This window comes from Larus michahellis, chromosome 4, assembly GCF_964199755.1.
Source record: "Larus michahellis chromosome 4, bLarMic1.1, whole genome shotgun sequence".
NCBI classification, from domain to species: domain Eukaryota; kingdom Metazoa; phylum Chordata; class Aves; order Charadriiformes; family Laridae; genus Larus; species Larus michahellis.
Window position 1 is genome coordinate 22,290,719 of NC_133899.1, and position 67,135 is coordinate 22,357,853.

The 67,135-nt window shown below is 61.0% G+C and overlaps 4 protein-coding genes across 15 annotated transcripts; 2 read left to right on the forward strand and 2 right to left on the reverse strand.

Moving 5' to 3' along the window:
• Nucleotides 1-763: 763 nt before the first annotated feature.
• RIPOR1 (RHO family interacting cell polarization regulator 1) lies at nt 764-34,749 on the reverse strand. Of its 11 annotated transcripts, XM_074583370.1 has the most exons (24): nt 34,564-34,749; nt 33,550-33,788; nt 33,344-33,450; nt 13,505-13,631; nt 11,086-11,235; nt 10,676-10,754; nt 10,332-10,355; nt 9,773-9,826; nt 9,512-9,664; nt 9,362-9,425; nt 9,239-9,282; nt 8,910-9,035; nt 8,534-8,682; nt 8,177-8,306; nt 6,258-7,064; nt 5,681-5,820; nt 5,125-5,299; nt 4,834-4,969; nt 4,526-4,687; nt 4,224-4,382; nt 3,662-3,858; nt 3,457-3,540; nt 3,100-3,190; nt 764-1,759 (listed from the first exon to the last, which is right to left on the reverse strand). In XM_074583370.1, the coding sequence occupies exons 4-24, from the start codon at nt 13,603-13,605 to the stop codon at nt 1,662-1,664; spliced, it is 3,123 nt and encodes a 1,040-aa protein (XP_074439471.1). In that variant the 5' UTR covers nt 13,606-13,631; nt 33,344-33,450; nt 33,550-33,788; nt 34,564-34,749; the 3' UTR covers nt 764-1,661. The 11 variants fall into 11 exon arrangements, with proteins under 11 accessions (XP_074439471.1, XP_074439472.1, XP_074439477.1 ...); XM_074583371.1 differs by lacking the exon at nt 33,344-33,450 and having other exon boundaries at nt 34,564-34,734; XM_074583376.1 differs by lacking the exons at nt 33,344-33,450; nt 33,550-33,788; nt 34,564-34,749 and adding exons at nt 2,794-2,857; nt 25,185-25,323.
• Nucleotides 34,750-39,026: 4,277 nt separating this feature from the next.
• On the reverse strand, nt 39,027-45,107 carry LOC141742018 (C-signal-like). Its single transcript, XM_074583383.1, has 6 exons — nt 44,911-45,107; nt 41,933-41,984; nt 40,898-41,088; nt 40,393-40,551; nt 40,039-40,149; nt 39,027-39,323 (listed from the first exon to the last, which is right to left on the reverse strand). Exons 1-6 carry the CDS (start codon nt 45,055-45,057, stop codon nt 39,210-39,212), a joined length of 774 nt encoding a protein of 257 aa, XP_074439484.1. The 5' UTR covers nt 45,058-45,107; the 3' UTR covers nt 39,027-39,209.
• Nucleotides 45,108-55,087: 9,980 nt separating this feature from the next.
• LOC141743169 (C-signal-like) lies at nt 55,088-57,451 on the forward strand. The gene is made up of 6 exons (XM_074586893.1): nt 55,088-55,297; nt 55,665-55,716; nt 55,923-56,110; nt 56,475-56,633; nt 56,868-56,987; nt 57,256-57,451. The coding sequence occupies exons 1-6, from the start codon at nt 55,151-55,153 to the stop codon at nt 57,367-57,369; spliced, it is 780 nt and encodes a 259-aa protein (XP_074442994.1). The 5' UTR covers nt 55,088-55,150; the 3' UTR covers nt 57,370-57,451.
• Nucleotides 57,452-60,678: 3,227 nt separating this feature from the next.
• Nucleotides 60,679-65,080, forward strand: LOC141743170 (C-signal-like). Of its 2 annotated transcripts, none has more exons than XM_074586895.1 (6): nt 60,679-60,876; nt 61,244-61,295; nt 61,502-61,689; nt 62,060-62,218; nt 62,576-62,695; nt 65,061-65,080. In XM_074586895.1, exons 1-6 carry the CDS (start codon nt 60,730-60,732, stop codon nt 65,070-65,072), a joined length of 678 nt encoding a protein of 225 aa, XP_074442996.1. In that variant the 5' UTR covers nt 60,679-60,729; the 3' UTR covers nt 65,073-65,080. The 2 variants fall into 2 exon arrangements, with proteins under 2 accessions (XP_074442996.1, XP_074442995.1); XM_074586894.1 differs by lacking the exon at nt 65,061-65,080 and adding an exon at nt 62,987-63,153.
• Nucleotides 65,081-67,135: the final 2,055 nt, after the last annotated feature.

Sequence of the window (67,135 nt, forward strand, 5' to 3'; positions counted from 1 at the left end):
GTGTCTTATCCCTGTCTATTCATTCCCCGGGGGGAGGGGTAAAGAAGATGGAGGCAGATGTTCCTTGGTGGTGCCCAATGCGTCAAACTGAAATTGAAGTGCAGGGATTGGAGTTCAACTTCAGAAAAGCTTTTTCTGTGAGGATGGTCAAGCGCTGGCACGGGCAGGCCAGAGGAGTTGCGATAGGACAAGGCTTAATGGTTTTAAACTAAAAGAGGGATGAGTTAGACTAGATGTAAGGAATGGTGGTGAGACGCTGGCTCAGGTTGCCCAGAGGGGTGGGAGATGCCCCATCCCTGGATCAGGTTGGACGGGGCTCTGAGCCACCTGCTTTTGTTGAAGATGTCCCTGCTCACGGCAGGGGGGGGTTGGTCTAGATGGCCTTTAAAGGTTCCTTCCCACCCAAAACTATTCTACGATCTCCATCCTTGGAGATACTCAAGACCCATCCAGGTGTGGTCCTGAGCTCTGGCTGACCTCCAAAGGTCCTTTCCCACCTCAACTATTCCGTGAGTCTTTGATCCATTGTAGCTCGGTGACAAGACACCGCACCAAGGTACAGAAGACAGTAGAAACCAGGGATGCCCCGGGAACAGCGACAGCGTTCCACGCTGTCGCTGTTCCCGGGGCATCCCTGGTTTCGGTGGCTCCCTGGGCTGGTCATCCCCATCGTGCCACCCTCCAGCTACGCTGACCCCCAACTTACCCTGCCCCCCCCGAGGGCAGCGGAGCCAAAGAAACACCCGCACAGCGAGACCGTCACTCAGTAAAAGTTTTTTGGTTTGTTTTATATTTTATTTTATTTTATTTCTGGTTTAAAATCAAAATTAGTTGTTCTCTGTAATTACATTATATATAGATTTATAGAGACATTATAGAAAAGAATTTTTTGCTTTTGTTTTTCTGCAAAAATCTGTAAATAAAAAATAAAATAAAACAACGACGACGACAACAACAACAACAAAAAAAAAAATGGTGGCAGCTTCTGTCCGTCCGTCTGTCCGTCCCTCTGTCACTCCTCCTGCCCCTGCCCTCCCCTGCGCTTCCCAGCAGAGCTGGGGCCACATCTGGCTACGCTCCCTACGGCCACAGCCGGGGAGGGACAGGAGCACGTGGAGCTGGAAAGAAGAAACGCCAGCAGAATATATTAATATCTCATATTTCACTTTATTTAAGTCCTGGGGACTCCAGGTGGCAAAAAGGGCAGCAGTTCCCCTGGAAAGAAACGGTGTGGTTTCCAAAGTGCAAGTCCTTCCGGGACAAGGGCATGTGCCCACGAGCGAGAGGAAGGCAAGAGGAGGCAGAGAAATCCCAACGTCTCCCTGCCGCTCCGGTCCCAGCGGCGGAGAAGGCGGGGGGGGGACAGGAAGGGTGGGCTCCCCCATGTATATTTTAAATAGCGATCAGAGGGTGGGATGTGCAGCGAGGTCCCCCCCTGCCCAAGGGTGCGGGACGTGGCACCCGGCGCGGGGTGGGTGGTGGGGGAAGCGGTGCTCCGTAAGGCAGTGTGCGGCTGCGGCCGGTGCCCAGCGGGGGGAATACTGCGCTGTGCTGCCCGCAGCCGGAGCCGCTGGGTCCTGGACGGCTCCGTTTCCTGCGAGCCCGGGCGGCCTGGCGGTGCCTTTGCCCTCGAGGGATGGCGGGTGGCTTTGCGTGGCATCTCAGAAAGCTGTACTGGCCATGCTGGCTGGTGCAAAGATCCTCGGAAGGCTGTCCAGGGTCTCCTCCAGCCGCCGGTGAGCTGATTTACCATCTTCCCCTGCAAGTACACACTGCGGTCAGTGAACCCAACTGCAGAAACTCTGTGCCCTGCCCATCCCCAGCTGCCATCCCTGGATTTTCCAAGGAAACGTGGCTACTGCCCGGCAGAGCTGAGCTGGTGTGCTAAGGCCACGGAGTGAGACCTCTCTTGTCCTCCTTGGGCAGGTCCCAGCTGGGATCCGGCTCAAAAAACCCCCAGAGCTCCTGAATCAGATGTTGCGAATCCTGTTCTTCGGCTGCCTGCTGTACCTGTGCCCACGCGGGGCTGGGATCACCCACGTCGGGGCTGCCGGAGCGCTGCCCTGGGGAGAGCCCAGCTTGGGCCAAAGGGGCTGGGGCTCGGGGCTGTGCCGGCTCCAGCGTCTCAAACAGCTGCACGCACTGGCACGGGAATCACGGGATGGTTTGGGTTGGAAGGGACCTTAAAGCCCACCCAGTGCCACCCCCTGCCCTGGGCAGGGACACCTCCCACCACACCACGTTGCTCCAAGCCCCGTCCAGCCTGGCCTTGAACACCTCCGGGGATGGGGCAGCCACAGCTTCTCTGGGCAACCTGGGCCAGGGGCTCACCACCCTCAGAGTGAAATATTTCTTCCTGAGATCTCGTCCAAATCTCCCCTCTTCCAGTTTGAAGCCATCACCCCTTGGCCTATCGCTACATGCCTTTGTAAAAAGTCCCTCTCCAACTTTCTTGTAGAGTCCCAAGGGCTTCCCCAGGACCCCCCGGGCACACACAGGGAGGCACACATCTGCGCTACAAGCTGGCTCTGAGATCTTCACCCGGCACCCCCACTCGCCAATCTGCCCACAGCGGCCACCCCCAGCAAGAGGTGGTGACATGGACAATCTGCTGGGACATGGGACACAAGGCGTCTACGAGTGCCAGGGTGCCACGGAGATGGGCTCTATGAACAACCAAGACACACAGACTCCAAAACGTGACATGGCTGACAGGCTCTAAGACGGAGACATTCGTGAGCAAAGCGGCAGGAGCGGGGACGGGAGGGACGAGGACGGCTCACGTGTCCCAACCTGTGCAGCAGCTGCCGCGATCTGGAGGCCTAGAAACCCACTCAGATGGTTCTCTCAGTGCCATCTAGCAAATAATAAATAACAACCAGGCTTAGCGCTCTGTGGCCACAGCATGCCTGGCCCTCGTTGCCCGCTGCCCGCTTGCTCTTGCCCGGCAGAGCTTGGGGCACGATGAGCCAGAGTGCGCGGGGTTAGGCAGGGACCAGCCCGGGACCCCCTTCTCCCGCGGGCGCTGCCGGCACCTGGAGATGCCGCTCGGGATGCGGTGGGTGGGGAGGGAGCGGAGAGGAGTGGTGGGACACTCACCGCACAGCATCAGGCTCTGCTTGGCTGCCTCCCGCACAGGCTCCTTGTCGGTTTGGCACAGGTAAATCAGCTGCTCGATGCTCTCCTTGGCCTGCGGGAGAAGGGACAAGGTGCTGAGCAGGGCCGGAAGCAGGGACACAACCCACGGCGCAGGAAAGTCCCCCGTCCCGTCCCTTCCCTCCCCATTTCCCTGCCTGCCCTGCCCCTTCCTGCTTCTCCGGCGCGTTGGGGGCACCCCCAGCTCCTCTCTCCTGGGAGCAGGAGGCTCTGCAGGTGTATCCGGACTTGCCGGCCACATGCGATTCCTTTTCCTCCAGAAGATGCAGCTCTGCTGCCTTCTCCCCACGTCCCTCTCACCTTCAGGCAGCCCAGCGCCGCGCACCCTGCCACGCGCGTCTGCACCTCCTCATCCTCCAGCTGCTCCAGGTAGCACACGAGAGCCTGGGGGATGTGGGTGGGTGACATGAGGGGGTCAGTGTCACCACCCGCAGCAGAGCTGGGGGGCAGCACCCCGGGGACCGTGGCGCCAGCCCACCTCGTCCCCGGCTTGCCCATCACGTACCCGTTGGCGGAAGCGGGGGTTTTCCGCCAGGCTGCGGAGCTGGGCTGACACGGCGCTCACCACCTTGCTGTTGCCTTCCACGAGAAGCAAGCTCAGCGCCTTCAGTCCTTCCTTCTTCAGGCGGCCCTCGGGGATGCGCTTCAGGGCACGCAGCACCACGTCCTGGTCGTCCGAGTTGAGGTTCTGGGCCAACAGCGCTACAGGGAACCGCCAGCTCAGCCAAGGTGCGGGGAGCCCGGTGGCACTGCCCGCACACCCCTGATGCCACAGGGAACCCATCCCCCGGCACCCTGTACCCACACTGGGCAGAGGTGGACACCACATAGGGTGTCAACGCATGGGGCTGCTGGGGCACCCAAGCCAAGAGGCTGGGGACCTACGGGAAGGACCAAGGGCGCTCAGGGAGGCAGCGTGCACTGGATCGGACCTACTTGCCCACCCCAAGGATGGCTGAGCCTCTGGGTGATGCCCCAGGGCACAGTGGCGGTGCTGCAGGGTGACCCCCATGGTGGATGGTCCGGCGCCCCATGTCAGGGTCTAGGGAGGGTGGGAGGGCACCCACCTTCCTCTGCCAGCTCCATCATGTAGGTGTCAAGCACCAGGGTGCCGAGCGACTCGAAGTGGCTCCAGTACTGGAAGATGGTGACCTGCTCGCCCTGGGCGCCGCCGGGCCGCCGGGGCAGCCGCCGATTCAGCACGTCCTCCACCAGCTTCACACACACTGCGGGAAAGGGCCGGGGTCAGGGCGCGCGGCAGCTGTGGCCACCCCTCCACGGGGCTCCTGGCACCCCACTCATGGTCGCCCAGAGGGGCTGGCAACCCTCTACCCAAACACCCCTGGGAGAGAGGTGTTTGCCCACTCACCGGCATCGGCCAGGCCGGGGTGCCGCTCGCTGATGGGTGCTGCGTACTGGGCGCTGAGCGCCTGCAGGAACCGCTCCACGGGGCAGGTGTAGACGTTGGGCACCTCCACGCAGCGGTCCCAAAGGGGCAGCACGCCCTCCTTCCGCGTCGAGAACTGCACCACTGCGGGGACAGCCGCTGTCAAGCCTCCCCGGAGCGGGGCACAGCAGCACAGCCCCTCGCTGCCCAGCCATGCCAGCGAGGGGGGACCGGTCCCCACGCAGCCCCCCAGGGTGGCAAGGATGGTCCCCTCGGCTGCGTGTCTTTACCTTCGGCGGCAGAGCTGGCGGCTCCCGCTCGTTCCTCTGTCAGCTGGCACACGATCTCCAGCACTTGCGCCTCCCGCATCAGCCTGTCCAGGGCGTACATCTCCCGGCACCGCAGGGGACCGAAGGTGCCCAGCTTCTGCAAGGCACGGCCAAACCGGGGACCTCAGGGACGCAGCTCACCGCCCACACCGCAGCATCCACGCCGCGGTGAGACACCCCACGAGGGGGGACACCCCAGGGCATCCCTCCCCAGGAGGTCTCCTGCCACCACGCCCCAGCCCCCATCCTCACCAGCAGCAGGCGGTTGCAGTTGTTGAGGTGAAGCACCAGGGCCTTGTCCAGGAACTCGTTGCCGGTGCTCAAGGGGTCGGTGCTGGCTTCGGAGCCGCTGCACATACCGGTATCGTCTGCCCCCGTCTCGCCGGCGCTGGGGGCCCGGCTGCCGCGGCGGGGTCTGCCAGCCCTCCTGCAAGCCAGGGAGGGACCGAGGCAGTGGGTCAGCGTGGGAAACCTGGACCCAGCCCTTCCCCACCCACAGGGACAAAGCTGGGCCGAGTTTCTGTAGGACCTAAAGCATCACGGCATCAGGGCTGGGTGAAGGAGCAGGTCCTGGGGGCACAGGGTACGGGGGCTGCCCCCTAGCCCAGCCCCCATGGAGAGATGCGGGGTAGCATTGTGCCACCAGAAGGGCCACATCCTGCTGCTTTGTGACCTGGACCTGCCCTGAGGTGTGATGGGCCAGTCTGAATGTGCCTGGGCACCCGGGAAGAGCTGGGCATCCCCCATCCCAACTACTCTAGGGCCACATCCTGCCCCGCACCCCCATCCCGCCAGCCCCGCTGTGCACCTCTCGTCTTGGAGAGGCTCCTCCTCAGAACCTTCCGAGTCCTCCATGTCGGAGGTGTTGAGGAAGCTGAAGCTCTCCAGCGCATGCTCCACCGTCAGGCTGATGCTGGAGGCTCGGCTGAGGAAGACGCCCTGCTTCTGCTGCGGAGGAAGGCATGGCGGCATCAGATCCTGCCTCGCCAGCCAAGACAGCCCTGCCACCCACATGCCATCAAGGATGGACGGGTCCCCCTAGTCCCCAGGCACTGCCATCAGGAATGGCTCTGCTGCTCTCGTCCCTGGGCACTGCCAGCAGGGATGGACCCGTCCCCCTAGTCAGAGGAATCAGGGATGGCCCCGTCCCCATCATCCCTGGGCACTGCCATCAGGGATGGCCCTGCCACCCTCATCCCTGGGCACTACCAGCCAGGGATGGCCCCATCCCCATCATCCCTGGGCACTGCCATCAGGGGATGGCCCTATCCCCATCATCCTTGGTCACTGCCAGCAGGGACAGCCCTGTCCCCATCACCCCTGGGCACTGCCAGCAGGGACAGCCCCGTCCGCCCCATCCCCAGGCACTGCTGGGAGCCCCTCACCAGCAGCATCTCCTCCAGGTGCTTGAGCTCCCGCTCGAGGGGCTGCAGCTCCGGGAACTGCCCCCGATAGTCGTCCAGGGCCGAGCCCAGGAGGCCAATGGCCTCCTCCAGACCCGAATCCACCACCTTCGCCCGCGGCACCTCGGGGACGCCAGCAGCCAGCAGCGGGGCCGGGATGGGCCTCTCCTCCGAGGGGGCTTGCGCCAGCGCCGCCGTGACCCCAGTGCCACAGCTGCCTTGTGACGGCGCCTGGCTCTGCACCGGCTCATCCCCGCCGGCCTCCACCTCGCAGGTGGTGGCCCACGCCGCGGTGGCACGGGGCTTGGCCTCGGCGCCCCTGTCCTGCCCTGCCGCGGCGGCTGCCACCGGGGCACCGGGGAGGGGGTCCGCATCCTGCTCGCCCGTCCCCATGTCCTCCAGGCTGGGCGCGGGCTCCCAGGGGCTCTCCACAGCCTTGGCCTCCATCGTGGCATCCACGCTGGCCTCGCTGATGTGGCTCAGAGTCCGGGAGTAGGGCACATGCCCGTTGGCCACCGCATCCTTCTTACGGCTGCCCAGCTCCTCCGGCTGGCTCCCGGCAGGGGGGACACAGACGCCGCCAGCCCCAGCCCCAGCTTCCTCCGGCTGCTGGGAGAAGGAGATCTCAATGGCGGGGGCGGAGGCCTGCACCTCGGGCTGCACGATGGGCTTGTGCGCGGCATGGCGGGCGCTGCCGGACAGCTGGGGGCTGGAGGAGTCGTCCGAGGACTCGGAGGAGATGGACCAAGCTGTGCCGTTCTCCAGCTCCTCCTGGCGCCGCAGCATGTTCTGGGGAGGGGGGAAAATGGTGTCAGCCAAGACCCTTCTGCCACCCCCTTCAACTCCTCTGGCTGCCTTCCCTTCAACCGGGGGCAGGATCCGGCCAAGCTGGAGGACACCGAGGCCACTGCGACCACCAGAGCCAGTTGCCACAATGCCCTGGCACAGCAGGACAGGTGGCAAGGACCTGGCCGACTGTGGCTGCCCCTTCCAGCCCTGCACCCTGAGCCATGCCGGGGTGTAGTCCGACTCCCCAGGCCCAGCCACGCACGCCCCCGAGCCCTGGGGTGCACAGCAGCCATGACAGAGTGCAATGTGTGGAGCCGAGGACACCACCCGCCATGGCTGCACGGATGGCACCAGCTCATGGGCGCAGCACCGGCCATCACACCAACATCCCGCCAGCGGTTCACCATCACTGAACCAGCGCCACGCCAATGCCGTGTTAGCGTGACACCAGCACCACGCCAGCAGCACGCCGGTGCCACGCTGGCAGCGTCACACCAGCGCCATCCCACCAGCATCACGCCAATGCCACGGCACAGCACACCAACGCCACCAGTGCAGGGACACGGACAAGCCTTCTACTCACTAGTGCCCAGCTCTCGCACGAGGGCGCACGGACAGAGCGTCCCCAGCTTGGGGAAATGTCTCCCCAGACCCCGGCCTGGCAGGATCAGGCCTCTGGGCATCAGCAAGGGCTAGTGAGTAGAAGACAAGGAGCTACGGCTACTGCGGGAGGGCCACACCGCTGGGCTAAGCTACTGGCCGGCTCCAGCCCTCGCACTTACGCGGCCCTGCTGCGGGCATCTCCCGAGCTCGGCCGAGGAGACGTCGCCGCAGGAGCAGCTCTGAGACAGCTTCTCGAAGAGTGTCTCCCGAAAGATGTCCAGCAAGGACCAATCGTGCTTGTCGGCCGCCCGCCCCGGGCTCTTGGGCAGAGAGAAGAGGAGCTGTGAGCGCGGGAGGAGCAGGGGCCAGTACCGGGGAGCCACGGCCGTACGGCTGGAGAAGAGCTGCCCACCCCCGTCCCCAAGCCGTGCCACCCTCTGGGACATAGCCTGGACACATCCCCGCATGGAAGCCCTCACCCGAGCAGCCCTGCCCGGTGTCACACTTACATAGAAAGCCTGTTCCCGCAGGGACGGCGTGTCGGGCGGGCTCTGGTTGTAGGTGGAGAATCTCTTGTTCACCGTGGAGGCCTTGTTGACGGTGCTGGCTGCCGAGGGCTGGTCGTCCTTGTCGAAGGGGCTGGGGAGGAGAGCAGGGAGGTGAGGGGCGTGTGCCAGCCCAGGGAGGGGTCTCAACCCTGCTCCGCAGCGAGCAGGACACCAGGATGCCATTCGGTCAACCTGTGGCTTCCCATAATGCAGCCTAGTTTTGGGATGGGAGCCCAGGGTGGGCCACCTCTTGCCAGACCACGCCAGGTGTCCCCAGCCCTGCCACATGCTACCAGAAATGCCCGCTGAGGTACTCACTTCCAGGTCACCTCCAGGCTGAGTTTGAGGGTGCCCAAGTCGTTGATATCCACAGCCACTACCTGGGGCAGAGCCGCAAAGAGGTCCTTGGTCTCGCAGGACACGTTGCCCACCACAACATGGTTGGCCAGGCTCTTTAGCTCCGTCACCTGGGGAAGGAGAAGGAAGAGAGGATAAGGTGAAGCCATGGACTTCGTGGATGCTGTGCGCATCCATGCTGTGTGCCAGGATGCCACCACCACCACCAGATGGCCTCCTCCCACCCCAGAGAGGGTGAGGTTTGGGTGAGGTTTAGGTGAGGTCCTGCAGGGAAGCCCTGCTGGGAAGCAGGGTGGCAGCTGGCCCCACATGGTCCCTGCCCCTTTCTGCACCGTACCTTGATGGAGAGGAACTCAGTGACGAGGGGCAAGAAAACCATTTCCTCGCTGTCCCACACCTGCTTGCTGTTCACCTCAATGCGCCCCCGCAGCTTCCACCGCTGCCGTCCGTACTTCATGAAGATCTGGGGACACAGAGGGGTGGGTATGGGGGAGACACAGCCCTGGGGTGGTGGGTGCTCCCTGCGCATCCCCGGGCATGGCTAGGGACCCATGCCACCCACCACCACCCTGCAACATGCTTCCACGCCAGCGCCCACCTACACCCCCCAGGCACCCCAAGAACCAGAGGAGAAGAGCAGATCCCAACCCGTAGAGTCCCACCAACCTCGTACTGGTCACCAGCACAGAGCCGGGCAAAGCCTGCCAGTCCTGCAAGAGAGGGCAGAGGGGCGTCAGCAGGCAGCAGGCAGGCAAGGCGGCAGGGCAGGGATGGAGCGGGACGCGTTACCTTTCATCCGGACGTGGAACTCGCCCAGCTGGCTCTCCAGCTCGTTCTCCAACAGGCACATGTTCTGTGGACAGACGGACGGACGGCACCCATCAGCAGCCATCCACGGGACCCAGCACCCTGCCAGCCCACTCCAGCCGGCTGCCTCACCTCCGTGTACTCCTTGTAGCCCTTGCTGGCCTCGGCCAGGCTCTCGCGTGCCTCCCGGCTGCCCGGCGAGCCCGTGCTGTAAGCCTTGACCATGTTGTGGGCTCCATCCCGGAGCCGCCGCTGGATGCAATAAGCCTCGTAGAGCTCATCTATCTGGAAGGACAGGCCCAGGCTACAGTGAGGGGCAGGGCAGGGGATGGCACTGCCATCCCAGCACTGCACCCAGGGAGCCCCAAGGTGACCCTGCTCCCCAGCTCTCACCTTGCTAGCATGAAACTCCAGGCGACGCAGGAAGCGCTCGATCGACTTCACTTGCTGGAAAAGCAGAGAAGACGGCATGAGAGGCAGCCCAAGCCCTCCGGAGAGAAGCCGCCGGGCAGGATGCGCCCTGCTGCGTGCCAAGGCTGTGGCTGGGACAGATCGTGGTCACCAGCCCAGCCTGGGAGGTGTGGGGTGGCAGCCGGCAGTGACCGGAGCAGAGGCTACGCTTGCACCCACGCACTGCAGCATCCTCCAGCCTCCCCTGCTCCAGAGGGTCCCCCAGGAGACACACGAGGTTCCGGGGCTAACTCAGAGCTAACCCAGGCTCAGCACTCCCCAACCACAGCTTTTGTTTGCAAGAAGCAGGCTACAAGCCCCTGTCTGTCTCTGCTTCGTCCCCTGCCCAGACCCAGCCTGCCCGCAGAGCCCCCATCCCACCCCGCAGGCGCTCTGTCGCGCAGGGGACGGGGGACAGGCAAGTGGGGAAGGGGCTGGCAGTAGCACATCCCTGGCCCAAGGATGGGGGAGACAAGGGGGACAGGGCACGGGTCCCGCTTACCTTATCCAGATCGTAGAGAAAGCCCTGGAGGAGAGAGGAGAGGGATAAGACGCAGCACAAAGCCAGCTCTGCCCACCCAAGGAGACCCAGTACATCGCACAGCCACCACCCGTAGCACGTTGGCGGGGACATGCAGCACCCAGACGGGGCTGGGGAGTGCATGACAGTAGGACAGGAGCCCCGTGCAGCCCAGCACCAGAGCCCAGGCTGGCCCCTGATGTCCCTACAGAAGCAGGTCTGCCCCGGGGCACAGGTGGACCATGAGCTGCCCCAGCTGTGCCCACAACCCCAGCCGTCTGCCCCAAAGCATTGCTCCCCGGAAGGTTCTTCCCAGCAACACTCACCAAGCGTGAATTCCTCTTGGACTCACGGATCTGGGTGCTGAGCTTCTCCAGTTCCAGCTGGTGCACCTCCAGGTAGGCTCTGTGGGCAACGACACCACAGGGGTCAGGCTGGGACACCTTGCCCAGGGCTCCTGCCACCCACAGCCCACACCCACCCAGTACACGTGGCCCCGCATTCCCGCTCCAGCACCCAGGCAAGGGAGCCCACAAGCGCCTCTACGTGGGACGTGGTGGGATGCAGGACCCCACGCAGCTCTGGGACGCTGAGGCACTGTGCTCAGGAGACCCGGCATGGCCCTGCCTGGTGAGAGGAGAGAGCTGCCAACCCCAACCCACACAGCAAGCTGTCCCCGTGCCCCTCGGGGCTCCCTGCCTCCAACCACCCAGCCATGGGGAGCCCCAGCACTTACGTCAGGCCCTTCTTGAGAGCTTCGTACACCTCGTCCAGGCGGTTGGGCTGAGGCACCTTGGGTGGTGGGGATTTGTGGGACATTGAGAACATCCTACTGACCCTGGAGCCAGTCTTGCGGGAGACGGTGGGGGTGAAGGGCGAGAGGTTCCTGGGGAGAGAGGAAGGCAAACCCAGGGCGGCCGGGGTCAGCACACAGCACCGGGATCAGCCTGGGTGCCCCAGCCTGCCGGGGACTCTGTCTGGAGGTCTAGGATGGAGGCCAGGTCCGCCCGGACCTGTCTGCCTCTCCCAGGACTCCCCAGCAGCCAGTCTAACCAGCCAGCGGGGCCGGGCGAGAGGGGGACATAAGGCTGGGCAGTGCCGCCTGCCCCGGGTGTCCGCAGCCCCCTCGATGCATTTGGCTGCCCCAAAGCCATGGGAAGGATAAGGAGAGACCCACAAAGCTGGTGGTGAAGAGCAAGGAGGTAACCCCATCCCAGCAGGGTCCGAGATGCTGAGGTAGCCTCTGCGGTGGTCTGGGGGTCCCAGGCGCCAGTCGGGGGGAGCAAAGGCAAACGGAGCTGGCACCAGCAGCAGCCAAGCTGTGTTCCTGGAGTGCCTGTGGGGACATCTCCACCCCCAGCCACCCTCCAAAAGGGTCACGCTCTGCTCCATCCCCAGCACCCCAAGTTGCCAGGAGCATGGAGATGCTCCCTGTAGTCTGGGCACTGTGTCAAGGTGACACAAGCCACAGGCTTGCTGTCCCGCCACCGTGTGCTCCCAGGGACAGGCAAGGACCCCAGCATGGGAGCATCCTAGGGACAAGCACCCCATCCCACAGTGCAGCAACACGGGGCAGGGACATCCTCACTGATGCTACGCCTCTCCAGATGTCACCAAACCCACCGTATGGAGCTGCCGGCTACCCGTTGTCTCCACCTGCCCCACCGCCACCTTGGGGACCTCCCCCGGCCGACCTGAAGGGATGCCGACCCAGCACCCAGGACGCGAACACCACCCTTCCTGCCTTGTGCAATGGAGCAGCTCCCCAGCCCAGCAAGCAACGCCCCGCTCAGACCGGCTCTTCCCTTCCTCCTTCCAACGCATCGTCGCGCCACCGGCGCCCGGGAGACACCACAGGCTCCTCAGTTCCCAGCCCCGGGACGGACCTCCCATCCTGTGCCGCTCTTTGCAGGAGTGGCCGAAAGACTTCCCCGAATCATTGGTGGGGGAAAATGAATGTCTTGGCCTCCTTCCAAGCCAGAGTGATGGGTAAGCGCTTGATTTCCACCATCTGTCCTCATTCCCGTCCTCCAGGACCCCTGGAGGCATCTCCCACAAGCATCTCTCCACCAGCCACTTGGCTGCGGGCATCCAAAAGTCTTCCCTCTTCCCTGTCCCCAGGCGAGTTCCTCTGGCACCCCTTGACCCAGTGACGTGCTGGTGGCCTGGAGAACTTCGCTTGGCCCAGAGGCTGGACAGGAGCTGGGCACAAGAGCCAAGCAGGGCTGGAGGTCTGCTTCCAGCCATGGGGACGTTCTACCTGGGCTTGTGCCCACCCAGCAAAGGTGCCCATAGCCTGGCAAGGCAGCTTGGCACTACTCTCCCCAGCCCTTTGGCTGAGCGATGTCTCTCCCCCAGCACCAGTGGATGCACTGGGAAGTCAGGAGCCTGGCTGGGTGCTGGGAAAAGGGATTGAGAGCATTAAAGTCCTGTAGCCCAAAGCTATGGCGTGCCCATGTCCTGAGAACCAGCTGCAACAGGGTAGCCAGGAGCTAGGGACGGTGCGGAGGAGGGTGGCAGGGACGAGCAGCGCGTGGGGTGACTCTCACCGCCGTGAGGTTCAGCAGAGAGGAGGAGGAAGGGTATGATGGGACCATAACATCACCAGCGGCCAGAGAGGATGAGTAGGGAACGGCTGCTCCTCGCAACGCAGTGGATGGGCAGCCAATAAAACCTTTCAGCCACAGGTTTGAAATGACCCGGAGGAAACCCTGATTCACGCCAACCCTCAAACCCCAAAACCAGCCGCCGCAGGACGTCAAGGCCGTCGAGACACAATGCTTCAAAGCTACCTCAGCTCCTTCACCGCACCCATTAACCATGATGAGATGGTCACACGGAAGCTCTTAAAAGCTGGCTGAAGAACGAGGGTGAGTTACACCTGCCCCCTCCATACTCTGGTGGCAGCAGCCACGGGGTTGCAGGGTCCTCACCCACCCTGGGACACAGCACAGCAGAGGGTTGGGGTGATGTCTCCCATCTCCATGCTCCCTACAGCCTCCCCTGTGACATCCCCTGGGTACCACAAAGGTCCCTGAGGGAGATGCCAGGACAGCGGGTTGGGAAAGTGCCTCGGGATGCACAGCAGGTCCCGCCACCACGCCCAAGCCTGTCCCTGTCCCTCATGGCCCGCAGCATGAGCACCCATCTCCTACCTGAAAGGCCGGTCGGCTGTCGAGTTCACTCCGGCGAAGGACTGGCTTCTATTGATCTTGGTGACGAGGACTCGGCGCTGCGGGCGCACAGACAGTGACATCGTTGAGTGTGACCTGGAGGGCCTCCCTGGGGGACATGAGAGAGCGGGGTCAGCAGCAGCGGGGTGGGAAAACACACGCAGGCAGGGCTGCCACCGACACCCAGACAGGAACGGCACCCAAGGGCCAGGGCTGGGAGCCTTCCCTCCCACTCAGCCCAAAGATGCTCCCGGTGGCACCAGGGTCGCAGGTCCCACACTGTCCCCAGCAACAGGGTTGGTGCCCTGCCCTGGGTGAAGCAGAGCTCCGGACACTGCGACCACTCAGCGAGGACAGACAGACGGACGCGCCCCAGCTTGATCCCCCGGGAGCCAAAGGAAGGGGCTGATGCCCAATGCCTACTGTGGCCCTTCCTGCACACGACCATGGCAAATCCCCCGCTGTGCCCCAGCCCAGCCACCTCCTCCTGAACCGTCTCATCCCATGTCCCGCTGTCGCCCGTGCCACGCCGCTGCAGGAGCAGGAAGGGCGCGGAGCCGGAGCTGGCTGCCCAGCCCTTCGCTGTCTCTGCGCTGGCTTCCGCTCGCTCCGGCAATCAGGAGGGAAACCCGTGGACAACAAAGCGCTTTGGAAAGTCCCCGGCTTTGCCAGGAGCTCTGCGTCGGGGAAGGAAAGGCCGAGCCATTCCCTGCTGGACCCTGGAAGGTCCGCGCAGGCAGCACGTGTCCAGCCCCACGGCCACCGCAGCCATGCCCTCTGATCGTGGCAATGCCAGAGACGATGCCAGGAGCCCCGAACCAGCTGCCGGTACCCGCCTGTCCCCGCAGTGGCTGGTGCAGTTGATGTCAGCCAGGGCAGAGCAGATTTCTGAGTCTTGGGGCCCTGACCCAGCTGCCACCCCATGTCACAGGGAGCATCGCCGCAGCCCTGGTTGGGGGCTCAGCAAGGGAGGAGCCCAAGAGACAAGACAAGAACAGGGGAGCCCGGGGCTCCTCCTGGCCCTGCCACCCCCAGCAGTGCCAGCAGGGCACACGGGGGAACCCAGCCCGCAGGGCAGCCGCAGAAGCAGGGCAGAGGCTGCTGGATGCTCCACTTCACCCCGGCCATCACCGATGCCAACTCGGTCCCTCTGTCCCCGCCAGCCCCCAGAGCTGAGCTGTGGGCTGGGGAGCCAGGAGCTGCCGGGGATGAGCCCACACGGTGCCCGGCGGTCATGGACCCTGCCGGGGAAGGCTAAGCAGGGCCCCATGGATGCACAGCTTCTCCGGCTGGTAGATGGGGCCAAGCTAACCCCAGACAGAGCCACCTCCCCACTCCCTAAGGGGCTTACTCTGCCTTTCCTTCTGCCCCAGCACAGCCATCAGCAAGTCCCCGGCCCCAGCAGCACCAGGGATGGCACAGGGACACAGACACCGCTAGGGCTCCCCCCGCATCGCCACCATTCCCACTCCTTCCCAGATGATGATCCCAGCTTGAACCATCCCGGCATGGCACGCACCTGCTGGGCCATCGGCAGGGATCCCCCCGGCGCTGTGCTCCCCGCCACCCCGCAGCCATGCCATCACCGCCCCGCACACCAGGCTGGGGCCAGGCATTCGCAGCGCTTGGGATGAGCCGGAGCCGTTTGGAATCAGAGCCAGCCACCGCCGATAACCTCCATCCCAACGGAGCCGGGACGCAGCAGGTCCATCTGGTCTCCCTCCGGGCACTGGCGTCCCAGCCCAGGATCACAGAGCTACTCTGTGGGTGCTACCGCCTCGACGTTATCTCGGTGCCAGTCCCTCCAGTTTCCAGGACAACACTGTCCCAATTAAGCTCATTAGGAGGAGCTGTAATCCCTAGCAGCCCGGCTGACCTGCAAGGCCTGGGCAGATTACCCCCTGCAGGGCTGTTTAATCTGCCCCGCACTGAGCGAGCAAGGCCCATGACACCAGCACTTGCTGCCCCAGCTGGGCGTGACAATGGCTCACCTATAGGGAAAGCACCCAGCACCCCTACCATGGGGCTCTCCACATGTGGGGCAGGTCACAGCTCCTATGGGGTGAGCACAGCCCTGCCAACCCATCCTTCTCCAGCCCACGTTGCCATATGGGAGCATGGCAGGGGGGCTATAAGGAGGGTCACCCAGGCAGGAGCCTGCACTGTGAAGAAGGATGCAGAGGGCATCACAGGGGGAGAAGGATGCTGCGGAGGAGAAGGATGCTGAGGGTGCTGCGGGGGAGAAAGATGCTGAAGGCATCACGGGGAGAAGGATGCTGCGGGGGAGAAGGATGCTGAGGGTGCTGCGGGGGAGAAGGATGCTGAAGGCATCACGGGGAGAAGGATGCTGCGGGGGAGAAGGATGCTGAGAGTGCTGCGGGGGAGAAATGCTGAAGGCATCACGGGGAGAAGGATGCTGCGGGGGAGAAGGATGCTGAGGGTGCTGCGGGGGAGAAGGATGCTGAAGGCATCACGGGGAGAAGGATGCTCTGGGGGAGAAGGATGCTGAGGGTGCTGCAGGGGAGAAGGATGCTGAAGGCATCACGGGAAGAAGGATGCTCTGGGGGAGAAGGATGCTGAGGGTGCTGTGGGGGAGAAGGATGCTGGTCGCATCACAGGGGAGAAGGATGCTGGAGGTGCTGTGGGAGACCAAAGCCCCAGCACAACTCCCCCGGAGAGTCAGAGTGATGCCCAGCCACTCACCCAGACCCCTCACAGGCTCCAGCAGCCACCCGAGGCTCCTGCACTGGCACGGGGAGCAGTGCCGTGAGTGGTGGCCGCTGGCAGCACCACGTCCCTGCGCTCCAGCCCAGGGACCCAGCTCTCCCCCCAAACACCGGCTGCAATGCACTGCACCACGAGGCCAGATTGCCGTCAGGATGGGTGCAGACCTGAGTCGAAGGGACAGCGCAGCCCCAGCACTTGCTGCCAGCCAGCCCAGTGCCTGGCCTCGGGCACTGGCAGCTCCTGCCAGCGTCAGTCTGTCTGCCGTGGCACCCTGTGTCCCCAGCCTGGCACCCTGCAGCCCAGCTCCTCTGCCAGGACCCCAAACCCACTTCAAGGAGGGGGGACACCGTACCCTGGTTTGCGGAGCTGATGCCCCGGGAGCCCCAAGGATGCTGGAGCCCGGCACAGGCGGGCAGCCAGCAGGGTGCCGGAGGGCAGCGCTGCCTGCGTGAGGTAGGGCAGGCAGGGTGGGGGGGTCTCCGCTCCTGGCACGCTTGGCTCAACAGCGGAGGAAAAAAACCCCGGCGTGGTGCATTCCTGACATTACCGAGATAAGAGGTACCTGGTACCACGGCGGAGCAGAGCCCGGGGCACGCTTGGAAGGGGCCATCGGCCGCCGCATCTCACCCAGGGTGCTGAGCCCTGCGCCAGGCTTACCAGGAGGCTGGCACCGGGCACAGCACTGGCGTGCTCATGTCCCTGCCACGGGCTGAGCCCAAAGCACGTCCCTCCCTCTCCCGAGAAGGAGCCATGGGGGTCCTGCCCTGAAGGTCTTGTCCCCAGTGGTCCAGTCCCTGCCAACCCCACCACCCCCTGCCCTTAATTAGAGCTTCAGTGCTAACGAAGCAACCTCCCGACCAAGCTTTTCACCTTGCCGTGCCTGCGCCGCAGACTGCCAGCAGCTCTCCCAGCGTAACAAATGCAATCCTGGGAATCAGTCCGTCTGTCCGTCCGTCCGTCCCCGGCCAGCGCTGCCCACGGGCAGTGGCCGAGAAGGCAGAGCAGCCAGATGTGAGCAGCTGGGTGGGCGGCGTGGCCGGGGGGTGCCGGAGCCCACCTCGGGGCTCTCCAGCCCGGCCGCCAGCTCACTCCTTGCTCGACGCCCGGTGCTCTGGAGATGATTGGGATCCCAAGAATGCTGGTCGGAGCAGCGGAGGGGGCAGTCCGACCGGCTGGGTTGGTCCCAGCTGGTTTCTGTTTCCGACACTCAGACACCAGCCTCAGGTCGCTCCGGCGGGTTTATCAACGCTGCCCTGGTCGGAGACGCCCCAAACTGGCTCCCCCCAAACCCCCCCAGCCGCACAGCCCTGGCAGCTGGGGGTGCTCCGACCACCATCTCCAGTAATGATGTCACTTACTGGAGGCCAGCGACACCCAGGGTGTCACCCCACCCAGGGTGGCCGACCCAGCACCCCAGGGAGCAGCACCCACCACCAGCCAGCAGCACCCACAGCCCCCCGACGGGCTTCCCCAGGAGGGGCTGGCAGGGCTGGGCTGTGGTCCCCATACCAATGGCACTGCGGCCACCTCCCTGGGCACAGCGGGGTACCGGTGGCCCCCACGGCGTGATGGCCACGGGACGGTCCATCCTGTCCTCGGCATCTGTGGCAAGCGGGGGGTCCCCCCACCCCACGCCAGCAGCATGACCCCCCTCCTCCCACCCTGGCACCCTTGGGCGCACGGCGGGGGCGACCTCGGGAGCCTGCGAACTCAGCCCCTTGGCACGGCTCCCTCCGGCCCAGGCGCTGCATCCTTGTTTGCACAGCTGCATCCCCGCGGCCCTAACCCAAGCCCGTACCCCAGCTCCCCCCCCATCCCCGGCCCCTTCCGGCCCCGGGACGGCCCTTGGCCGGCTCCCGGCGTGGGCTGGAGCAGCTCTTCCCTCCCATCGCCTCTTGTCCCTCCCCAACACACAGGATGGGAGCATCCGGGGACCGACGCCATGCCGCCTTGGTCACAGGGAGCCTGGGACGCCTCTTCCCTGACCTCCTCCATGCTCTGCCTCTCCTCCAGGCAGGCAGGACCCCCCAACACCTTGCCCCCCATGCCCAGCGAGGAGGGGGACTGGAGTTTTTTGGGAGTTGTGGATGAGCTAGTGAACAGCATCCTGGCTCCCCATGGCTCACCCAGGAGAGAAATTCCCAGCTGTAAGGCGGCAGGAGCAGGGGATGGCGGTTTGGGGGTTTGATGGGTGCCGGGTGCTCATGGCGGCGGGGACACGGTGGCTGTATCCACCCTCAGGGCCGCGGGAGGCCGGCTGGCTCCTTGGGCCAGAGTGGGAGGGCAGCAGGAAAGGGAAGGAGCTGCGAATGGGAAGAATTGGAGGAAGTGCTTATTTACCCTGTGGAGTATCCCCGAGGAAGGGCAGGGCAGGGCACAGCGCAGGCAGACACTCACGGCTGGCTCCCCAGGGAGGGGCTCGCAGCCGCCCACCCCGCCACCCATCCCACCGGCTCCCAGTTCGCAGCCAGAAGGGGATGAAAGCTCCAAACTGGGACCCAGGGAGGTAGCCACCGCTGGGGCCAGGGGGTTTTCCCCAGTGCCTGGCTGAGCTCAAGCCCAACTTTTTTTCTAGGATGGCTCCTGAGAGCCAGCCCAGGGCCACCAGGGTCCCAGTGAAGCGGGTCCCCCACCACCAAAGGCACAGACCCAGCACCCAGCCAGGATGCCCACGGCTTTGGAGGCCTGAGGGCCATAGCTCACCTCCATGCCCTGCTAGATGAGACTGCAGCCTGCCCAGGGGCACCAGAGTGGGCTGTGACCCCTCTCAGAGCCGCTGACATCCTCTGGAAGGATCCACCTGGGGTTGGCATAACCTTGAGAAGGTCCCACATGCCACCTTTGCCCCTACCTGCTCACCTCCAGGATGGCTACCAGTAACTTCCCCCCACCCCAAATCCTGCCCAGGCAAGTTGGCCCCTGTGCGCGAGGGCAGCCCCAGGACCCTCCGTTCTGCTCAAGTCCCCTGAGGCCACCGTGCCAGGGACGCTCAACCCGGAGCCGGGCTCTGCTTGTCCTTGTTAGCACAAGATGCGGCAGGTACAAGGGGGAAAAAAACAATTTGCCGAGGAAAGCTGCGCTGCCGTGATGTCTGGGGCGCATCACCGGGGAGCGGAGGGCAGCCGTGGCCCCTCTCCTGCCTCGAGATGCAGGGCCCAGGTCTCAGCATGGGCAATGGCAAGGCTGGGCAGCTGGCGGGTCCTATCCTGCCATAGACACCCCGTCCTGACACCTCGTCACTGCACAGCGCAGTGACAACCGTGTCCCTTGCAAGCGGCGAGTACCCATGTCCCTAGTGCCCCTGGCAGGGAGAGCTCTCCTCCCAGGGAAGCTGCTTGCCCACAACCCCCCCCAGCTTGCCTGATGGCGTCACCCCGAGAGTCTCAAACAGCTGGAGGTCCCCAAATTAACAGTGTTTGCCGGGGGCTCCGGTGCTGCCGGCGCTCGGTACCTTTTGGTTTGCCGTTCATGGCGGGCTGTGGCAGCACGTCCCCCTCGGGCTGGGGTCGGCGTCCCGTGCAGCGCGGGCGGCTGTTGCTCTCTCATGCCGTCCGTCCGTCGTCCGCCTGTGTGTGGGGGCTGGGGCCGGGAGGGCTCCCCCCGGGCAGCAGTCTCCTCCCACACTTCCCCTGGGCTGACATCACTGCCCAGCGCCGTAGCCCTGGACGAGACTCAAGGGCTGGGGACGGCAGGACGGAGGACAGGAGGACAGAAGGACGCCCGAACCCCTCAGAAGGAGGGGGACCCCACCAGCGCCGGCTGCCCCAGGAGCAGGGACGGCACGGCTCGGTCCCCATCCTCCCCTCCCCACCACCCCCCTGAGGAAACTGAGGCACACAGGGGAGGGGACCACACCGCGGGTCACCACGGTGCAAACTCAGGACCGCAGCCTGCGCCGGGCACCGCAGCGTCCCCTGCCAGCCCTGTCAGCCTCACGCCAACCCCCCCGCAAGACTGCTCCCTGCGGAGCACCCCTTCCCTCCGGCAGCCAGGGCAGGCCACGAGCCAGGGAGCACACACCGCCCAGCCCAACGCACCGCTGGCCCCAAGCTCATCCCTGCTCCAGGGTGGGGATGCTCCAGGCACCGTCCCTCGCCCCCATCCCCGCCGGCTCCGCTGCGGGCAGCCACAAAGCCGTGGGCAGAGCGGGCAGCCGACGCTCGCACCACTGCGGGGAGCGGTCCCGGCAGCCCTGCTGCTCGCGTCTGCGTTGCTTTTTTAAAAAATATATTTATATACACAAAACCGCCATGGCTTTGCTACAGGCTTCCCACGGCACGCATCCATGTGGGCACCCTGTCCATGGGCACCCCGTCCGTGGGCACGCAACAACACCTAAGAGCCGCTGGGAAAAGGGTTTCCTTGCTCAGATGTCCCCAGCTTGTGTTGCCTGGGTCTCCAAAACCTCGAAGGGGCCGGCTTTCCAAAATGCTGGCTGCCATTCCCATGTGGGAACCAAGGATGCCCCGCTTCCCGCGGAGGTCGCGCTCCCACGGGGCAGTGTGGCAGAGCCACCTGCCCCCCCCCATGCCAACCCCAGCGGCACCTCCCGGCCCCACAACTCACTGGCAGAAAGCACAGGGATGTCCTAAACGACCAGAGGGATTCTGGCACAGATGGGACCCCCCGCCATGGGGTCCTGGTCCTGAGTCACCCCCCCTCCAGCTCAGACGGAGGAGGCTGGAGCAGCCAGCCCAATCCAGGCTGGGACCGGCTGCCATCACCACGTCACCGGGGCAGGAAGAGACACCTCCCTCCCAGGCTCCTTTCCTGTTTGCTGCTGCTTTTAGAGCGAGGTCAGGCCAGGTTCGGGAGGAAAAGCATTGGGACAGAGTCTTGTGGGGGTGCTTACAGAGATAGGGTGCTCCCGGACACAGCTCACCCCCTCCCTAGAGGGTGAGCCACTTGCGGGGCTGCTTCCCCGGCCCGGAGCTGGTCCCCTCCTTGCTGGTCCCTGCACAGGATGGGACAGGGACACTGCAGGGAAGGAGAAGCATCTGCGGCTCCCTTGTGGGGTGGCATGGCTCCCCCACTGCGGGCACGCATGCTTGTGGCGCCGGGGCCAGCCACAGCCAGGCTTGGCGAGCTGGGTCTTGCAGCGGTGCCACTAAAGAGCGCTGCGCCCCAGGGCACCCTCTCGTTCTGGTGTCCGGGTGGGTGCCTGGGTTGGTGCCCAGGCGGGTACCCAGCGCCAGCCCCACTGGGAAAGCAGCTGGGGCGAGAGCTGGTGAGACCGGTCTGGCCGCGAGCAGCAGCTGAGAAAAAACCACCCCAGGACTGGCAAATAGAGGCATTTTGCCGCCCACCTGCCTGCAGCCTCCATGCCAATGTCATGGGCATGGAGGGGAGCCAGCAGCCCGGCTCACCACAAAGCATGGTGAGGAGGGACCCATCTCCATGCCAGCCCTCAAGTCCCGACCCGGCAGCTGCTGAGGGCAGGGGGTCACTGCCCGGCTTTTCACCCCTTGCTGCTTCTCCTTGGGGGAAAGCGTGGCTCCCAGCACCGCCCTGGGACCCACTAGCCTTCCGCAAAGCCTGCGCCGCGCTGGCAGCCATGCGGAGCCGCTGCCCGGCACACGGCCAGGCAAGGCGCCCGCAGCGAGGGCCCATGCCAGCTCGTTTGTTCTCATTAAAGGTTAATGAGAAAGCCATGCTAAAGCTGCCGGGAGCTCCGGGAGAGGCGTTCCCCAGTGCCACGCAGAGTGAAGGGACGTCCAGGCTTCCCTGCCAGAGGGGTGACGGCCAGGCTGTGCCACTCGCGGGGACTCTGCCTCCCCATGGCCACGCCTGTGGCCCCATAAAGGGCCGTGGGACAGCTGGTGTGCGGGCAGGGAAGGCAAACCGTGTGGCACAGCACCATCCCGGGCATCCCCCATAGGGACACCGCCAGGAGCAGGCAGGAGCTGGGCTCGAGCATTCAAAAGCTGGCAGAGGACGCTGGAGGAGGCTGCGGGCACGTGGCGGCCGACGTCTCCTCCGAGCACCTCGTGGCACCCCGCGCGGCACTCAGCAGGGCTTGCCAGCTCGGGGACACCTTGCCAAGGGAGGGCAGAGGAAGGGCACGAGCCCAGCCAATGCCACCAGGGCCTGTGTGGTAATTGAGTTAAATGAATCTCTGTCCCTGGCCTGGCTGGTGACAGGGAGCGGCTGCAGGGAAGGGGACAGCCCCATGGCGCCGTAGGGCGCTGGTCACCCCTCCAACTCAGCGGACTTGCCCTGGATGCTCACCACCCAGCTCGGCGCAACCAGCCAGGGCAGCTGCCTCCATCCCTCCTAGGCAGCAGGGACACACTTTTTGGGGGTGTCCCTGTCATGCCCTCCTCTTGCCAGGCCTGGGGAGCTGCCCCGAGCATCCCCACCCCAACTGAACATGCAAACAAACCCCTCCGTGGGCAGCCGAGCTCGGACACACATATACAGCCATGGCCAGGCAGAAGAAAATTCCAGACACCCCAGGAGGACGTTCCCACTTCCCTGCCATCCGTAGGATACAGCACTGGCATCCCAGAGACCCCAGTTCCTGACAGCACCGAGTCCTGGGGAGGTTCCCCGGCTGCTCCCTGCTGGCCCTGGGACCACCAGCACCGAGGCTGTGGCCACCCAGCATCACCCAACCCCTGGAGAAGCCACCAGCCCCAGGAGCACGCTCCCCTGGTGGCACCAGCGCCAAAGGCCAAAGTGATGAAGAAACTATTTCAAGCTGTTCCCGGACAAGTGCTCCCCGAACACAGACACCCTTGCGTGGTGAAGAACGTCACCACAGTTGGAAACGCAGCACCAAAGGACACATGCCAGCCTCAGCAAGCAGAGGTCACCGCTGGCCAAAAGAGGCTGGGGAGACCAGTGCCAGCATGTTAGGCACCAGCCTGGTGGGGGGCCAAAGAGCTCCTGGCCATGGGGGAGACCTTGGAGGGGGCGGGAGGTGATAATTCTGGCAAGAAGACCCACCGTCATGGCTTGAAGGAGAACCATGGTGAGTGACCAAGTGACGCGTGGCCTTGCAAGAGCCAGTGCTGCTCTGGGAAAGCTTGGTCCCTGAGCTGCAGGTGGTCACCACCACCACGGCGCCACAGCCGACCCCTCTAACTTTATTTTTTGCAGAAACCGGCAAAGCCAGCTCCAAAAAAACCTGGCAGCCCAACGCCGCAGATCATCTGCAGAGTTTTTTCTGCAGGTTGATGCCCCGAGGGCCGGAGAAGGAGCAGCCCTTGTGCCAAGCTAGGCTGTACCCACAGCCAGGCTGGCACCAACGCCGCCGCCAGCAGCATCCCTCGCCGCAGGGGCCGGGCACCCCGCATCCGGGCAGGCTCAAGCCCTCCCCCTTCGCTTCCTCGCCTCGTCCCCACACGGCAGCAGAAATAGAAGCGATATAAATGGCAGCCCTATAAATAACCCCAAAGCATGAGGCGGGGAGCTCGTCCCAGCCTGGCAATGGCCTCAACCCACGCAAAGCCAGGGTTTGGTCTGCCTCCGCCGTCCCCCGGGGACCCCGAATGCCAGCTCCCTGCCAACGACGGGCCTCCCAGGTCCCGTCCTTGAAGTCAGGGCTATGGCAGGAGCTCCGGGGCACCCACCGAGCCTTGGCCACCGGTGCAGGCTGGAGCCCAGCATGGTGGTATCCCTGGGGGATGTCCCCATGCCCCTGCCTGCCTCTTCTCGGGGTAGCAGCAGGCACCGGACGATGCCCACCCCAGGCACCTCACAGAGACCCAGGCTGCAAATTGCTGGGGAAAGCGGGAGCAGTGGCCAGGAGCCTCAGGAAGGGTTTGGGAAGAGGTGCCCTTGTCCCCACCACTGCCCCCGCTGCAGATCAACAGTTATCCCCCCAGTTGCACCCCAACACCCACCTCATCCGCTGCCCATCCCGGCATCCCCCATCCCCGCCCGCGTTCCCGTGCTCGACCCCATGGTGCTGGGTCCTCCCACGGGGGCTCGGCCACGGCCGCGCCAGCTCCCACCACGGCTCCTCTCCGCGTCAGGGACCTCCACCAGCCGAGAGCAGGACACGCCGCCGCCACCAAGCCCTGCGCTGCCTGATTTTGCGCGGCGTCATATCCTCACGCCCCAGCCCTGCCCGGGGGGACGCGGCAAGGCTGGTCCTCAGCCACCGGCCAGGAGACGGGTCCTCGGACAAGGTGGGATTCGTAGGAAGGGCAGGACATCCCGGCAGCCTCGTTAGACTCCTTTGGGAATCTGACAAGGGTAAAACCCTCTAAGGCCCTGGGATGCGAGCCTTGGGGTGGCAGGGAAAGAGTTAATGGTGTGAGGCCTTCCCAAGCACTTCTTGGCAGGCTGGGGAGGGCTGGGAGATAGGAGGATCGGGCCAGCAACAAAGCCAGATCTGTCTCATTAATTCCTCCGAGCATTCCTCCCCTCCTCACCCAGGAGGAGGAGGAGGAGGCAGCACCCAGCTGATATGGTCCCCTGGGAGACACAGCCCCCCACACACACCCGGGGGGTCCTGCTTGGGTGCAAGGCGCGGGGGGGGGGGGAGATGATGGGAGACGACTCCTCCGGTGTCCAGCAGAGCCCTCCATGGCCACGGGCAGCCCCCCCTTGCCCCTCCGTCCCGGATCGGGGGGGTGGGGGTGGACGACAGGACCGGCACCATCCCAAATGGCAGCGGAGGAAACCCACGCATCCCGGCCCCGGGGGGGGGGGGGTGGTTGGCGACAGCGGGTGGCTTTGTGGTGGTGGTGAGGCAAGGGGTGTGTGGGGGTCCTCGCCCCCATATACCACCCCCACCCACCCCCCCCCCGGAGCAGCACAGCCCTGTCCCCGTCCCCCTCGCCGTGGTGTCTTCGTCCCCACGGCGACATGTCCCCCCCCCACCACCAATTAAAGCCACCAAGCTCCCCCCTTCTTTTGTCCCCGTCCCCCCGCCCCAGAGTGCGTGAGGAGGTGGGTGGGGGGGGGAGGTGGCGGTGTCACTCACATGTCCCAGGAGAAGCGGGGGACGCCGGCCGGGCTCATCCCTTCTTTGTTCCGCTCCCATGGACGGGGGAAGCAAACCGGGAGAGTTGGGGCAGGCTCGTCTTGGCAGCGCCCACCCCGGCCCTCTCCATGGAAACGCGGGAGCCCATGTGATTCCGGGCAGGAAATGGCGGCCGGGAGGAGCCACCGCCGCCACCGCCATCACCGGCACCGCCACCGCCACGGTCGTGGCGGTGGCGGTGCCGGTGATGCCGGTGGCGGCTGGTTCTCTTGAGGGGGGTGGTGGGGGCCGGGGGGGGGAAGTGACACGAATGAAGTGGCATTTTCATCCCAGTTGGCCCCATCGCCTCCCCGAGGCCCGGCTGCAGGGAGCAGGGCCCGTCCCCACAGCGAGTGGCGCGTCCACCCTGGGGGAGCAAAGCACCCGCCGGCCTCCAGGGCCTCCCGGTGTCGTGGAATCACGGGATGGTTCGGGTTGGAAAGGACCTTAAAGCCCACCCAGTGCCACCCCCTGCCCTGGGCAGGGACACCTCCCACCACACCACGTTGCTCCAAGCCCCGTCCAGCCTGGCCTTGAACCCCTCCAGGGATGGGGCAGCCACAGCTTCTCTGGGCAACCTGGGCCAGGGGCTCACCACCCTCACAGCAAACAATTTCTTCCTGAGATCTCGGCTAAATCTCCCCTCTTTCAGCGTAAACCCCTTCCCCCTCGTCCCATGGCTCCCCTCCCTGATCCAGAGTCCCTCCCCAGCTTTCCTGGAGCCCCTTTAGGGCCTGGCAGGGGCTGGAAGGTCTCCCCGGAGCCTTCTCTTCTCCAGGCTGAACCCCCCCAGCTCTCTCAGCCTGTCCTCACAGCAGAGGGGCTCCAGCCCTCCCAGCATCTTGGTGCCAATGCAGGCTGCCACCCCGAAGGATGGCATGGTTACATGGTGCTGGCTTCCTCCTGGAGCATCATGGTTGCCCTGGATCCCTGCCCTTCCAATCCAGGTCCTGGCACCTCTGAGCATCCCTGGAGCTCTGGGTGGAGGCCATGCTTCCCCTGCCCTTCTAGTCCATGTCCTGGCACATCCAAGCATCCCCGAAGCTCCGAGTGGAGGCTGTGCTTCCTCTGCCCTTCCAATCCATGTCCTGGCACCTCCGAGCATCCCCAGAGCTCTGGCTGGAGGGGAGGGAGGAAGCCATGTTTCCCCAGCACCATGCCTGCTGCGGGGGGGATGCACCCTCTTCCTCTCCTTTCTCCCAAGCTCATCTTTCTCCCAACCTGTCCTAGATCGTATCCAATCGACCCAGTTTTAAATGGGACCGGTGCTTTTGCGGCCCCGGTGAGACATCCTCCGTGCAAGGACGATACAACGCAGCACTCTAGCCAGCCCCACGATGCAAAAGCGCTAATTAGACCATCGCCAGGTCTCGGGGCTCAGTGGAGTAGGGCAATATCAGTGACGAGGAAATCATTGCACCTCTGTCACTCTCCTGGGGCCGCACTGAGGAGCAGAGCACTGTTGCCAAGGTCACTCGGCGAGAACCAGGGCGTCCCAGCTCCCAGCACGGCCCTCCGGGCTGGCCTTGTTACGTGGAAGGAGAAGCGATGCAAAGATGGGAGAGAGGACAGCAGGTCCCACGGCCACCAGGGAAACGCCAAACCAAAGGGCCAGCAGGCAGAGAGGGTGTGTGGCTCCATCAAGCCAGCAGGGCAATCAATAACACAGTCCCTGTCCCACCAGGATGGTCCACCACGTGCCTGGCATGGTCAGCCCCACCATGCCGTGCTGTCATCGCCTGATTCAGCATCCCGCATGGATCGAGCAGCGGGCTGGATCCCACCAGCAAGGGTGTCACCACCTTGCTCGCTCCCAAAAGCTCTCCAAGGGCAGCCAGATCTCGCTGCGTGGTCACGGGGGGGTGAGGTTAACTGGGGGAAGGCAGGAAACCTCCTCTGCTACCACCACTTAGCAGGTTGTGTGGATGCTCGAAGTGCAAGTAGAGGTGCTCTGATGACCCCGTGGGACTTGCCCCGTGCGGACACTCTGCCCACATCCCTGCCAGGGCTCCCCCTGAAAAACCAGGGGCGGGGAGCTGACCCCATGCAGCACCCAAAGGAAGCTCTTGGTGCACAGAGTCGCTTGGGTCACCGTCCCCAAATCCTTCCAGCGATACCAGCTCCGGGTCAGCGCTTTGGCCCACCAACACGCCACCTCTGCAGGCTCTTGGCCAACCTGCCGCCAGACCTGCCACCACACCAGCAAGGTGGCCGTGGGGACTCGGTCTGTACCTGCAACCGTCACGGTATGGCAAAGTGGGCAATGTGGGAGCCCCCACCCACCCCGGCTCTGCGTGGGTGCATCTGATCCTCCCCCTGCCCCCAGCCTGGCTCGGTGGGCCGCCTAATGCCCACCACAGCTTGCCTGGGCTCACCCATCTCAACTGAAGATCACCAAGCTGGTCCTATCCCCTCCCTCGCAGCAAGGTGTGTCTTCCGATACTGAGCATTTAGACTGGGATGGGATAGGGTAGAATAGGGCGGGATGGGATGGGATGGGATAGAAAGGGAAAGGAAAGGGGGAAGGGGGAAGGGGGAAGGGGAAAGGGGAAAGGGGAAAGGGGAAAGGGGAAAGGGGAAGGGGGAAGGGGGAAGGGGGAAGGGGAGAGGAGAGGAGAGGAGAGGAGAGGAGAGGAGAGGAGAGGAGAGGAGAGGAGAGGAGAGGAGAGGAGAGGAGAGGAGAGGAGAGGAGAGGAGAGGAGAGGAGAGGAGAGGAGAGGAGAGGAGAGGCATATTTTCAGTTGGAAGGGACCTACAACAATCATCTAGTCCAACTGCCTGATCGCTTCAGGGCCGACCAAAAGTTAAAGCCTGTTATTAAGGGCATTGTCCACAGGCCTCCTAAACACTGCCAGGCTTGGGACACTGATTGTCTCTCCAGGAAGCCTGTTCCAGGGTTTGACCACCCTCTCGGTAAAGATTCGGGGTGCCTGGAGGCGCACTGACCCACACCACCACATTTCACTTACCTATGCCCCCCCCATTGCAAGGTAAAAGACCGTTCCCAGCCGCTGCCAGGATGGGGAGCAGCCGTGTCCCCCTGCAGCCATCAGGAGAGGGGACCGTAGCGAAGCGGGAGCCAAGAGGGCCGCCTGCCGCTCTCCTGCCCTCAGCCACACGCCTGCCCTGCCGGAGCGGGGATGTGGAGCTAAACATTCTCTCTGCCAAGGCTGGGGCTGGCACACCGCGCCGGCTATTCTAGGTCACGGGGAGCTCACTCGGCGCAGACCAGCTTTGCAAACAAAAGCAAGGGCAGGCTCGGCACCCCAGTGCCCGCAGCAGCCCCCCTGCCTGCCTGCCCCCCAAACACCCATCCATCCGGATGATGCCCACCGGCAGGCAGGGGTTAACCTTCCCGGCGTGGATAGGGATACTCCTGGAGCCAGGCCACCAGAGGAGGCTTCCCAGCAGTCCCCGCCTGGGCTGGGAAGCTGGGTGCTGGCGCAGGCAGGAGTCCCCGAGCAGCAAAGCACCCTGTCTGAGCACCAGCAGGCATCATCCAGCGCCTCCCAGCGCAGCATCGCACCGTGCCGGAGCTTGGTGACCCAGGACCACCCTAAGCACATTCTGTTCACTCTGTCAGCTTCAGCTGTGCCAGCTGCCTGCATCTGTCTGCCGCCACGCAGAGGAAGGTCTGAGCGATTGGCGGACCCTCTGCCCAAATTGCTCTTTTTGCTGCAGGCTGGGCCTGGAGCCGCCTCTTCCTCTCCCCTCTCTCCGGGGGGCAGGAGGCCAGCTTTTGGCTCCAGGCCTGCCTCCCCTCCACGGCTGCCCCGGAGCTGCTGCGTGCTCAGCATTCCTGCTCAGCGTCAGAGCAAGGCAGTAAGAGCAGGCCAGACCTTCAAACCTCCTAAATCTCGTGCCGACACGGCCACGGTGTGCTGAGCATGCTCGGAGCCCGGCCATCGTCCCCGAGAGCAGCCGAGGTGCCATCCCTGCTGCAGGCTTGGAGCTGAGCACCCCGGCATCCCGGCGCCGGGCTCCTTATCCCTCCAGGTGTACATTTTTGGGGAACACAACCTGGGAAAAAGCTAAAGGAGCCAGGGGTGGTGCCGGTGCAGCATGAGCAATGGGAGCCGCCGCTCCAGCTGACTCACCAGGGCCACGGCCGCGCTGGGGAACTGGCCAGCAGCGGGGAAAGGCTGTGCCAGCAGGTCCTCTGAGCCCTGCTGGAAACCCTTCCCCCGGCACGCTCGGGGCCAGCATGCGGCGTCTGCAGTCTGGGACCCAGCCCTGACCCAGCCCGTCCCTCTCCGTGGGGCAGAGCTGCCCATCCCGGCACTTTGCCTGCCCGTGGGGCTGGGACAAGGGAGGCAGGACATCCCCGCAGCGGTGCTGGGTGCCCGTCGGCTCTCCCAGACTCCGTGGCTGCCGATGGCACCCCAGCCCGGGCGCTGCAGCAAAGCCAGAACATCCAGACTGCAACTGCATCAGCTTCAGCCCCAGCGTGGGCCAAGGAGGGCAAGGAGCTGCAGAAGGGCACCAGGGGCTAGTCCAGGCTCTCCGGCCACCAGCCAGCTGTCCTTTCTCCTAACTCCACCCCAGGAAGGTGGCAGGCAGCATCTCCAACCCCGACCCCGGCTCAGCCCTGGGGGGCCTGAACATCCCCTGGGACCACATCACCCCCTGCAATCAGCCAGCCATCCCCGCCTCGGCACAGCAGGAACCACCTCACACACACCCCGAAGGAATCACTCCAAAAGTATTCATGATTCACAAGATTCCCGCAGCCCCTCGGGAACCGTCCGACACCGGGCAGGAAAGCTGAGGTCATGGGCAAGCCCTGGGGCCAGCCCAGCTCGGCGCACAGGAGAGGCTGGCACGGCCGGACCACGGTGCGGCATCGGCAGCCTGGGGATTCGGCATCGCACCGGGTGAAGCTCAGCCCATGGGCTGCGGCAGGAATACCTTACCCCGAAGCTGGCCCAGGCCAGGCACGCTGGTGCCGTAGGGGATGCAAGAGGAAAAGGCAATTCGGAGCACGAGGTGCTTCGGCAGGGCTGAATTTGCAAATTTGGCAGGGCCGTTTGCAAATGTATGCAAATACGGTCCTCGCCGAGCAGTGCAGGGGACCCCACGCGTACCCTGATCCGCTCCACAGGCGCCGCTGAGGTGGGGACCCCGTCCCCTCCTGAGCAACACCCACCGCACCCAAAACCAGAGAGCGGGTCCCTGCAGGGGCAGCCAGGGACACCCCCGCTGGTCCCCCGGAGCGAGAAAGCGCTCCCTGCAGCAAGCACCAGCCTCCAGCCACCGATCCCTCCCCTCCAGATGAAACAACAAAGAAAATGCAGGGACAGGGATTAAGGAAATGAAACCGGCTGCGCTGGGTAAGCAAGGCTAGGAAGTGGCTGTCATCATCTCCTGTCCCAGAGCAGATCCACATGCAAGGCACATATAAACCCAAGGGGAAGTCACGTGCTGGAGAACGTGTCGGACAACCGAGAGGTCTCCAAGCCATCCCTGCTCCTGGGAGCAGAACCCAGTGAGCCTCCCTACTCCCGATCCTGGCACTTCCATCCTCACTCAATCCCTGGGGAAGAGAAGACACAGGGAGACCTCCTGACACCATGAGCTGCGCTCTGCTCCTGAAGCTGGCACCACCAGATGGCATCTCAGGAGCTTTGCCCCTCATCCTGCATCTCTTCCGCCTGTCCCGAGCAGCTGGTCCAAAGCGGTCCCCGCTGGGAAGGGTGTCCCTGGAGGAAAGTGGTGGCAGCTAAACAGGCAGAACAGGGGTAAAACTGGTTGCCTAAAGCTACTGGTGGGGCAGGGGTAGCAGAGGGGGGGCTTCATGCCCATAGCATGGATCCTGACACATCCTCCCCACCCAAGTGATGCTCCCCTGAGCCTTAGGATGGGGAAGGAGCGGACCGATCCTGGCTCTCCACAGGTCAAGCCCCCTCTCACATGCCTCTAGCACATGTGTCAATGCCACCAGTCCCGAGCTGTGGCTCCAGCCGGTCTCTCCTGTCTCTGTCACATGCCCTGGCGCCCCTGGGCCAGCTCTGTTTACATGTGCGAGGCTCATATTCTCCTGCCGGGGATGAGTCAGGCTTCCCTCTGACACCCCGCCGGGGCAGCAGTGTCGGGGCCCCGGTGCTGCGTCACCCAGTTGGCGTTTGCCTCCCGACCAGCACAAGGCTGGCGAATGGCTGGAAAGGGCTCGCGGCAGCTTCCCATCCCGCTCAGAGCCATCTGCAGCCACACGGAAGGCGCTGGAGGCTGGAGCTCGCTGCCAGGAAGCTGTCCTTGGCTTGGCTCCACCGGGCCAGCTTCCTTCCCCTCCACCCCATAGGCACGTCACGGCTCAGCGCGGGGCGGGGGGGGTCAAGCCCTGAGTAAGTCCCCTCCAGAGGGTCTAGCGCGGGTGGGATGGCCAGGGCGCTGCTGAGGAACACCCACGCCTGCGAAACCTTGGGGTGCTGGGGTGTCTCCCGGGGTGCCAGCTCACAGGAGAAGGTGGGGGGTGTCCTCTGGATTTGGGACCACCAGGGGCAGAGGCTGGGGCTGGAAGGAGAAGCCAGCCCTCTTTCTGCCTGCGCGTCGCCCGCAGATGCTGAGCTGGCGCTGGACTTGTGGGGTGGCCGGACGGCTGCCAGCCCCACGCCACCACCCTGCCCGTGCACAGGAGTCTCCCCAGTGGGAACCAGCGGTCTGTCCCCTCGAGGGGGTCCTCAGCCGAGCCACAGTGAGGGCAGCATCCCTGGCCCTTCTCCGGGAGAGGGCAAACCCCCCCCCAGCCCCAGCGCAGCCCAGTCGCCCTGCCCTTCCATTGCTCCCAGCCCTTGCCCCCTGCTCCTTCTTCCCCACGTATCCCAGAGGCAGGAGAGCTCTCCCTCTCCGGTGAGAGGCCTTTTCCCTTTGTTTCCAACTTTCCCAGAGTGGGAAAAGAGCCTCGAGGCTCCTTTTCAGATCCCCCCCCATCTGCGTCCCCCTCGCTGTGCCCAGGGCTGGAAGCAGGCTGGCTCCGCGCGAGCACAATAACAAGAAGCGTGTTGGAGCCGTTGGGAAGCAGCGATGTTCCCGGATGGTATGCAACCCTGACAGCACTGGCTCTGCTTTAAAGGGTAACTTTATCCTGTAATAACAAACAAGAGGAGCCAAGTTCCTCCCCAGCGTCACTTCCCTGGCTCCGAGGAGAGGGACACTGGGGAGAGAGCTCATCAAAACGAGCTCAGATCCTTGTTCTTGCCATCGCTGGGGCTCAGTCCTCTCCCTGGAGCCAACAAGGGGGGAAGGATGCTCCAAGGAAGCAGGGCTGGGACATCCTGGCCATGTCACTCTGCGTCCCCAGGAAAGGCTGGGACACAAACCACGTGGCTGGAGAGGGTGGGATGGGTACCTGCTGCTCTCCAGGGATGTCCCTGCAGTCCCTGTGCCACTCGCTGGCTTTGCACAGATGCATTTGGGTGGTGACGTGCCGGGGCCCGAGGGATACAGCGGGGGTTGCGCAGCGGGGACAACCCCTCCAGTGAGCCCCATCCTGCTCCGGGGCTGAGCCTGCAAGCAGCAGCACAGCTCCCCCCGCACCGTGCCCTTGGCATACCCTGGGCAGCTTAACCCCATCCGCCGTCCCTGCAGCATCCCCACGCACGCTCACAGCACCCGACAGGCATGCCGGGCGGCTCGGCGTGGTGCCAGCTCCGGGTGCAGCCTCCCGGGAACTCGTTCTGCAACAGCTGGAAATTCAGGCCCAGCCGGTGACAGGGGACAGGCAGGGAGAGGCTGACCTGCACCAAACCCCCGGCAGGACCCTTCAAAGCGGGACTGGGTTGAGGACCTGCTCTGGCACCCTTTTGGGGGCGAAGGCGTGGGCAGGAGCCCCGCCGTGGGAGGGAGGGAGGGTGAGCACCTCTCTGCAACCCACAGGTGCACACTCCCGTGCTGGGTCCAGGTGACAGCACAGCTTGTACAAACAGGTGGCATCAGGTTTTTTTGGAAGATCCACACGTGTGGCTGTGCCAGGGTCCCAGGGCAAGGAGCAGGCTGGCCCAGGAGAACGGCTTGGTTTATGCCAGGGGGGATGTGATGGGCACATCAACATCTGCGGCGTATTTGCAAGACAGCGCGGAGCAACCCTGCATCACCCCGGCAGGCTCAGTGGCTGGGTGACCTACCTCTGCTCCTGCATGGACACTGATGCTCGGGAAAGGTGTCCCGCGGTGGTCACCACCAGGGAGGACACGGCCCCAGCCTGTGCTGACAGGACATTAAGGTCCCCTCCCTGCCAGACAAGTAGGAGGAGGACAATTTGGCTGAGCTCAGTTGCATGAGAAGATGATCTGGAGAAGGTTGCAGAGATGTCGGTCCGATTTCCACTTACCCAAGGAGCAGCAGGTAGCACCTCCGGAGACCCAGGGGTTCAATTAAACCCCGGCTTGTCAAACGAAGCTGGTGAAGTGCTGCAATTTTCTTCCCCAAGATGGATTTCCTCCAAACTGTTTATTAGGTGTTTGGGTTAAATCTGTGCAAAGCTGGTAAAGCTGCCACCTCCATGCTGCCTCCCCCAGCAGGTCAGGGGTCGGTACTTCCAGAAGGAAGCACCAGGCAGGATCCGACCAGCTAAAAGGGGGAAGAGAGAGCAAGGAGGGAATCATCGGCACCTGAAGCCTTCAGGACCTTCTCTCCACACTGAGGGATGACAATGCCAGTGTCCACCCTTTGCAAGGGTGGCTGTGGGAGACAACATGGCTCGGGGGAGACCTGCCGGGGGGTGCTGCTGGTCCCCAAGGAGGTAAAACCTGCAGGAAGCTCCCAGTACCCAACCGTCCTCCCAGGGCAGCCGTGGAGCCTTCCCGGCTCTGGCCAACGGGAGCGGGGAGCAGCAGGCCAGGAAGCAGCGGGTTAAAAGCTCGAGGTGGGACTTGGTGAGCTGCTTCCTCCCCCGCTAACAATAATACAGCAGAGGGAGAAGGGATGCCCGGGGCTCTGCAGGGCCAGATAGCGATGGAACAACCCCGGCCCCACAGCTGCGGTGTGCCGGAGGAAGCCTCGGCATGTTATCTGCTGGCCCCACTCGGCTTCCTTGGCAGCCCTTGTGCTGCAGCGACCGGGATGCGCTTCCTTCCGAGCCGCATTTCTCATGCGCCCAAGCTGGGTCCCAGTACTTTGATGGCAGCCCTGGGCCCCCAGCACCCTCCTGGCATTGGCACCCCCAAAAGAGCTGCAGGTCCTCACACCGTCTAGCCTTCCCGGCATCAGCCTATCTCACCGCTGGTGGCCCTGGGAATGGTCACCCCGGGGGCTCCGAGCCACAGGACCGCAGTGCCACCCGGCATGGAGATGTCCCCACCGTCATCACCACCGCGACCCCCCATGCCATGGAGAGTGCCCGCACCTTGGCAGAACGAAGAGCTGTTTTGGCTGGAAGAAGGCTCCTGCCGAGGGGATCTCCAAGTCCTGGCTGAGGTCCCTGCAGTTCTACTCCTGGTCTTTCCCTGGCCAGCCAAGTTCTGCTGCACCTGGAGCCGCTGCGACTGGCCGCCCTGGCCACACCGGCTGGTGTCCCAGCGCTTCCTCGTGTGCCGGCTGTTTGTGACCTGCCTCCTGCTCCACCTCCGCATCTGTGTCACAGGAGCAGCCCTTTTCCGTTCCCGGTCTCCTCTTTTGGCTCTCGCCCCCTGGAGCAGGGCTTTGCCTTCTGCGGGGGCTCTGCCTCCGGCTGTTTGTCCCCCTTGGGGGGCATGGGAGATTGCCTCTCAAAATGGGTCTTGCCCTGGTCCTGGCAAGTCCTGGCAAGGACTCCCCGTGTCCTCCCCACTCCTGTCCTGACCCACAGACCTGCCCGACCCAAGCTCCTGATGCAACAAGTCCTTCTCAGTGTTTACTGGTCTGAAAGAAGGCAGCTGGTGAAAGACCCTGGAAAATATGTGCCCTTCCCACCACTGAAGTCAATCGCAAGGGCCTGGAGAGCTGCCAGGCTCCCCAGAGCAGAGGTGCGTTTGCCCGCAGATGCTACCATGGCTCCACGGGGGCTGGTGGAGGCCGTCTGAGCTGCTCTGGGTGACAACCTCCCCGCCTGGTCCCTGGGAAGTCCCCAGCCGTGTTCCCGTGCCCTTGTGCAGCCCCTGCGTAAAGGGTTCCTGAGGGGTTGCCCAGATTTCCCTACCGCTGGACCCAGCAGCCCCCTGCGGCAACGTGCTGGTCCAGTTGGCTCCTGTCCCCCAGCTTCAGGATAGAGATAGATCAGCCGCTAAAAGCAGACGGCTCCTACATCATCCTTGCTCTGTCCCGGCTTGCCCCTGCCCCCAAGGAGCTGCTAGACGGCCAGGTGGAGCTGGCATCTCAAGTGTCTCCTGGGACACCGTGCTGTGAAAGGACACAGGGCATGGTGCTCAGGGCTGCGCGTTGCCATCGTGGTGGGCAGGGCGGACGCTGAGGTCTGACACTGCCCAGAGCCAGGAGATAAGCCTGACACAAAGGGCAGAGCCAGCAAAAGGGAGTAAGCGAGGCAGGAAACATCAGGCAGGAGAGGAAACGGGGAGATAATCAGCTGCAGGAGCACAAACACTCGGAACACGTGCAAAGGAAAAGCTGACACCACTTGGCAAGCATTTGGGCGGAGAGACCTGCAGTCTGGCCCCTCACTGAGGCTTCTTGAGGAACACCTGCCCTGGAGCACCTTAAGGTGCCTGGGTATCCCTGGCCTCCAAGTTACCATGGCTGACAGGGTCACTGGGAGCTCAACTCCAGCATCTGCTCCCTGGGATGAGGCTTTTCTCGGTGAGAAAATCATCCTGTGTCACCAACGCCGCAGACCATCAGCCAAGCTGATGGAGCATGTCCCAGCTTTCAGCAGTCCCATTTGTCCTCATGTCCCCAGGGCACCATCTGCATCCATCTCACGGGGCTGGCAGTGATGGGGGGCGGTATAAGCTGCCCACAAACAGCCGTGGGACTCCTGGCACAGCTCATCTCCCAGGATCCCACACGTGGCATGGGGCAGAAGGGAGAAACATGGAGAGAGATGAGGATGGAGCCAGACCACGGTGACTGGCGGGCTGCAGCTGGTTTGTGTGGAACAACTGGGGCAGGAGAACCTCTGTCAAGGGGCAGGGGGCGCGCTCGGTGGAGGCTTGGCCATGTCTGAGCCAGGGCTGGGCTAAGCACAGCCGTAGAGCTGCAGGATCAGGCCCTTCACCCATGCTCCTGCCCCTCAGCCATTCCTCACAGGGATTTCTCTCCTCCTGCTGCCATCGCAGCGCTGACAAATGCCCAGGGAGGTGCCCAGGTGGGCACTGACTCCTCCGGCCACAGATGAGAGCTGGGAAAGAAAAGAGCGAAGACAAGCGAGCATTTGCGTGAGAAATCAGGTGGCTGGGAAGAGCCCAGATGGTTCAGAGCTTCCCCGGGGATGGAGCTTCCCCTGAGGATGCAGCAGAAAGCTGAAGCCGGCATCTCCCTGCCAGGGAGCACCCATGGAGCAGTGGGTGCCTGGCGTGGGTACGGTTCCCTGCAGCCTCCCGAGGGCCTCGGAAAGCAGAGCACGGGCTCAGAAAAGCACATGTCAGCCTGGGCACGGGGAAGAGAGCGAGCTCCAAAGAACCTGGGGGCTTGACACAGCCAGGAAGGGGTTGGCATTAGCCCTTAGGCCAGGGATGGCACAGCAGAGCCCCAGCTCCAGGACAGAAGTGGGACCCGGGTGTCCCAGCTCCTGCAACTGCTCCAGAAAGTACCTGCCCATCCACTACAGAAAGTGCCTGTGAAGTAAGGGACTCCCTCTCCATCTGGGGATGCTCCCAGCACTCCTGAATTTCACAGGGGCATCTCGCCTCTCCTCCTGTCCCTGCCTGGGCACCTGGGCTGCTTGGGACCCCCAAAAAGGGGGTACAAGGAGCCAGGGGTCCAAGCTCTGGCAGCGCTGCTACCTCCAGCCACGGCCACTCTGTCCCCAAGCCCAGGCTGGCACCCAGGTTGCAGACGGTCCCTGCTGTCCCCTTTTTCTCAGCCTCTTGAAAGTCTCAGCTGCCAAAATGCCACTGGTTTGGGAGGAAAAAAACCTCACTGGTCCTGTGACTCACCGGGCTGCGGGTGCCAGGGCTTGTTGGAGCTTGTCAGGGCACAGCTCGCCTCGGCGGGGCAGAGACGTGGCTCCAGCCCAGTAGACTGCCCCGATGCTCTGTCTGCTTGGGGGGTGAAGCCTGGGGCTGGGGGGACGGTGGCATTCATGCTCCTGGCTGGGAAAGGGGGGGGCGGCTCCTGTGCGGAGCGGTGCAGGGCCTCAAGATTCCCAGCAAAGCCGGTGCTTCCAGGCAAGCCCGCGGTCTGGGGGAGAGGTCTGACCCCAGAAAAGGCCAGACCCAGAGGGACAGAGGTGCTACAGCAGATCCTCCAGGTGAGAAAGAGGAGGTGGTGGCCTCTGAGGCAAGGAGCGCTGGCTTTGCCTCTCCTGCAAGCCAGGTTGCTCTGCCCACCTGAGACTAGGCTTGGTTTTGAAGGAGCCTCATCTCCCCCCATATCCCCCCAAGGAGAAGCTCTTTCCAGATGGGGCAGAACCCTGCTGAGAAAACCCAGCACCAGCCCAAAGTCTTTTTCCTTGGGGATGTTACCACCTTCTGGGCAAATTCATGCAGCCCAGGGCTGCCTGGCCCATCCTATTAAGGTTCTCAGCCTCTCCATCCCGCAGAGATTCCCATGCTGTGCTCCCCCATGGGACCAGGTTTCCCCCACCCCGGGGTACCGTGCCCAGTTGGGGCTCCACTGGGAAGGGCTGGCCTGGGATTGCAGAACTGGACTGTGGTGCTACTGCTCCTCCCATTCCAGTCCTGAGGCTGCTCCCAAGGACACTGTGTCCTGCACAAAGTCCCCCTGAGAGGTCTCCAGCAAAGACACTGTGCTTTGGGTGGAAGCACAGCAGAGACCAGGCAGACCTGGGCACACTCCGTGGCCAGGGAGGCCAGCAGGGCTTTGAGCTGGTTACGTGTCCCCTGGGACCCCCCTTCGGCTCAGAATCACAGAGTGGTGGGGTTGGAAGGGACCTCTGGAGATCATCCTGTCCAACCCCCTGCCAGAGCAGGGTCACCCACAGCAGGTGGCACAGGAACACGTCCAGGAGGGTTTGGAATGTCTCCAGAGATGGAGACTCCACCAGCTCTCTGGGCAGCCTGTGCCAGGGCTCTGCCACCCTCACAGGAAAGAAGTTCCTCCTCACGTTTAGGTGGAACTTCCTATGGTCAAGTTTGTGCCTGTTACCCCTTGTCCTGTCGCTGGGCACCACTGAGAAGAGCCTGGCCCCATCCTCCTGACACCCACCCTTTAAGTGTTTATAAGCGTTGATAAGATCCCCCCTCAGTCGTCTTTTTTCCAGACTGAACAGCCCCAGATCCCTCAGCCTTTCTTCATCAGAGAGGTGTTCCAGTCCCCTCATCAGCCGAAGGCAAGGCAGGCAGACTGCTATAGTCATAGAATAGTTCGAGTTGGAAGGGACCTTTAAAGGCCATCTAGACCAACCCCTCTTCCAGGAGCAGGGACATCTTCAACTAGATCCGGTTGCTCAGAGCCCTGTCCAACCTGAGCCCTGGAATGTTTCCAGGGATGGGGCATTGACCACCTCTCCGGGCAACCTGGGCCAGGGTCTCACCACCCTCATTGTGAAAAATGTCTTCCTTCTATCTAGTCTGAATCTCTCCTCTTTCAGTTTAAACCCATCACCCCTTGTCCTATCGCAACAGGCCCCGCCAAAGTTAGTCCCCATCTCTCCTGTAGGCCCCCTTTAAGCACTGAACTTATTTTTTTTTGTAGAGGCTGGCTCCAGGCCAGGGTAGAGACAGTCTCAGCGGGGGCACTGCAGCCGGGAGAAGGCACAGGTACTAATTGACTTTATTTATTAGCAACGCGAAGGCAGGGATCACAGGCTGCCCTGCACGCCCGCTGGAGTCCCAGGTAGGACTCTTGCAGACCACAGAGGGCTTGAGCATCCCAGCGCTCCAGGGCACCCGGAGAGTCCCCTAGCACCACGGGGTCCCTCGCAGGGACAGAGAGCCATCACCAAGGAATAGCTTTACCTTCCCAGTTGAGCAGGGTCCCACTGTGTTTCTCGGAGAGGATCGGCAGTACAGATAGCAGCCCCCGCACGCTTGTGTCCACCGTTAGGTCAGCCTGCAATGGGAACAAGTGAGGAGCAGGATCCAGACCCCACCGTCATTCCCAGCCACCCACTGGCACCCGCTCAGCTCCTGCGTGCCAGCGGCAAGGCTCCTTCCACCCAGACCACGTACAGAGCCATGGGAGGCGGGATGGGAGCGTTACATGGGAGGATGGTTGGGTATCTGCGTGCTTGCTGATGCCTTGGATGGAGGTGGCTTGGGTTGGGAAGCCAGGGCTACGGGCTTAAACCACGTAAAAGACCCCTGCTGCAAGCGGGATGCTACGTGCAGCCTTCTCAAAACTCCAGGGTCGCAGGGACCAGCCCCATCCCAAAACAGGGATCCTGCAGAGTGAGTAGAGACCTCATGGACCTGCAGCTCTTCGAGGAGGGGGCTGCAGGGTGGGATGGTGCTGTTCCTCTCCTCCCTGCTCTGTCAGATTCAGGTTCCCTGCACATCTCCGGGCTGCCCAAAGCCTTTTTCCCCCCGAACAGTCCCCTGCCCACCCTGGTGCTGATGCTATTTCCCGGGCAGCACCCACGTGTTCTGCAGCGGCCCAGCACAGGCATGGGCAACTTGCAGCCTGAGAGACAACGCATTCTCGCATGGATCCCTCCTCCTGAGAGCCATCCCGGCCACCTGAGGCACCTCCCGTGCCACTGCCAAGTTCACAGGCTTGGGTTCCACCCATGGGTCTCCCCGCCTCGACCTGCTCAGCCGAAACCCACCTCCTGGCTGCCCATGTCGGTTTTCACCCAGCCAGGATGAAGCGCCACGCAGAGGATCCCGGCTTCCCCGTAGGTCAGAGCCTGGCACTTGGTGAGCATGTTGAGGGCAGCCTGGGGGAGGAAGGAAGCATCAGCCATGGGCAGCAGAATGCTCCACACACTCATGGCGAGGGAGAAAAAGCAATGCCAGGTCTTCAAGAGATAGTGCGTGTCTGCCTTAGGTGGGCAGCAGCTGGGCATGGAGATGCCCGGGGAGCTCCGGCGGTGATCAGCACAGGTAAATCCCTCCATCTCACGGAACAGCTCTGTCTCCCACTGAGCTCAGGAGCACGGGCAGGTCCCCGGTCTCCATACCTTGCTGCAGCGGTAGGAGATGACAGGCTTGAAGAAGGACTCGGGAGTTTTCTCGATGGACCCCATGATGGTGGAGATGTTGATGATGGCTGCCTTGCTGCAACTCAGTCCCTTTTCCGTGCTCTCCCGGGCAGCCTTCTTCAACAGGGGCAGGAACGCCTGGGGAGAAGCAACCTTGTGGGACGCCTGTGCCTCGAGCCAGCCCCACTTATGGCAACTGCAACAGGGAGGAGGATGAGGAGGAACAGCAGGAGGCCAAGACAGCCTGGGTGTTTTGCCGCAGTGGCCCTGCCTGCTCCCAATTAGCCCAGCACAATGTAATGGGGCTACAAAGGGCCTGGGCTGGGAGCGCAGCTCTAGCACTGCCCCCTCCCTCCTGCAGCCCTGGGAAACTTGGCAAAGCCCTCTGAGATCTCCGTCGTGACCACGGACACCCCGGGCTACCCTCAAGCAGAGCTAAATTCTCTCTCCAAGGTGAGCTCCATCCCCAGATCTTCATCCGTACCTGGGCCATCAGCATTGGCCCCACCGCATTGGTCTTGTACATCCTTATCATCTCTTCAGCATCTACCGTCTCCAGCGATGCCGTCGGGGTGTAGATGCCAGCGTTGTTTATCAGCAGGTTCAAGCCTGTGCCATTCAGCTTCCCCTCCACGATCTTCACTGCATCCGTAATAGCTGAGGGATTCGCAACATCTGCAGTGGAAGAGAAGTTTGAGAGCCATGGGGTCCACCCGGGGGACCTGGGGAGAAGAGGGAGGTGAAGATGCTGAGGAACAGCTACGCATCCCGACCTGCGTGGCCTTCCATCTGTGGGCACCAGGTGGTGCTGCGCAACCAGCTCAGAGCACCTCGGCTCCCAGCAAGTCCCAGCTCATCTCAAAACCGCCTCCTTTGCCATCCACAGGGTGCCCCACTATCAGCAGCGGAAGGACGCTGCCCTGGGGCAGCCCACCAGGCAAAGCCACTCTGGGGACAGCCCCGTGTGGCAAAGTGCTGCTCTGACTCCCATGCTGTGTCAGGCACCAGTAGTCGTGGCCCCCTCTCAGTGGACAAAGTCCATCCCTGAGGAAGCTTTGGAGAACCCAGGGCGGTTTTGGAGGGGGACAGTCCCATGGGGGCTGTGCTGGGACCTGCTGGGGATGGCTCTGCAAGGTCCTACAGCTCCTGCCCCGGCTCTGGGATGACCACACAGCATTTCCACAGGAGCTGCCTTCCCGGAGGAGCCCTCCCAGTCATGCCTGGGACTTGGGATGAAGGCAGCTCAGCTGCATAGCACAGCAAGGACACGGCCGGTTGGCTGCAGGAGCTGGACCCTGCCCAGGATGGGTCTCAAGAACCTCCTGGTCCTGTGGCCATGGGGCAAGGGGACTCCTGGGAACAGGGTACTGGGGCTGAGACAGGTCTGGAGAAACTTGAAGGGGTTCTGAAGAACTGGATCCCCCTGTAGAGCCTGAAGGCAGGGAGGGAGGGAAGAAGAAACGGGGCAAGTATGTCCAGCAGCCACAAATTTACCAGCTCGACAGCAGAGCGCACCTACCCAGCTTCACGAGAACCAGGTTTGGGTGTTTGGATGCCAGATCTCTCAGCTCCTACAAAAAAAGAGACATGGAAACAATCAGCACGAGGCAGAGGTGATGCCGAGCGTGACCCTGGGGCACCAGCCATGGTCCACCCTGAGGGAAACATCTTCCAGATGTTCCTCAGCATTTTTGAATGGCTGGACTGGGGACCCGCCTAAGGCACTCGGTCTTCTTCCACAAAGCTCCACAAAGCGACGTGAACGTGTTCAGAGTGCGATATGGCCGCAACTGCAAGATACTACAGCCACTCTCCCAAAGGCTGCTGGGCCTCCATACACAACCCAGCCAGAGCCACAGCGAGGGATGACAGCAAACTATTAAGGACCAGCTCACCCAGAAATGATGCCAGCTGGCTGGAAACATGGCCAGAAGTGTCTCCCAGAAGCTGCTGGAAGGGTAACGGAGTGATGGCCGTGAGTGCCAACATCAGACTTGACGTTTGGGGAAAAGACATCTGGATCCAAACAGCCCAGTCCCAGGATCCACTCTACTCTGGACACTGCGTTGCATCCTCTCAAGTGAAATGAACCACTCTGCACATTTTTATTGATTATTTTCACCAAACACAGAGGATTCAGAAGCTCTTTCCAAACAGGAACCGTTCAGCTTTACTAGCAGCTCTTTGGTCTCAGCCTTCTCCAACTAAAGCAAGTTTTAGACAACAGAAACTAAACCACCGTGTTCAGCGTGTCCAAAATGATTGTTTTCAGATCTAAAAACCTCTGAGAAACAAGCCCACAGAGAATGCTACAGGAGAAATGCAAATCGGTGACTTCTTGTGAGGGGACCCGTCCTACCAACATGGAGCGGGAGAGCTGCTGGCACTGGCTGTGGTCCACCTTCAGTTACCTCTGAGCTTCCCCACCAGGCCCTGTGTTCCCACATTACCCCTGGGCACAGGAAAAGATGGAAAATCCATCTAAATGGTTTGCGATGGCCAACAGGTGTTTCTCCTCCCCTGTTTTGCCCTGCTGCTGGCCTCTGCAACCTTGCACCATCCCAACATGAGTCCATCCCAACACCTGACCCGGGCACAAAGGGGCAGGAGGAGGAATGTGGCACCAGCCTGATGGAGGGTCACTCTGCCCTTGGTCTCCTGTGTTCATGAACTTCAGCAGCAACACCCTGAAGACACTGCCCTCACCCTACCACAGCTGGAAAAGGCTTCGAGAAGCATCCCACAGTTGACAGTGATGAGCATGGACCACCCTGGGGGGAAAATGTCTCCAGTCCAGCCTTGTAAAAGAGGATCAGAGATCCTCTGACCTCACCATTGCCCCAGTCCAGCAAGCTGGGGCAGGGGGAAGAACACAGCAAAAATAAGAGACCCGAGCTAGTCTTAACCCATCCAGCTTGGGCACCGGCAGCAGGAGGGGCTGGGCACCCCTGGGCTGGTGTCCCAGTGGATTCTCACTGCACCGGGATCGCTCCCGAGCCAGAATAACGCTGGCAGAGAGCACACGAAAAGCATCTCAAGGACTTTCTAAGGCACGGTCCCTGCACACGGCCAAGCTGCGAGAAGATGCAGGAAACAAACCTGCCAGAGACAGGATGTATCAGAGGACAAGCATCTCCCCGCTGGTATTTCAGTGCAGAGGAAAACCAAAACTGGACCTACGGAAAGGTGGAAGCACGGGCGACGTTTCGTTCCTGTGATCATCTCCTGCTAAAGCAACACGTGTGAATCTCTCCCATTTTCCTGAAGTGGAAAGCAGCGGAAGGAGGATCCCACAGCTCCACGGGCCACCAGTTAATGAACCCCCCAGATTTTGCAGAGACTGGGAACACGTCGCAGAGCTGCATCGCTGCAATTCCCACCAGCTCAGCCAGATGCAACCACTGAGTCAAACCCTGCTCAGACCCAATGGTGTGTGAGCTGGTGCCCTGCTGGTGGCGCACAGGCGAAGGCCTGGCACTGGAGGGCCAGCTGGGGGGCAGTCAATGCAGCCTCAAAGAGCCCAGCAGCACAGATTTAAGGGTGGCAGCGCTTATTCTTCAAATCATAGAATGGCTAGAGTTAGAAGGGACCTTAAAGCCCACCCAGTGCCACCCCCTGCCCTGGGCAGGGACACCTCCCACCACACCACATTGCTCCAAGCCCCATCCAGCCTGGCCTTGAACCCCTCCAGGGATGGGGCAGCCACAGCTTCTCTGGGCAACCTGGGCCAGGGGCTCACCACCCTCACAGCAAACAATTCCTGCCTCAGATCTCACCTAAATCTCTCTTTCATTTTAAAACTGTTCCCCCTCATCCCATGGCTCCCCTCCCTGATCCAGAGTCCCTCCCCATCTCTCCTGGGGCCCCTTTAGGGCCTGGCAGGGGCTGGAAGGTCTCCCCGGAGCCTTCTCTTCTCCAGGCTGAACCCCCCCAGCTCTCTCAGCCTGTCCTCACAGCAGAGGGGCTCCAGCCCTCCCAGCATCTCCGGGGCCTCCTCTGGCCCCGCTCCAACAGCTCCGTGTCCTTCTGCTGTTGGTGCCCCAGCGCTGGAGGCAGCACTGCAGGGGGGTCTCACAGAGCGGAGCAGAGGGGCAGAATCCCCCCCACCTTGCCCTGCTGCCCACGCTGTTGGGGGGGTTTCTGGGCTGCCAGTGCACGTTCTGTTAATGTTGAGCTTCTCATCCACCGACACCCCCAAGTCCTTCTCGCCAGGGCTGCTCTCCAGCCATTCTCCGCCCAGCCTGGATTTGTGCCGGGGGTTGTCCCGACCCCCTGCAGGACCTTGCCCTTGCCCCGGGCACTTCACCCACCGCAGAGCCACCCTTCAGGGCACTTCCACGCCAGGCAGGGCACGGGACACACACGACATTCCCCGCGACCACAACACTTTTGTCCCGCCGACAAAGCAAACCCGGCGCGTTATTTATGGCACCTGCCCGCACCCCGGGGTGCTGCCGAGCCCCCCCCTCCCCTCCCCGCCCCCGGCCCCGCACTGACCTGGGCCCGCGGCCCCTCGGGGTCCCGGCAGGTGGCGAAGATCCAGGCTGGCGGTCGCGGCGTCCCCAGCAGCTGTTTGACCAGCTCCAGCCCGATGCCGCGGTTGGAACCGGTCAGCAACACCGTCCGCGCCCGAACCGCCGCCATCGCCGCCCGCCCCCGGCGCCGCGGGGCGGGACCGACCCGGCACCGCCCCCCTCCCGGCTCCGGGCTGCCCGGGAGGGGGCTGTCCTAGACACCGGCAGGGGGGTGTGTGTGTGGGGGGGGTGTGTATGTATTTTTTGCTTCCCATTTGATATTCGTTGCAAACACACCGGCCGCGTCCCCGCCTGCCCCCGCGGGGGGGAGTGTCGGCTCCCGGAGCGATGCTCGGGGAGGGGCGGGGGGGGGAGGCGGGGGGGGACCCCCACCCCTTCCCCAAGGCTGGGGCGCAGGGGGGAAGGCTTACAGCATTCCTGGGGTGGTGTTTTCAGCAGCTTTGGCACAGCAATGCGATTTTCCCCCTAGATAGAGGAGGGGGCGGGGGAAAACCCTAAATCCCAACAATTTATGAGGGAGGTACCAAATCCTTCCCGGTTGTTTCTATTGTCTGCCCAGAAACGCGCCTGATTTTGCGCTCTCTGTGATGGTCAGATGGGAGAAATCGGGATAAGTAGGCTGCAGTGTGGGGATGGACGTGGACCTGTTGGAGCGGGGCCAGAGGAGGCCCCGGAGATGCTGGGAGGGCTGGAGCCCCTCTGCTGGGAGGACAGGCTGAGAGAGCTGGGGGGGTTCAGCCTGGAGAAGAGAAGGCTCCGGGGAGACCTTCCAGCCCCTGCCAGGCCCTAAGGGGGCTCCAGGAAAGCTGGGGAGGGACTCTGGAGCAGGGAGGGGAGCCATGGGACGAGGGGGAAGGGATTCAAACTGGAAGAGGGGAGAATTTAGATGAGATATTAGGAAAAAGATTTCACTGTGAGGGTGGTGAGCCCCTGGCCCAGGTTGCCCAGAGAAGCTGTGGCTGCCCCATCCCTGGAGGGGTTCAAGGCCAGGCTGGACGGGGCTTGGAGCAACGTGGTGTGGTGGGAGGTGTCCCCGCCCAGGGCAGGGGGGTTGGAACTAGATGACCTTTAATGTCCCTTCCAAATGACACCGTTCTTCAATTCTATGGCGGTGTTTGTGGGGACTTTTCTTCTTGCCTTTGTTGATGAGTGTGAGGTTCCTGGTGCAACAGCTGGATCAAAGGTGTTGAAAGGAGTAAAGCAAGGAAAAGGTTTAGTGGCCTCTGGGCATGGGAAAATGGAGCGTAAGGGGAAAGGGAAAAGAGAAAAGAGACCATCAGCATCAGCTGGAGGACATGTACCAGCTCTGGTACACGTTGGGTATGTTGTTAGGACTGCCAGGAAAGATACATGGAGAAAGCACGGAGACAGAGGCTTTCCTGCAAAGTCTCTGTCTACCGGCATCTCTTTAACGCTAAGAGGTAGTGCAACAAGCTCTGGCTAAGTCCAGTCGTAACATCGGTTTCACTGGAACTGACTTCTTGTTGCAAGGAAGGAGAGACAAAAGCAAAGGTGATGGTGTTGATGTCTTAACTTTCAGCTCTTATATGGAAAACCAAATGCACAAATGACATTAAAATCCCATTATGGTGAGCGCGCGACCAGGAGCAAAACAGTGAAGTAATGACTGAGCAGTTCTGATTTCTGTAAGCACCATTATTTCTGTTACTTATTTTCGCCCTTGTCTCACAAACACTAGACAACACATCTCTGATACCACTAAATAAGTCAGAAAATAAATAACGATATCAATATGGTGATAGCATCAGGTGATTTGTGCTAACTTTATCCTGCTCCGCTGCAGCTCAACTCCATGGATGAACCTCCGCTCCCCCGTTTGCCTTGGGATATAAAAAAGCTTGGAGAACCTTTTAGTTTTGAACAACGCTACAGAAATTGGAATTTGCTAGAAATAAAGCTTCGATTATGCCAATAAATACTAAGCAGCAGGAAACATCCTTACAGCGTATATTTGGATTAAAGGTCCCATTCTTCTTTTTCTGCCTTGTTCAGTGCTCAGGCCATTAATTAGGTGACTTGTCAGCAGAAGTGCCGCTCCATCTGTTGCAAAGATTGTCGGATAAGGTACGAAATAAGGACACAAACAGCCACAGTGGACCACACTGAGGAGCGGGTGTTTGGGCCACCTGTTTCCTGCAGGTCCCGCATCCTGGAGGCAAATTATATTAACGAGCTCTTCCCAGGTGCTTGTTCCAAAAAGCCTTGGAGACAGGGATCCCCCTGTGACCTGCCGCGTAGAAACAGTGAATGCGCGGCCCCGGCTGAAGTCAGCAGGAGCCTCTTCGGAATATAAATGTGAACTGTGAAAAAAGGGCAGGCTCCAAGCGTCTGTAACCGAATGCTTCCCAATGCGGACATTGCTTGACCCACTTTTGTGCTTCAGTTCCCCGCCTACAAAATAGGGGATTATAAATTTTTTTCGAACCTTGTTAGTTAAAACGTTGCGAGGCTTCCAGAAGGTACTAAAGAGAACTACAACCAGCAGCGTTGCGTATAAATAAACCCCAGTGTTTTATTTTCTCTTGAACAAACAGGCCTTGGTAAATTCCTGCTGCCTGGTAAAGCCTGATTCTGGTATTACCAAATTTTGGAGCGCTTGAGCATATAAATACAAGCGTGTTTCACATGTGCGGCCCTCAGCCCCCTCTTAACCTTGGTGGGCACTCTCATCCTACTGTGATGGACGCGTTTGGCCCCCCTCAGCAGGAGTTCAAGGCTCTGCACTTGCAGTTGCTTCTCCCATTGTCCTCGATACCACTTGTCTCTGGGCGTTAGACCACATGGCGGTTGAGTCCAGGAGACTTCTCGAGCCGCGTGGGGGGAACTCCTGCAGGGACCATGGCTGTGTGGCCTCTGCAAGCCGAGGGCAGAGTAGGCAGGACCCACAACACCTTTGCCTTTGTCTCTCCTTCCTTGCAACAAGAAGTCAGTTCCTGTGAAACCGATGTTGTGACCGGACCTAGCCGGAGCTTGCTGCACTACCTCTCAGTGTTAAAGAGATGCCGGTAGACAGAGATTTTGCAGGAAAGCCTCTGTCTCCGTGCTTTCTCCATGTACCTTTCCTGACAGTCCTAAAATGGGACCAGTACCGTCCAACCTTACAAGAATTCCACGGTCAGTGGGCCAGTGTCTGTCTTTGGGCAACTGAATCAAGCTCTCATGGGCTCTGAAATTCAGTCCAGATGGGTTGCGCTCTGTCTATATTTGGACTATGAAAAGTATATTTGTCAGCATTTTTTAAACTGTCTGGTTGGAAGGGGAAGTAAAAACCTTGGTTGTCTGTCCTCCTCCTCTCATCCCACAGCCTGGTCAGCAGCAGGGCTTGAGCAGGCTTCCACCACCAGCTCAGCGGTGATGGGGATGGCTGTTCTGGGCAGGAGGTGGCTCTGCCCCTCCACCCTGCCTGAGTCCAGCAGCACTGAAGGAAAACCAGCTCCTCTGCACTCTCTGCCTCAAGTAGAGAGTCCCCCCCGATCCTGCTCTTCCCACTTCTCCATGGGTCTGGTGCACGAATGTGGCGAGTGAAGGTGTTTTCTGCGCTTTGTGCCTCTCTTGGCGTTGTGTTGGACTTCCGTCAGCACTAATCATCCAGCCCAGCTTCCGTCCAAGCCTCTGTGCCTCCTATTTCCAATGAGCTGGTTTGAGGTCTTCAGGAACTGCTTTGCTTAGAGGAAACACCCATCTCAGGGGCTTTGGTGGAATTCTCTGGAGTCTGGACCAGAGAACCCACCATAAGCGTGGAAGAGGAGCAATGCATTTACTCCCTGCTTGAGGTAGCCACAAGTGGAATCTACGGTTTCATGCAATCATAGAATATGTTGGGTTGGAAGGGACCTCTAAAGGCCATCTAGTCCAACCCCCCTGCAGTGAGCAAGGACATCTTCAACTAGATCAGGTTGCTCAGAGCCTCATCCAGCCTGGCCTTGAATGTCTCCAGGGATGGGGCCTCCACCACTTCTCTGGTCAACATGGGCCAGTGTCTCACCACCCTCAGTGTAAAGAACTTCTTCCTAACGGCTAATCTAAACCCACCCTGCTCTAGTTTAAACCATTGCCCCTCGTCCTATGGCTCCATGCCCTGGCAAACAGCCCCTCCCCAGCTTTCTTGTAGGCCCCCTTCAGGGACTGGAAGGGGCTGGAAGGTTCCTTGGAGCCCCCAGGTCTCTCAGCCTGTCCTCACAGCAGAGGGGCTCCAGCCCTCGGATCATCTTCATGGCCTCCTCTGGACCCACTCCAATAGGTCCATGTCCTTCTTGCGCTGAGGGCTCCAGAGCTGCACGCAGCACTCCAGGTGTTTCCCACAGATTCATCCGGATCTGAAGAGACCCAGCGGTTCCTGTAGCCGTCCTCTCCACTGGGCAAAGGCTGCTTGGAAACTTGCCTCAGACTTGGTTTCTTCTCATATTAAGACACCGTTAGTTTTGCCAGGGTCATGAGTGCTTTGCGTCTGCTTCACCTGCAGCTGGTGGTTTGGGTGCCTGGGCTCGAGGCCAGCTCTGAGATAACGCAGCTGTAGCCTGGAACAGTCTGCCGGGAAAACACCAAAGCTATGAAAAAGGACCACGAGAAGCCTTACTTGAGACCTCCTCACCTCGCTCGGGAGGTTAGGCTCTCACCCTCACTGCCTACATGATCCCTTCACGGCAGGGTGTCACTAATCTTCTCCAGCCAAAAAGAAAATGAGTCACAACGGGGGAACAAGCACTGCCCAGTTTCACATACAAGCAGTTGCAGGGCTGGGTGGGTTTTACCCCGCCCCAGGATTAGCGGCTCATTCATCGCTATCTATTACTTCTTCAGCAAGTGACTAGTATGTGACAGCCCGAAACAACCCTGAGTACACCATGGAGGAACTAGGCTTGATAAATAATAGGGAGTTTATTCTTATTTACACAGTAGATTAAATGTACCAAAGCTAATTGTGCCACACACCCATTCCCCTGGCCGGCAAAGAAAAGTGAGTTTCTCAAAGGCTTCTGGAAGCAGCGCTGCCGTTGCCCTTTGTGCAAACATCTAGGCGAGCCTGAGCACACCTGAGCTTCCAGCAACTGATAGCGAAGGAGGCGTGACTGCGGCTCGGAAAACTGGCTCCGAGTCTTCCTGGTGTGGTGAGATGGAAAGCATCCATGGGTGAAATACGGCTGGCTGAGGAGTTGTGGGAGAGGGGTGTGCAACAAGGACCTCCACGCTCATCTTAAGGTTTAGACCATGCAAGAACGTTTCAGAGCAAAAGAACCACCTGAATCCCTTCTCGGGAGCTGGTCCAAGGTCCCTTCCAGAGGCTCGGGGACAGCAGCAGCGCTTGGGAAGAGGCTGGGCGGTGAGCCAGGCAAAGCTGGTCGCTTTTTCCTCCGCCTCTTGGCACCAGGTTGGACTCTGACTCCTGGAGAAGCAGCGCTTGTTTAAACTCTAATGGTCATCGATGCAGCGTGGGGCCCCAGGGCAAAGTCAACATCATAAAGATACGACTCCAAAACAGTGGAAGGCTATGAAAATGTGGTGACACAGGGAAAACAGGAGATTTAAAAGGTTAATTTTTTGTTTCTGATGCCATCTGGTTCTGAGGGACCGCGGGGGTTTCTAACAGACCGTGGGTGATGGCATCATCCTCCGCCTAGAAGAAGAAAACCATGGAAGGCTGTTTTGGGGAGCAGAGCCCTCATGCAAATAGCGTATACCAGTAAGTATAGCTGTGGTCTGGGGTTATTAAAAAGTAAAAATACAGAAAAGCTACCGAAATGACCTATCAGAGCCCGAAAGCCAGTCTGAGAGGTGCGCTGAGGTGGGGAGAACTGTCAGGGTCCTCAGGGAGAGATCAGTCTGAGACAGGCCGCTGGAAGAGCCAGAGCTTTGTACCATCGGTAAAGCGATAGGAATTTGTAAAGCCAAAGAAGTCTCTCAAGCCAATAAGGAGAATCAGAACAGCAGAAGGAGGTCTGATTGGCCTCAGGAAAGAAAATGGGAAAAAATGAAATGCGTAGAGCTTAAGGAGAGGCTGAGACTTGGGATGAAGGGAAGAGGGAAGGTTTGTGATCAGCTCCCAGATCCAAGCTGCAGATGCACAGGAGGGCAGGAACCAATTGCTGCTGCCGTGTTCCTGCAGAAGAATATCTCGCCTAAAAGCTGGGCGGCGCAGTGCTAGATGGCCATCGGAGCAAAGGCAGTTCGTGGGATGCTGGTGCAGAAAGTACCATGGGACCCCAAAAAGGGGCACTGCCACGAAAGAAAAGCTCCAGGCAGTAGAAAGGAGAAGGGTAGAACCCCAGTCTTGGTTGCCACCAGGTTGTCCAAGCGAATGAAGTGTGCTTAATGTGCTGATACTATACCTGTGTGCAAAGTCTTATGAATAACAGCAGGGGAACTAAACAAAGACGTTAGCAGGGAACATTTTCCACAGGGTCCAGGAGGGGAAATGTTGGCTATTGCCGACTGTGGCGGTGTGCTCTCCCTTTTTCCCCCCTTTCCCTCCCCTCGGCTCCTGCTCAAGCCATGGCCATCAGCGGGAGGTGTGATGAGTTGCACTTGAACTTTGGGGGATGGCTGGCAGCACAGTCAAAACACTGTCTGGAGTGGGGACCTAGATATTTTCTTCCCATGGGAATGTGGCTATAGGGCAATTCTCTTACTCTAGAAACAGTGGCCGGCCAAGAGCCCTTTGAGGTCTCCTGCACGGCAGCGGCTGCACGCCAGGATCTCCCCTTGAGTGGGGACGCTCGCTTAGGGTTCTACTCCTCGGTGTTGAGAGATTCCTTGCCGCAACAGATTCTTGGTAAGCGAGTAAACTTTGAAATCTTAGCTAAGTGATATGGTGTAAGGGAGAACTTTGTAGAGTGGAGTTGATGGTTGGACTCAATGATCCCAAGGGTCTTTTCCAACCTAAACGATTCTATGATTCTATGATCTAAGGATTGATTGCACGTATATAATCCTTTAGACAGAAACCATTGACCAAGTCTGGGACTAGGATTGGATCCTGCCGCACCATGGCTCCTCTCTGAGAAGGAGTTTAGAAAGCCAGGGGGTCCTTTCTGAGCCTCATGACTCAACGGGAGGGTCTCCCTGACAGCTTCCTCTGTGCAGTAAATAATCAAGTGTACCCTGGCGTTGAATCTCATAAAATCACTGTCGCATCCACTACTAACTTCGTTAAATCACTGTTTATGTTAATAAATACTTCACTACTTCTCTCTTACGAGTGAACTTAATCACTCCGCCCGCAACACCTGCCCACAAAGATTATTTTTCATTTGCCACGCCAGGAAGCTCGGTCTGTTTGTGTGCATTTCTGTCACCTGCTCTGGGATTTACACCGAGTGAACAAAATGGTAAGTTTTACTCCGAGGACATGAAAGCAAACAAACATCTGCTGGCAAAGCTTGCTACGGAGGAAGAGCAAAGGCTGAGGCGGTCTCCAACCTGCGTGTTCCAGGGTCCGGGGGGAATTACAAAACCCCTCCGAGCTGGAGAGAGACGTGCGTGCCAGGTCCAGCTGGCAGAGCGGGCATATCAAAGGGTTTTAGTATCTCACGCTGAGATGCTGGGATGGGATGTGTAAAATTCAGTGTTCTCTCCAACAGGTACATGGTGATGATGATTCCAGCACCACGACAGCGGCAACTGCGATTTTCTGTGCTAAGGGTCTTGACACAAGCAAGCTTTGAGGCAGTTGACATTCCAGTCTCTCACAGACCCTAGCGAAAACAAAGCGGAGTTTTCCCCTGTGATTTGTGGCATGTCTCTAACTTGCAAAAAATCTCCTTAAAACACTGCTATTTGGTAAATATGTCTTTATATACATCCAATGAGTTTTTAACATATCTGGGAAAGAACTGGTGGCTATCGATGAGAATATTTCCCAAAGGCTTGATGTCCAGATCTACATGAGGTCCGTGTTGGTTTGATGAAACCCACTCTCTCGCCTGTCCTGTGCTGGGTTAACGCAGCCGGTGGCTGCCCGAGCCATGGTCTAGGGCAGAGCCTGGGGAAAGCAGGTAAGGATGGAAGGCTTGCTCCCTCCTGCAGCTGGACTACACCATGGCAGACCCAGCAGAGGCATGGTGGATGCTGCCACTGTAACGGGGCTTTGTCCTTCCTTTGTGTGGGGCTGGTGGCAGCATCCTCCCACTCTGTGCCAGAGCACAGGTCAGGTCCACGATTGAGCCCTTGAGTCAGTTGCCCAAGTATGAGATGGGGAGGTGAGGCAGGGCAGGACTGCCTGTTTTGGTGGCACCATGGTGACCATGCGACTGGCCTGAGGTGCAGAGGGCTCCCTGGGACCAAACCTTGGCACAGCCATACTTTTAAGTAGTTTTGTCCGGGGGGAAGGTGAACACAGCGGTGATATGCGGCCAGCAGATCCAGAGAGGTGATTCTTGCTCTCTACTCTGCTCTTGTGAGACCCCACCTGCAATACTGTGTCCAGCTCTAGATCCCTCAGCACAAGAAGGACATGGACATGTTGGAGCAGGGCCAGAGGAGGCCCCGGAGATGCTGGGAGGGCTGGAGCCCCTCTGCTGTGAGGACAGGCTGAGAGAGCTGGGGGGGTTCAGCCTGGAGAAGGCTCCAGGGAGACCTTCCAGCCCCTTCCAGTCCCTGAAGGGGACCTACAGGAAAGCTGGGGAGGGGCTGTTTGCCAGGGCATGTAGCGATAGGATGAGGGACAATGGTTTAAACTAGAGCAGGGTGGGTTTAGATGAGACATTAGGAAGAAGTTCTTTACACTGAGGGTGGTGAGACACTGGCCCATGTTGGCCAGAGAAGTGGTGGAGGCCCCATCCCTGGAGACATTCAAGGCCAGGCTGGATGAGGCTCTGAGCAACCTGATCTAGTTGAAGATGTCCTTGCTCACTGCAGGGGGGTTGGACTAGATGGCCTTTAGAGGTCCCTTCCAACCCAACATATTCTATGATTGTATGATTCTGTGAGGATGAGGGTGCTGCAGTCTCAGAGCAGGACTGAGTCAGAAGCAACTGTGGGACTGAGGATGGCAGAGCTGGACCACCAAATGGGCATCCTTACCCCCCGCCACATTCCCCCTGCCTGCGTTTGGGGAAGGTGCCACTGGCAGGAGAGTCCCAGGGCTGCACGGGGGACTGCCTGCCTTGCGGTGTCTACCAGATGAGCCCCAGAAAGCAGAGAGCATTGGGGAGGAGGAAAGCAGCCGCTGCTGGAGGGCAAGGGCTCACTTGGCTTTGCAGCTGGGAGGAAGCGGCTCTGGTTAATGCTACTGCCAAGACATCCCGGGGGAGGAGATGACACATCAGCAGAGTCAGTGTCTCCATTGTTGCCCAGCAGGCCATGCAATGGCTCTGGGACTTGCCTCTTGAAAGCAACGGGTTGGCAAGAGGTTTCTGGGGATATGGTTTCACCCGTACTGCTGTGGGAACACATGACGTGCACGCACACCAGTCCCAGGCCTGCAAATCTCTAACGCCTCACTTGAGGTACCGGGCAGCACCGGGCTTCACAGCTGATAGCCCAGAACTGTCTGTGCCCCACGCCAATGAGCGATGTGGAGAATGGGGCTATGACCAAGGCATTTCTCTTTGCTGGAGAAGGTGCCGGGCACCTGAGTCCTCCATGGCTCTGGGCAGAGGGACCACTCAACTTAGCACTGCATCTGTAATGTGTCAGCCACACAGGTCCACTGCCTTCTGCCAGTAGACCATGCTGGGTTTGCTCCAGTCCACGAGTCTTTCATGGGACAATCAGAGAGTGGGAACCGGCTTGAAAGAGGCAAGAGCAAGGCAGAGAATGTCTGTGCACAACCATGTGTGGCACGACGTGGTATGATGTGGAAAGTCTGTCTAGCCCACAGGATGCTTGTGAAGCTGTCAAGCCCACCCAAGCCGTGGGACATCCCACATCCCTCCCACATGCTGCTCCCTCCCTCCTCACCCACAACAGATTCTCCTGGCCAGGCTGCCCAGAGATTACGGGGCCAGGTTTCCCAAGGTCAGCTGAGTTTGCCTGAAAACCCAAGTGACTTTTGCCCTTTGGTAACGCAGGCTGGCTCCCAGCCAGGAACTCTGTCCTAGAGTTCGAAGAGCTGGAGAGGTTGTAGCTGGAGCCAAGGGTTTGTTCAAGCCCCGAGTGGGTGGGGTGGCCGTGGAACATGCTATAAAGAAGCATTAGGGAGCTGAGCAAACAACGCAAGACGGAGCAGCGGGAGGAGAAGTGACATGGCAGGGCTTCGCGTCTGCTCCGTTCTGGTGACAGGGGCCAACCGTGGAATCGGCCTGGGGCTTGTCCAGCATTTGCTGGAGCTGCCAGAGCCACCCCAGTGGGTGTTTGCGGGTTGTCGGGACCCCAAGGGCCAGCGAGCGCAGGTGAGGCTGGGCTGGGCCACGGCGGGTTGTCCTGGGGCCAGGAGCGCTGGGTGCCGGGGCAGCAGGTTGGAGCAGGGAGGGGCTTTGCCAAGGGCTGGAGCTGCAGCCGGGCACCCGCGGCACAGGGAGCCGGGTCGGGACGGCCGTGGCAGCAGCTGTGCCTGGCATGTGCGGAGGGGATGGTGGCACATGGCGTGCGTGGGAGGCTCGGAGCCCCGTGTGAGGGGAGCGGGGCAGCCGCAGCAGGGTGCTGGGCGCGAGGCCGGGCAGGGACGGAGCCGGAGCCCCACGGGCTTTGCCTGGGAAAGGCTGAGCCTCTGCGCAGCCCCTCCTGCCCCCCCGTGCCCACGCAGTCCCTCTCTTGCAGGAGTTACAGAATTTGGCCTCCAAGCACCCCAACCTGGTCATCGTCCCGCTCGGTAGGTGCCCCGAGGTGGGGTCCCTCGCCCCAGTTCCCCTGGCGTGTGGCTCGGGCGCTGCGCACACCCTGAGAGCCCCATGCCTGGAGGGAACCGTGCCCACGGGCCACTGCCTGTGGGGACACTGGGTGCTGCTGGTCCTGGGGGGACACAGGGGACCCCTATCCACGATGGAGATGCTGACATCCCCTGTGTCGGCTCTGCAGAAGTCGCCGACCCCGACAGCATCAAGGCAGCTGCAGCCAGAGTCGGGGAGCAGCTGGGGGGCTCGGGGCTGAACCTCCTCATCAACAATGCTGGGATGCTGATAAACAGTACACTTGAGAATGAGACACTGGAGAACATGACGCAGGTTTACACCACCAACACAATTGGGCCCCTGCTGCTGGGCCAGGTGAGACCCTCACCCCCAGAACCACAGCGCAGCTCTTGTGGGTGTCCTTTCCGCCAGAGCTGGCTTCCCAAACTGGGCTGTCCCAGGGACATGAAGGGACGGTGGCAGAGGGTCCTGCCCCCGCTTTGGGGCCCAATGGGCTCTCACTTGGTGAGAAGCTCATGGAGCCGTGGGCTGGAGCTCAGGAGCTGGAGCCTGGTGGGCTGCGGCAGTGGGAAGAGGAGGGAGGATGCTCCGGTGCTGGTGCCTACGTTACCCACTATGGCAGGAGCTGGTCCTCTCCCCTGTGCCACCTCCATGCACACCCCTGTTTTCTCTCATCCTCTCCCCTCCTCTCTTCTTATCTCCTCTCCTCTCCTCGCAGGCGTTCCTGCCCTTGCTGAAGAAGGCTGCCCAGGGGAGCCCGGGCTCAGGGCTGAGCTGCAGCAAGGCAGCCATCATCAACATCTCTAGCATTGGGGGCTCCATTAAGGAAGCCTATTTTTGGGATCTGGCAAATAATCTCTCATACCGCTGCAGCAAGGTGTGTGATTTGCGGAATACGGGTCCAACCTTCTTTTCTCCGCAAGCAACTGCTCAAGCCCTCCAATGTCTCCCCCCTCAGTCCCAGCAGCTCTCTGCGCTGTAACTGAGCTCCAGGCAGTCACTGGATCCCTCTCATGGCACATTCCCCTGACTGGCCCCAGGTGGGCTCTGGCCGTGTCCCCTCGCAGCCCCCCTGCCCCTCCCACCGCCATCCTGCCCTCTCTCCCCACAGGCTGCTCTCAACATGCTGACCAAGTGCCAGTCCCTGGGCTACCGCGAGCACGGCATCCTCTGCGTTGCTCTCCACCCTGGCTGGGTGCAAACCGACATGGGGAGCTCAGCCGGACGCACAGTAGGAGTTTCCCCGCGGCGGGTCCCTCACAGTCCCTCTGCTGATCTCCCCCGGGAGGGAGCCACTGCCTGCAGCCCCCAACCACGACCTCCCCGCCTGCCCCATCCCTGCCCGGGCAGCTGCCCCTGCCCCGGCTGCCCCCATGCCCTCGGCTCCCTGCTCGGCCCCTCTGCCCGGGGCTGCCACCTTTCCCCTCACCCTGCGGTGGCTCCTGGCCCTGGCCCAGCTGCTCCTCGGGCACGGGCTGCCTCTCCCCCTCTCCCCACAGCCCCCCCTGACAGTGGAGGCCAGCGTGCAAGGGATGCTGAAGGTGCTCTCCTGCCTCTCCGAGAAGGACACCGGCACCTTCCTGGACTGGGAAGGGAAGGTCGTGCCCTGGTGAGATGCCAGCCTGGCCTCCTGGCAGCGGGGCTTGCTGCTGCTGCTCCCGACGGCCCCCGGCATCAATAAAGCCCTGCCCGAGAGCCACCGTCTCTGCTGTGCAGCCACGCTCCTTACCCCGGGCTGTGGCGGTGCCCGCAGCCGCCCGCCCACCCCACGGCTGTCGCTGGGTCCCCGGGAGGGACAGCCCGTGGGTGCGGTGGCAGCGCGACCAGCCTCTGGGGACATCCCCGCCAGGAGGCACCGCAGATGGGGCACAGCCCCTCTCCCAGCAGGAGAGAGATGTCCCGAGCATCCACAGGGCTGGCGACCATCCCGTGGGCTGGCTTTCACCCTGCCCAGCAGCGGGGCACCCCTGGGGCTGTGCTCCGCCTGGGGTGCCCGAGGGGCTGGGGTTCTCAGGGACCGGCTGCCCTCTCCCCTCAGTCGGGGGACGCTGGGTGGCAGCTGGGCAGACGGACACACGGCACTCAGGCAGAATATGGGCAGCGAGTGCCAGGCTCGGCCGGGACTGCCTGTCATGGCAGCCTGTCCCATCCCCTCCCGCTCTCTCCTCAGCCCAGGACGGGGCTGCTGGGGAGCGAGCCCCGAGGTCTGGAGGAGCCCCTGCTCTGGGGTGGTCCCGGCCCCCCAGGCAGGGCGGGGGGCTTGGGCAGGAAAGCAGCGGCCTCTGAGGAGGGGGCGGCACTGGTCCAGCATGGCTGGCACTGCCATAAGGAGGGAGGAGAAGGGGAAGGGGAAGGGCCCAGCCCTGGGATGAGCGGCCACCGGCCGCTGCAGCTGGGGACATGCAGGGATGTGACGCTCGTCTGGGTGACCGCGCTCCCCATCGGGACAGCCTGGGGCCCAGCAGGCCTGGCCCCACACTGACATCTCCCCAAGCTGCTGTCATTTTCTCCTCCACGCCCTCCTGGGCCCGCTGTTGGCAGGGCTGCCATGGCCGGTGGTTCCCTCTCTGCCCCGGCGCGGCTCCAGAGCCTCCAGCCCCATGTGCACAGAGATGCAGGATCCAGAGTGGGTCCTGGGGTTCCCGGAACAAGTGCCCTCCCTTCCCGGAGAGGGAGGAGAGCTGGTGGGGTGACCTGGTCGTGCCAACCCTTCCCTGCACAGCCCAGAACCTCCTCCCTCCCCATGTCGGTCTTCACCCAGCCTGGATGGATGGCCGCGCATAAGACCCCTTCTCTTGGAGCTCCACAGCCATGCACCTCGTCACCGTGTTCTGGGCAGCCTGGAAGAGGCACTGCCGTGCCAGCACCAAGCGGGGCATGGGTGGGCAGGAGGGGGGACATTTCCCAGCCAGAAAATGGCTGTGGAGGTGGGAAAAGGGACTTTTCCCTGGGGTAAAGCATCGGCACCACCCGCCTGAAGGGCTCAGTCCCGGTGCTGCTGTGTCGGTCTCGGTGCTTACGCTTAGGAGGACCAGGCAGGGGGTGGGTGGCCGGGGGCAGGTGGGTGCCCCCATGGGCTCCCCTCCACGGGCACGGTGCACAGCAGAGCGTCCCCAGCACCTCCCCTGGCACTTCACCTTGCTGGCACGGTACGGGTACATGGGGGCCTCCAGCACCCCGAGGCACAGCCCGATGGAGCCCAGTGTGGTGGAGACGCTGATGACCGCAGCCCTGAGCTGCCTCCTGGCCTCCCTGCTCCTCTGGGTGGGCAGAGGACACTCACGGTCCTGGTCTTCCCCCATCAGTCTGTGTCATTCGAGAGAGCCAGAACCCACCCAGCTGAGGCGACACTGCACATGGTGAATTCACAGATAGAATCATAAAATCATCTGGGTTGGAAGGGACCTTTAAGATCATGGAGTCCAACCAGCAACGTAACACTGACGAGTCCACCACTAAACCACGTCTGCCCGGCTTTTAAATACCTCCAGGGATGGCGACTCCACCACTTCCTGGGGCAGCCTGTTCCAAGGCTTGATAACCCTTTTGGTGAAGAAAATTTCCCTAATATCCATCCAAAGCCTCCCCTGGCGCAACTTGAGTCCATTTCCCCTTGTTCTGTCGCCTGTTCCCTGGGAGAAGAGACCGACCCCCCCGGCTGCACCCTCCTTTCAGGGAGTTGCAGAGAGTGAGAAGGTCTCCCCTCAGCCTCCTTTTCTCCAGGCTGAACACCCCCAGCTCCCTCAGCCGCTCCTCACAGGACTTGTGCTCCAGACCCCTCACCAGCTCTGTTGCCCTTCTCTGGACACGCTCCAGCACCTCAGTGTCTTTTCTGAGGTGAGGGGCCCAAAACTGGACACAGCCCTCGAGGTGGGGCCTCACCAGTGCCGAGCACAGGGGGACGGTCACTGCCTACCACTGCCTGGTCCTACCGGCCGCACTATTGCTGATACAGGCCAGGGTGCTGTTGGCCGCCTTGGCCACCTGGGCACACTGCGGGCTCATATTCAGCCAGCTGTCCACCAATACCATGGCATGGCAGCCGGCCGTGTCAACTGACACTTGTCTTACTGATGAGGAGCTTTGGGCCTTGGCCCTTCAGATGAGACTACACAGCCTTCAGAGCCCCCTGAGCCCTGGCACACTCAAGCTTTTGAGACCAACCCTAAACTTTTGTCCTTCCTGAAACAAGCATGAGAAGAGTTGCAAAATGGAGGTGCGATAACATGAGTTAATTTGCAAAGTGAGAGAACAGAGAGGGGAGATCCCAACAGCAGCGATGGCCCCCACATGTCAGAAGCCGTGGGGCAGCCACTGAGCTTAGTGCATCACGAGGCAGCACCCAAAGGGATGGAGGGCGCGAACGGCAGAGACGTGATGTGCTGGCCACAGACGTCCACTGCCTTCTGCCAGTAGACCACATTGGGTTTGCTCCAGTCCACGAGTCTTTCATGGGACAATCAGAGAGTAGGAACTGGCTTGGAAGAGGCAAGAGCAAGGCAGAGAATGTCTGCTCACAGCCATCTGTGGCACGACCTGGCTCATGAGACCCGGGAAGCGGGACGGGACCAGCCTGTTTCCAGTGTTATGTGGGTACGATGTGGAAAGACCATCTTGTGAAGCTGTCAAGCCCACCCAAGCCGTGGGACATCCCACATCCCTCCCACATGCTGCCCCCTCCCTCCTCACCCACAACAGATTCTCCTGGCCAGGCTGCCCAGAGATTACGGGGCCAGGTTTCCCAAGGTCAGCTGAGTTTGCCTGAAAACCCAAGTGACTTTTGCCCTTTGGTAATGCGGGCTGGCTCCCAGCCAGGAACTCTGTCCTAGAGTTTGAAGAGCTGGAGAGGTTGTAGCTGGAGCCAAGGGTTTGTTCAAGCCCCGAGTGGGTGGGGTGGCCGTGGAACATGCTATAAAGAAGCATTAGGGAGCTGAGCAAACAACGCAAGACGGAGCAGCGGGAGGAGAAGTGACATGGCAGGGCTTCGCGTCCGCTCCGTTCTGGTGACAGGGGCCAACCGTGGAATCGGCCTGGGGCTTGTCCAGCATTTGCTGGAGCTGCCAGAGCCACCCCAGTGGGTGTTTGCGGGTTGTCGGGACCCCAAGGGCCAGCGAGCGCAGGTGAGGCTGGGCTGGGCCACGGCGGGTTGTCCTGGGGCCAGGAGCGCTGGGTGCCGGGGCAGCAGGTTGGAGCAGGGAGGGGCTTTGCCAAGGGCTGGAGCTGCAGCCGGGCACCCGCGGCACAGGGAGCCGGGTCGGGACGGCCGTGGCAGCAGCTGTGCCTGGCATGTGCGGAGGGGATGGTGGCACGTGGCGTGCGTGGGAGGCTCGGAGCCCCGTGTGAGGGGAGCGGGGCAGCCGCAGCAGGGTGCTGGGCGCGAGGCCGGGCAGGGACGGAGCCGGAGCCCCACGGGCTTTGCCTGGGAAAGGCTGAGCCTCTGCGCAGCCCCTCCTGCCCCGCCGTGCCCACGCAGTCCCTCTCTTGCAGGAGTTACAGAATTTGGCCTCCAAGCACCCCAACCTGGTTATCGTCCCGCTCGGTAGGTGCCCCGAGGTGGGGTCCCTCGCCCCAGTTCCCCTGGTGTGTGGCCCGGGTGCTGCGCACACCCTGAGAGCCCCGTGCCTGGAGGGAACCGTGCCCACGGGCCACTGCCTGTGGGGACACTGGGTGCTGCTGGTCCTGGGGGGTCACAGGGGACCCCTATCCACGATGGAGATGCTGACATCCCCTGTGTCGGCTCTGCAGAAGTCGCCGACCCCGACAGCATCAAGGCAGCTGCAGCCAGAGTTGGGGAGCAGCTGGGGGGCTCGGGGCTGAACCTCCTCATCAACAACGCTGGAATTGCACAGCCAAAGTCACTTGAGAATGAGACACTGGAGAACATGACGCAGGTTTACACCACCAACACAATTGGGCCCCTGCTGCTGGGCCAGGTGAGATCCTCACCCCCAGAACCACAGCGCAGCTCTTGTGAGTGTCCCTTCCCCCAGAGCTGGCTTCCCAAACTGGGCTGTCCCGGGGACATGAAGGGACGGTGGCAGAGGGTCCTGCCCCCGCTTTGGGGCCCAATGGGCTCTCACTTGGTGAGAAGCTCATGGAGCCGTGGGCTGGAGCTCAGGAGCTGGAGCCTGGTGGGCTGCGGCAGTGGGAAGAGGAGGGAGGATGCTCCGGTGCTGGTGCCTACGTTACCCACTATGGCAGGAGCTGGTCCTCTCCCCTGTGCTACCTCCATGCACACCCCTGTTTTCTCTCATCCTCTCTTTTCCGCTCCTCTCTTGTATTCTCTCCTCTTTCTCCTCGCAGGCGTTCCTGCCCTTGCTGAAGAAGGCTGCCCAGGGGAGCCCGGGCTCAGGGCTGAGCTGCAGCAAGGCAGCCATCGTCAACATGTCGAGCTCTGCAGGCTCCATTGAGGAAGTCTATTTATGGAATTATGGACTTGTTGTCTCATACCGCTGTAGCAAGGTACTGCCACACTGCGCCAGGTGTGAGAACAGACATTTTCCTCTCCAAAGAATCTCACATGCCTTCCAACCTCCCCCTCAGTCCCTGCACCTCTCTGCGCTGTGACTGAGCTCCCATCAGCCACTGGATCCCTCTCACAGCACATTCCTCTGCCTGGCACCAGGTTCCACCTCAGAGGGACGTGCCGGGACGGGCCCTTGACTGGGCTGGGCGTCTGCACGGGGATAGTGCAGCAGCACCCTGTGCCCTGGGGAGCTGGCTCCACCTGCCCTGCCCTGTCCCAGCCGTGGGCTCTGGCCGTGTCCCCTCGCAGCCCCCCTGCCCCTCCCACCGCCACCCTGCCCTCTCTCCCTGCAGGCTGCTCTCAACATGCTGACCAAGTGCCAGTCCCTGGGCTACCGCGAGCACGGCATCCTCTGCGTTGCTCTCCACCCTGGCTGGGTGCAAACCGACATGGGGGGCTTAGGATCACAAAAGGTAAGAGAGCTTTTGCCCAAGGTCTGGAAGAAGCTTTTTATTTGGAAACGCAGAGCTTGCTGTGGATTGAACAGTCCCAGACACGTTGGGGTCTGAGGGAGCTCTTTGGCAGTTACCCTGAGCTGGAGGCACATGGGGGAAGAAGATGAGAGACAGGGAACTCTTCTTGCCCTGTGCTGGCCTCCCCTCGCTCACTTCTGAGAGCCCCAAGCCCTGAGCAATGGTCTTCTCCAGGGCAGACCTTAGCCAGGCCTTTGACACATGGCCGTGTTTCTCCTTCTGCCCCTGCAGCCCCCTGTTACGGTGGATGAGAGTGTGCAAGGGATGCTGAAGGTGCTCTCCTCCCTCTCTGAGAAGGAGACTGGGACCTTCCTGAACTGGGAGGGTAAGGTTGTGCCCTGGTGAGACGCCAGTCCAGGTCCTGCACCAAGTTGTGCCTGTGTCTTAATAAATTTGCGTCTGTAAACAATAAGTAGCACTGTTTGAGCCTTCATCTTGGTCTCCTTTTAACTATCGTTGTGAGAGTCTTCGCTAGTGCTTTGAGAGAACTTCTTGGACTTATTTCTGCATACAACTGAGCTAGGTTAGTCGAAAATTCTGATCTCCTCTGACAGGCGCCCTTGGCCATCATCCTGGTAGGGCTTTGATCCCTGGGGACAGATGGGCTCATCCCACAGCTCTCCCTCTAAATGGAACAACCTTCTGATGCATCAGGCACACCCCCCCCACCCCCAGTGAACCCTGCCTTGTTTCTAAGTACAAGGGCCGGCACAGCTCTGCTCCTAGTTGGTTCCTCTGTCACGTATGTCAGGAATCACCATTATCACCAATGCCCTCCAGCATGTTGCTTATGCCCTGCTGTGTCGTCCCTCCAGCAGATAACCACGGTGGTTAAAATACCCCATGAAAACCAGAGCCTGCAAACATGAGGCTCCTTCTGTCTGTAGAAGGCCTCAGGCACTTGTTCCTCCTGATCAGGCAGCCTACAGCAGACACAGAATGGTTTGGGTTGGAAGGGACCTTAAAGATCATCTGGTTCCAACCCCCCTGCCCTGGACAGGGACACCTCCCACCACACCAGGTTGCTCCAAGCCCCGTCCAGCCTGGCCTTGAACACCTCCAGGGATGGGGAATTGACAACTTTCCTGGGCAACCTGTTCCAGTGCCTCACCACCCACACAGTAAAGACACTCACTACAGTGACACCCATCCCATTCTTCTCCTTAATTCTGACCCACAAGCTCCCAGCTGGCGCATCACCCATCCCCAGGCAGAGCTCCATGCATTCCAGCTGCTCTCTCACATGAAGGGAAATCCCATAAAGGGGTCCCTGAGCCTCACCAGCATCCCGGGACTGGGGATGCTGCTCTGTGTGTTCATCTCCAAGCCTTGTCTGTATCCCAGGATACAGCCCCCATGTGGGGACGCTCCCCACGGCTCTCAGTGCTCCCCCATGCTCTTTGGGGAGTGGGCAGTGAGGTGGGGATAGCACCCTCCCCTCCCTCTTGTAGGGCAAAACCTGGCAGGATCTGGGGGAGGCTAAGAGGGGGCAGGGGAGCCCTTGGAGCCCCTCTGTGACACGGTCTGGGGTCACAATGGAACATTCCATATCAGGACAGAGCTGGAGGCCCTTGGGTGAAGTCAACGAAGGAGGTGGAGATCGTGGAGGGGGCGTTTCCTTCTCAGCCTCCTGCTACAGAAGTTAACCCAGAGGGAAGTGGGGGACAAAGATGGAAAACCTGTGGCCAGATGAGTTTCCGACACTCAAGAAACTCACCTCTGCTGGTGAGGCTCACAGGAATTATTTCCTGGATGTTGTAGACAATTTTAGCTGTGAAAGTAACTGTGGAAACATGGGGGCTTTGCATGAGAACTGGACAGGGCTGATGAGTGCAACAGGAACCCTGTCTGATCATCCCTTCCCGGCTCGGGATCAGTTTGGCAGCCAGGACTCCTGGGTCCTCTTCCTGAGGACCTTCCTCTGCCCTTGCCTTGCTGGCCACTCCCCAGATGGAAGCCCCTGGCATCAAGGGTTGCCGCTTGCCTTGCAGAGGGGATTGCCCGCCCGGAGCTCCCAGCCACAGTGGCCATGGGGAGCTGATGAGCACAGAGGGGATTGACAGTGGTCCCTGCAGGGGAGATACCTGGGGGTCCCCTGAGCCTCCGAGGAGGCCCCTGTGGGCACCACACCATCCTCTCACTGATGTGGACATCTATTTCCAATTTCGTACACCTCCTGCCATGTGGAGCACTTTACATGTTCTTAATGGGAGTGGCAATACGTTTCATCTTACTCATCATCTCCTGAGGTAAGAGTGTGCCGAAGCTGATTAGGAGCATGACACATCTTTCACTTGCTTTCCAGAGATCCTTATGATTTGGGATAGCGTGTCTGAACGCATGAGACAGCACTTGGCACAGGACAGGGTGAGTCTTGCATCCTCTTCTTCCCCTTGTGAAACCCTGAGAGCTTGCCTTGTCCGGACAACGCTGTGCCATCGAGCGCCATAGCTTCCTCACAATGAAAGCAGAAGCAGTCGCCCAGCAGGACACTGCTGCCAACAAACACAGCACAGACCAACTTCTCTGGTGCCTGCAATAAAAATCAACGTCCAGACTAAGCAGAAGAAAGTCTTAAGCACTTCCTGGGCCTTCTCTCATCTCCACTGCCGGAGGGGGAAGACCGTACCCTGGTACCTCTGTAAGGGTTTGTCCCTGTTGGAAACCCCTCCCGTTATATCTAGGGGAGGGACATTGACTCCACTCTCTCTTTTTACAATAGCTTTCTTTAGCAGAGCAGAGGAGAAAGAGCAAAAAAAGACCTGGAGTATGTGCTTTCTCTCCGAAGCTTCCTCAGTGTCCCATCTTGGGCTTTGTAGGCTCAGGGTGGGCAAGGCACATGGCAGCATTCCCATGCTCTGACAAGTCATTGGATACTTACAATTGTTCCTTCTTTTTACCTCCACTCTTCTCAGGGTGTCCAACTGTTAGGAATCGGGACATTCTATGTTCTTAAAGACTACATGTGCACTGTGAACAGTGAGGTTTCGCTTGTTCGGAGACCCATGTTTCATATGTCCAAGGTGGTTGCAGATGAATGCAACCTCAGATACGCTGAAGAAGACGTTCCTGGTAAGCAGACAGATTAAAACCTTTGCCTGCCCTTGCACCTCCCTCGAGGCGTATGCTAACCACTCCTAAGGCGTGACTGAATGGCTAAATATGTCGTGAGAACAACCTCAGCTCGTTCAAGCTGGACAGGTCATCAAGGGGCAATTTCTTAGAAAGAACAGTTGGGTGTTCTTTTCTTGATGATAAGCATTCAGCTGGAGGATCTCTTTATTTGCGTTCACACTTGGCTTTGTACCATTCACGGTTATGCAATTTTAGGACTACTGCTTTTGGACTGTAATTTATTGGAGCTGCTTTTCCTAAAGAAACTGAGATAAAGCTCATGCTTTGCCTTTATGGTGCTGCTCATCTACTTGTAAGGGCAGAGGCCAGAGTTCTGGGGCTGGATCTTCCATGACTTCTGAGCAGTGCAGGTGCAGGGTGAGACGGATGATGCCGTGGGGCAGAAAGAGATTGGGTTTGTGTTTGGAGGGGTTGTTCTCTTTCACATAACCCCACCTTCCATGTGATTGAAACATCAAGTGGGTGCAGGGGTACGAGGGGCAGGGAGACAGAAGTACGCTGCTGTGCAGATGTTGCGTTTTGTCCCTCCGTTGCTTCTCCATGAGTCTGGCAGAGACTTATCTGGAGTGCCCCGGGTGTGAGCACGCCTGTGGCCAAGCACCATAGATTTCATCGTGGGATCTGCACCCATCTCCCCGGCTCTCCCACAAAGTGTTCGTCCCCCGGGCACCCTTAGAAGCTGCTAGCATGGGACTGTGCTGGAGCAATGTCTTGCCTGAAGCTGCTGACACCTTCTTGGAGCCTACGCTGTCCTGCTGCAGAGGTGACTTTGTTCCTTTTTGTCTGTTCTCTAGCTGATGTGACAGTCGTCCCTCTGAGGTGTGAGGAGCTCTCCGCCTGTGCCCAACTACCTTTTACAATGGTGCAATGTTGTGTATACGAGACCGTGACATCATTGTTTCGGGCCATCTCTAAAAGACAGGACACGGACTTTATCTTCAAGGCCATCGGCATTCTTTCCATACGAAACAGGGAAGTTACTATGAGATTTTTTGATGACTTTCTCCTCAATGTGGATGGCTCTGAAAAGGTGCTGGAAGCCCTTCTCAGTGTAAGTTGATCCCTTCCCCGTGCTACACCTTGTCCTTCTGGACATCTGTCAAAGAATGACTGAACTGGTTTCCGGTGGCCTGTCTGGACCCTCATGGCCACTGGGGCAGTCATGGTCTACAGAATAGCCAACTCCGTAGTGTCCTGCTGTCCTACACAGCAGTCCAGCTGACGTAGGAGAATCCAGGAAGCGTC

Excerpts from the sequence above, each read along its gene's own strand:
- RIPOR1 (XM_074583367.1), bottom strand. Across the intron at positions 9,665-9,772 it reads TGGAGTTTCATGCTAGCAAG|ATAGATGAGCTCTACGAGGC; the intron begins GTGAGAGCTGGG and ends CTGTCCTTCCAG. Across the intron at positions 5,821-6,257 it reads ACCTGGAGGAGATGCTGCTG|CAGAAGCAGGGCGTCTTCCT; the intron begins GTGAGGGGCTCC and ends CTTCCTCCGCAG.
- LOC141743169 (XM_074586893.1), top strand. The coding sequence starts at position 55,151 with ATGGCAGGGCTTCGCGTCTGCTCCGTTCTGGTGACAGGGGCCAACCGT. Across the intron at positions 56,111-56,474 it reads GGCCCCTGCTGCTGGGCCAG|GCGTTCCTGCCCTTGCTGAA; the intron begins GTGAGACCCTCA and ends CTCTCCTCGCAG. Across the intron at positions 56,988-57,255 it reads GGAGCTCAGCCGGACGCACA|CCCCCCCTGACAGTGGAGGC; the intron begins GTAGGAGTTTCC and ends CTCTCCCCACAG.
- LOC141742018 (XM_074583383.1), bottom strand. The coding sequence starts at position 45,057 with ATGGCGGCGGTTCGGGCGCGGACGGTGTTGCTGACCGGTTCCAACCGC. Across the intron at positions 41,985-44,910 it reads CCGAGGGGCCGCGGGCCCAG|GAGCTGAGAGATCTGGCATC; the intron begins GTCAGTGCGGGG and ends CTTTTTTTGTAG. Across the intron at positions 39,324-40,038 it reads CCGACATGGGCAGCCAGGAG|GCTGACCTAACGGTGGACAC; the intron begins GTGGGTTTCGGC and ends TTCCCATTGCAG.
- LOC141743170 (XM_074586894.1), top strand. The coding sequence starts at position 60,730 with ATGGCAGGGCTTCGCGTCCGCTCCGTTCTGGTGACAGGGGCCAACCGT. Across the intron at positions 61,296-61,501 it reads CCTGGTTATCGTCCCGCTCG|AAGTCGCCGACCCCGACAGC; the intron begins GTAGGTGCCCCG and ends TCGGCTCTGCAG. Across the intron at positions 62,696-62,986 it reads GGGGCTTAGGATCACAAAAG|CCCCCTGTTACGGTGGATGA; the intron begins GTAAGAGAGCTT and ends CTGCCCCTGCAG.